Below are 71139 nucleotides of genomic sequence, written 5' to 3' on the forward strand. Positions count from 1 at the left end.
AGTCCGTTTGTAATAGCATTATCACTAAAGACTAGATAGAATTTATTAACTGTGTTTTAAAGCCTGTTCCACAATTATAATGGAGTAACTGGTTCAGAGAAAAGGCTAAGATTATTGAACAATGGACTAAAGCTAGAGGTAGGGAAATCTCCCAAGGACAAATCCTTGGAGACAGAGATTATGCTACTAGAGAAAGGCAAGCTGTATATGATGACCACACCCTGGATTTATAATATGCAGCAGTTTTGAATGCTTGGGAAAGAATTGGAGAAATAGGAAAGAAAACTTAGTCATTTATAAAGTTATACAGGGCACAAAAGAAGCCTTTACAGGTTTCTTACAGAGATTTACTTCAGCAGTAATTAGGATGATACCAAATTCAGAATCTAGACAAATAATAATTGAATCTCTGGCTTTTAAAAAATGCCAGTTCTCCATGCAAACAGATAATTAGGCCAACAAAGGCAAGGTTGGCATTTTTGGAGGAATGGATTTGAGATACAATTAATATCAAATCTCATAACTGTGATGATACATGGGTAGGAGAGGTGATTTCCAGAGATTTGAGGATAAAACAAAATGTCAGATGGTATAATTGTGGCAAACAGGGTCACCTTCACCTTAAAAGAGATTATAGACAGGAAATTCCTAGAAACAATATTTTTTCTAAGCGTAATCCATTCAGAACATGCCTTTCTTCTGGATTATGCAAAAGTTGTTGTAAAGACGGGCATTGGATTATTGAATGTAGGTCAGTGAGGAATATTTAAGGTAATCTTTTGCCATTGAGAAACTCCACAAGGGGGCCTCTCACAGGCCAACTATGCCGAATCCAGTTCAGTCATTTTCTGTCAACGTAGAGGAAACTCCTTCCCAGAACAATTTAATAACCTAATGCCTATTGTAAGAAACCATGCTGCTCTGGATAATAGGACAGCTATGGAAAAGAGAACAAAAATTCAGGAGAAACCATACAGCAGGTATTTTGGCAAACTTCTATAAATAGACAAAGGCAAAATTTAAAAATATAAATAAATGACATTATCATTGAATGTCTGATAGACTCAGGTGTCTTTGCATTCAAATTGCTTCTTCAGGATGTAAATGGTCAGTTTTTAGAGACTGGAATTTTATCTCAGGTAAAGCAGAGCGTGAAATGGGTCAAAGAAGGACAGAGGGGAATATTAAATCTATATGTAGCCGGGCGGTGGTGGCACACGCTTTTAATCCCAGCACTCGGGAAGCAGAGGCAGGCGGATCTCTGTGAGTTCGAGGCCAGCCTGGTCTACAAGAGCTAGTGCCAGGACAGACTCCAAACAGAGAAACCCTGTCTCTAAAACCAAAAAAAAAATCTATACGTAGCTAACATAGCAAGGAATTTGTGGGAACATTATTTGTTAAGTAATAGAAGACTCAAGTTAACATTCGCCCAATCTTAGAAGCAAACCATTCATTGATGTATTTTTTCTGGAAAAATAATTACAAGATGTTATAAATAACAACCACCAACCATTCAGTTTGTACAAGAGCGGGGCACAACAGTTGCTGATATTACAAAGGAACTAGCAGCCCTACCTTTAAAATGGTTGACAGACAAACCTATATGGTTAAGCAATTGCCTTTAACAACAGAGAAACTTCAGGCTTTAAAACAGCTGGTACAGGAGCAACTAGATGCTCAGCATATTAGAGAATCAACCAGCCTTGGAATTCTCCTGTATTTTTTGTTAAAAAGAAATCTGGAAAATGGAGAATGGTAACAGATCTAAGAGCTATTAATAAGGTGATTCAGCCAATGGGCTCTCCACAGTATGTCATTCCTTTGCCTTCTCTATTGCCTAAAGCATGGCCTCTTATAGCTACTGATTTAAACGACTCTTTCTTCACTATACCTTTACAAACAAAAAACAGAGAAAAATTTGCCTTCACAGTGCATACTTATAATAAGTATTAGCCTGCTAAGAGGTATTAATGGAAGATTCTCCCACAAGGAATGTTAAATAGTCTCACCCTGTGCCAATATTTTATAAATGAGCCATTGGAAATGATACATAGCAATATATCCTGAATCTACAATTTATAATTACATGGATGACATTTCACTGTCTGATTCAATTGTAGATACTTTATAAAGAACATCTGAAGAAGGAAGATTTTGCCTTGTTGGGGATTACAAATTGCTCCTGAAAAAAAAAATACAAAGAGGAGATTCTATTATTTAGGCTATAAATTAGGTTTACAAAAAATAAGAGCCTAAAAGATGCAAATTAGGAGAGATCAATTGCAAACTCTTAATGACTTCTAAAGATTGCTAGGAGACATTTCCTATCTATGACCCACCATTGGGAGAGGTCCTGATGCCCTGATTAATTTAAACAAAACCTTACATAGTTACAAGGACTTAAATAGCCCTAGGAGAGAATTGGGTTTGATTGAAGAGAAATTACAGAAGGAACATGTGGATCATGTGGACCTGAATCTTAACTACATTCTGGTCATATTACCCTCCAAACATTCCCCATCAGACATTTTAATGAAGAGGGAAGATACTATCTAGAATGGATCTTTTTATCATATAGATCGAGTAAAAAAATAAAAACTTGTGTGGAAACTAACTCACGTAGTTAATTCTAAATGGAAATTTGAGATTTTTGTCAATTAGTAGGAATAGACCCAGCAAAAATTATAGGACCTTTTAATATTGATGAAATTGACAAATTATGGGAAGAAAGTGAACCCTGGCAAAGAGCTTACAATAATTTTTGGGAGCGATTAACAACAATTATTCCAAAAGCAAGAGGAGTCAACTTATAAAGAGAAGTCACTGTATTCTTCCTCACCTTGTGCAGGTCACACCAATAACTGGAACTCCTACATTTTATACTGATGCAAATGAATCAGGAAAGGCAGGCTACAAATCAAATAATTTAAGTGAATGGATCAAAGCCCTTATGATTCTTTCCAAAAGTCAGAATTATTTGCTATTCTCATGGTACTAAGAATTTTAAAGAAACTCTCAATATAGTTACTGATTCACAATATGAATAAAAAATTGTTTTGCAGCCGGGTGATGGTGGCGCCGCCTTTAATCCCAGCACTCGGGAGGCAGAGGCAGGCGGATCTCTGTGAGTTTGAGACTAGTCTGGTCTACAAGAGCTAGTTCTAGGACAGGCTCCAAAGCCACAGAGAAACCCTGTCTCGAAAAATAAATTGTTTTGCATATTGGAACAACTAATTTTATACCAGATGATACAGAATTGACTTTATTATGTACTCAGTTACAAGACACAATCAGGAATAGGAATCACCCCATATACATAACACACATCCAATCCCACACATGTCAGGGAGGTCCTCTAACACAAGATAATGCAGAAATCTGTAGGCAGAGGCTGCTTGTTCATTCCCGGCCACTCAGACCCTGAAATGATACTATTACAACACTGCTTGACCTATTAGCTCACACTTATTATTGGCTAGCTCTTATATTTTAAATTAACCCATTTCTTTTTTTAAATATCTTTTAGATCTTTTTTTAAAATATTTATTTATTATGTATACAATATTCTGTCTGTGTGTATGCCTGCAGGCCAGAAGAGGACACCAGACCCCATTACAGATGGTTGTGAGCCACCATGTGGTTGCTGGGAATTGAACTCAGGACCTTTGGAAGAGCAGGCAATGCTCTTAACCACTGAGCCATCTCTACAGTCCTAATAAAGGTTTTTAAAAAAGACTTTTCCATCACATGGCAACAAGCCAAAGAAATCATAAGGAAATGTTTTACTTGTTCTTTATACACTCAAACACCACTACCTGTAGGAAGTAGCCCAAAGGGTACTCAAAGGAATGAAATCTGGCCAATGGATTTTTTCCATTTTGTAGAATTTCAAAAACTAAAATATGTGCACTACACCACTGATACCTATTCAGCTTTTCTGTGGGCAACTACTTTATGAGTTCAAAAAAGGCTTTTTAGGTAATAACACATTTGCTAGACGTTATGGCCATCATGGGTATAACTGTACAAATATAGACAATGCTCCAGGGTGTGTCTCTAAGAAAATTAAATCGTTTCTTGCTTATTATAATATAAAGCATGTTACAGGTATACAATACAATCCTACAGGCCAGGCAGTTAGAGAGAGATCAAATTGAACTCTAAAGGATATGTTAAATAAACAGAATGGGATGGTAAATACCCCAGCAGTAGATTGAATAATGCTTTATTAACTTTGAATTTTCTAAATGTTAATGAGAAAGGACCAACAACTGCAAAGAGACAGTGGAATGTAAAAAAAAAAAAAAAACTACAGAGTTAAATCAGCCGCTATACTTTAAAAAAGTACTGACCTCAGAATGGAACTCAGGATATGTGTTACATAAGAGAAGGGGTTTTGTTTTTGTTTCCACGGGAGACGAAAATCTATGGATACCATCAAAATTGATAAAGGTTCGATTTGAACAAGAGAGGCATCTTGATTAGAGGAGGTCATAGTTCATCAAATAGCAAGGCCATTTAATCTCAACTAATGTATAAAACTAACAAATCCTTTTCATTTGACCAGATCTAACTTGCCAAAAGACAATCTCCCTAAAATTAGTGTTGGGGAAGGGTTTTATTTCTGTCTTTTCAGGAGAATAAAGGTAAAGAATCTGAAGACCACTGAACAAATGAGACATCTGAAGAAAAAGGAAAATTCATCCAGAAAAAAAAAGTCTCAAGATAAAGAGTAGATTGACTTATTTGTATATCACTTTTCCAAGAGGATAAAATTCATAAATCTTCCCAAATTTTTGTTTCTATTGTTCCCTACAGACATAATGCAAATGGTCTTTCTGTAGCCCCAGTCCTTAAAGATTAAAGCTGGCTTTGGAGTTGAGAGTGTGCCTCCCTCCTTCTCTAAAGTCAAGCATGCTTATTAAAATGAAATCCAAAATGTCCCCTGTCATAAGAGCCACCCGATGTGGGACAGAAGAAAAACAAAAATTTAAGGACTTTTTTATTGACACTACTCTCATAATTCTTTGGTTTTATATTGACCCTTTGAAAGCTTTTCTTGAGGTATAAATTTTGTATGATTAATACATATATATATACATATATATTCTAAACTTTTTGTTATGATATTGATGATCCTATAGAGTACCAACTAATTCTAGAAAAAAGATTTCATCTACCTTCCTGTACATAATTTTGGGTTTGAGCCTCTATCAGTTTTCTGCAGTAAACCATAATGCCCCATAATGACTATACCTTTTTTTGACTTCTTACTCAGTCACTGGCTGTGTAGCTGGGTGACTGCCCCTGGAGTCCTCCTCCTTCTCTCACTCCTTGAGCTGTTTGCTTTTTTTCTCTATCTGACATCCCCACCTATCCTTTCTCCTTTCTACCTATTGGCTGTTCAGCTCTTTATTTAACCAATCAGGTGTTTTAGGCAGGCAAAGAAACACAGCTTCACAGAGTTAAACAAATGCAACATAAAAGAATCCAACCCATCTTTGCATCGTTGAACAAACGTTTCACAGCATAAACAAAAGTAACAGATTTTTAAATAATATTGTACAACAGAAAGGCACCCAACATCCTTGTGATTGGAGCCCAGTGGGGGCAAGAGGAGCTTTCTAGCACACCAGTGTGATTTTCGTAGTAAAAGGAGACAAAGCAGGGAACTCCACAGTGGCACCTATCCAGTATAGGAGACGGGGGAGAGAGCAGAAGAAAAATGAGAAGTCCAGATGGATGTAGCAGGCCAAAGGCATAGCGGCTTCAGGAGCCAGAGAAACACGTAGGTGCCCACATGGAGGGCAGAGCAGGGCAGAGCCCAGAGAGACACTCAGATGAGAGACAAATAGTGAGAAAAACAGGTAGAAGAAGCAGCTGCTGAACAATTGAACTCTCCATGTGGGAACCAAATTTTGTGGGCAGCAGAAGTCAGCAGAATCAAATAATCCATACATACCTTGTAAGAGTCTAATCAGCCGCTTGATTTGGAGAGGCTGAGTTCCTTGGAAGGGAATTCATTTGTACCACTCCTGGGTTTCCACATCAGATGAATGACACAGAAAAGGAAGGACATAACTGCTTATAATGGAGGAGAAAGTTTATTATAGACAAAAGGGAGAGCATAGTCATCAGCAGAGACATCTGGGAGAGTCCAGAGTAAACATGACCAGACTGAGCCAGGCCATGTGAGGAGAGGGCAGAGGAACAGAACCAAGAGGCCATGAGAGTAAAGGGTAGACCAAAGTGCCAGGTAATGGTTGAATTATATAGAGAAAGGCAGCTTGGGGAGGGAAGCCCAAATGAATATTTGGGCTGGAAAAGTTTAAGATAGGAGGTGGGGTATGCCAGTCAGGAGGACCCTGTAACAGGGAGGGACTGAGGGATGCTGGGAGAACCTGTAAACCAGGTCTGTCTGTCTTGGTATGTTAAGTAGGTACCTCAGCCATGTGGGTTTGAGATCTAACAAGCACGTAGAAGTGATGCAAAAATTCTAGACCAGGGAATATGCTTACATGCTCATGAAAGCGTGTAGTAAATCTGAAATTCTACCTGAATTCATCACTTTCACAGAAATCAACTCAAAATGTTTTATCTCTTTTTTAAATTGAAAATATTCTTCTCTCACAATACATAGCAACCACAATTTCCCTGCCCTCCACTCCTCCTAATTCTTCACCTCCATCTCTCCTCCTCCCCTTCAGATCCACTCCACCTGTCTCCTCTTCAGCAAAGAGCAGGCCTCCCAGAGACAACAGTCAAGCAGGAAAAACAAGATAAAATAAGACAAGCTGAAAGCCCTGATACTGAAGCTAGACAAGGCGATCCATTAGGAGAGTCTCAAGAGCAGGTTAAAGAGCCAGAGATACACCCACTCCTACTGTTTGGAGTCTCACGAGAATACCAAGCTAACAGCCATAACGTGAATGCAGAGGACGTGATGCAGGCCCATTTCTGTCTCTGCGAGTCCACGTGAGGCTGTGTGAGTTCATGTAAGCTCATGCGAGCCTTGCTTAGTTTAGAGGGGCATGTTCTCCAGGCGTCCTCTATCTCCTCTAACTCCTACAATCTTTGTTCACACTCCTCCACAGGGTGCCTTGATCTCTGAGGAGAGGGACCTGATGGAAACCTCCAACTTAGACTCTTTCTCCTCATATGTGCCTGTGAGTCTCTGCACTTCCTCCCCTCTGCTGCCAGAGGAAGCCTCTCTGGTGATGACTGGACAAAGCATCAATCCTAGGTCTCTGGGCTGTCCAGTCTCTGGTTCCTGGCCATCCAAGCAGTGTAGGACATGGGCTCCCTCTCCTGGTATGACCCTCAAGTTAAACTAAACATTAATTGGCTACTCCCCCAAATTCTGCACCACAAAATATTTTCCATCCATTTTTATTCAAACAGAATCACATCCAACAATCAGGTTAAGCCAGATGTGGTAGCTCATGTTATCCCAGTGTTCAGAAGGCTGAGGTGTGAGGACCACCAAGTTCCAAGCCAGGCTGGACTACACAGCAAGACCTTGTCTCAAAAATAAAATAAAATAATGTCATCTGGTTTAGACATTTCTGAGCTGGGTTTACGACTGGAGATTTCATTGTCAGTAGCCACTGATGCTCTTGATTCAGGACCAGGTGATGGGAAGGAATACAACAGTTTGCCTTGACTTCCTAAAACACATTATCATTAAATACAAAACAATGAAAAAGCAGCAGGAACAAGGAGGGCTCCTGTATCACCCAGTCACCATACCGAACACTCCATTGTTATCATTAACTGAAGTGAAGCTTGCCCACGCTGGTTCATCCAAAAATCCCCTAAGCTTTATGTCCTCTCATCCTGAAACTAGAAATCCTACTTCTAGGAAGGTCCTTTTTTTAAAACTCAGATTTTTGCCAGAATCATGGACTCAAGCCTTTCCTTAAAGGATGGTTCTTCTCGTGCCCACTGACCTCCTAGTGAACGCACTAACTTTAAAGATGACGGGTGCAGCAGGATGAAGACCTCGGGGGAGACCAGGTCTGCAGCCCACCACACATCCACCCACAACGCACCCTGCCAATCCCCTCTCCACCTTGTCTCTACTTGTTTTAAACACAGGATGTTCTTCAGCTCATCACGGTCCCCTTTCTGGCCACCATAGCAATGCTTGCATCATTCCCTTTCCTGAGAAAGTCTACCTATGTAAGAGCCCCAGGAGTCTGCTCTCATGTTAAGTTTCTTTCTGGGCCAAAGAGGGCTCAGCTCCCACAGCCCTTCCTAACACTGCTGTCCTTCTATGAGGGGCAGCATAGAAATAACATATTCTTGTCACAGCACTGAAGGCAAAGACACCAAAGAGGCTAACTGAACTTCTGCCTCACCTTGTACAACTCCAAATTGACTGGGATGGAAACGGGTATAGTCTTAAGACTTCAGCAAACATTTATTTAAAAAAAAAAAAAAGTCATCTCCTTCGAGTTATAGAAACAATTTTAATGCAGACAGTCAATAGGGCATCTTTTGCATTGCTCGCAAAATCTCATCTCTTTCTGCTGCTGTAGGCATAGATGGCTCAACTCCATTTTGTCTTCTTTGGATCATGACAGAAGTCTGTACATAGGCATAAAAGAAAGCATCAAAATCAGACATGTATTAGATGGAAATAACTTGCCAGTAATTTTCCACTGTTTCTTCAAAAAGAAAATTCTAAAGCCTAAGGGTTTCCCTCCCTCCCCCAAGACAGGGTTTCTCTATGTAGCTTTAGAACTAGCTCTGTAGGCCAGCCTGGCCTTGAACTCAAAGAGATCCGCCTGCCTCTACTTCCCAAGTGCTGGGTGAAACCGAAGTTTTAAAACTCCAAAACCTACTTCTGGAACTCCTGATGTTTCAATCTACTAACATTTACTTACACTGAAGTGATTATCCTCACAGAAAACATTATCAGCAGGAGTGGGGTAGGAATATGCCATGAAGTACATATACAAGAGTGTATACAGTTCACCTACAAGAGCTAGGCATGATTAAGTGAGACTAATTATCAGAAAAGGAAAAGGAAGGAGCTGGCCATAGTACTAAACGAAACAAATGAATTATCAATGTATTAATCACATTTTAACACGATAATTGCTGTGGGAAAGGAGACAGAAACGGAAGTCTAAGGGGATGTATGACATCAAGGTAAACTATACTTTCTCCTCTTCTTCAGGAAACACAAATTTATAACAAGGTTATTTTATGGTTACAGATACTTCCCTGGGAAGACTTATTTATATTGAAACTGAAGCATTAACCCTTACACTAGAATGAAACAATCTCTCAAGGACCCCATAGGGTTGAAATACTACATGGGAGGTAAGGCTGGAGGTTAAATTTCCCTCCAGCCATTATTGGAAAGAATGTGAGTTATTGATTGATATCAGCTTCAGCCAAGAGCCAAGAGCAGAGTGTTAACCAGAAGCGTGCCAAAGTGGGCTTACCCAGAATCGCCGGCAGTTTTTGTACTTCAAGAAGTAATCTGAACATCTTTCCCTGTCATAGTTATTTTCATCCATACATCTGGTAGAAGCATCAGATTCCTTAAATATGTAAGAGAGTCGTCATTTAAAATGTGGAATATGATCTAAAAAAGACCCCAACACCAAGGCTTCTGAAATTGCTTCCCCTCTGAGCAGATGGGAAATGGTTTATTTTTGTTCATATTTTAGTGGGTAGACTTATAAAACCCAAATAATATAGCCAACTATTCCAGAAGTCACTCAACTTAAAAAAAGACATCTTTTTTTTCCAGTCCGGGCCAGTTTTCTAAGTATCTGATCACACGAGTCTGAGCCAAAGCACTGACTGTGGTCATTTGTCCCAGAAGCTGAAGCGAGATCTACCGTGCGGAGCATTGTTCCACAGTAAGCGGGGGGGGGGGGGGGGGGGGGGNGGGGGGGGGAACCTGTCTCCCAGCTCACGGCGCACTCCTGGCTTTCCCCAATTCTCATTTTGACTTGATGTTTCATCTTAACGCTCGTTTTGAGATTCCAGGTAAATTACACAAGTAAGTGATCTACATCAAGGCAACCTAAATTAACAGCATTCATCTAGATGCATTTTTTGGCTATCGTTCACTCCATTACGCAAGCGTACTATTACATATGCAGTTTTAATAGTTATCATTAATGTGACTTCAAAAAGAAAGTTAGCAGCACAGGGCCGTGCGTTTGGGAAATGAAGTAGGTAGCACCGGTAATTAAACTTAAGCTGTCTGAACTAGAAGTGGTTTGGACAACAAGCTTCAAAAAAAAAAAAAAAAGGTATGGCTATGAGAAGTTATCAAAATAAAGTTTCCAATAGGCAGGCAATCTGTTTCACCATTCTAAGAAATATAACTTATCTAAACAATATTTGCATACTTAATAAAGTTGTTGGAAACAGAATATACAGACCAATGAATATATACTGTATAGTGTGTATGTCTGAAAAGTCCATACAGGATGGTGCCTTAGTGCTCCACATGGCAACAATACGATGACGTTTATATTGTATTTCTCAGGAGTGGCAAGGACACAACAGAGCGTTACAAGTTATAGCCAATTAATGTGAACAAAAGGTTATTATTTCAACACAATGTTGTTTTTAAGATACCTTTCTGAGAACCATTAAGCTTTAAAATAAGCTAATTGTACCGTCACCCTATGACTCAGCCAGGTTGTCTCAAAGACAGATTAAATAACTGTTGTGATTAAAACCATTGTTTTTAAGAGTTTGCCGTGCTGTACCACGTTTAGATTTCAAGATTTTCCTTGGCGTTACATATGCTGGCCAAGCTTTACAGCAACAACCAAACGCGGCTTCCTTCACAACTAAGCAAAACTGAAGAAAAGAGTCTTTGTTAGCTACATTTTGGTCATTTTTTAATGTCAGAGTGAAATAAAATACACTGGCCAGGAATATCTTTTTCAGAGAATAATACTTTATTCAATAACTGTCGGAAACAAACGCCAACAAAATTAAGAGCGGTTTTCCCAAGTTAACACTGACGACAATGAAAAACAAACCACCCTACCGACAAGCAAGGGTTTATGTCAGGGTCCCTCAGGCGCCGTGTGACCAGGGGCATCTTGTCTTCTCACTGCGGGCACCTGGGAGAAAAACAGGTCAGAAGGAAACGACCAGAAAACATCATCGGCCTCACAAGCATGGAAAACTTAACTCTCTAAGCAGAAGGTACTTTTAGTAAACAACAGAGCGCAGTGAGTATCTCGAAAAGCCAAGTTACTGCTCAGTGAGCGTTCCAATGAAGAGTTTTCTTCCAGCGCTACCTCTACTTAAATGCCACTCCCCTGGGCTGGAGGAAGTCAGGGAATGCTACTGTGGCTCAGTAATTTTCCAACTGGAGTCTTAGACATACAGTTCTGCAAGAAGTCTTGACTGATTAAAGACAGCACACTTCCCTGAGAGCCATTCAGCTATCCCAAGGAGAGGACCACACTTCAGGAAGTGAAGCTGTCTATCAGTCGTGGTTCAGGACAACTGCTCCTCAGACTCCAGCTCAAGGGAAACTGGTGACAATTCTCTTCAAAGAAAACAGCAATAGTCCCAGCTACTTCAGAGTGATCTTTATTTGTTTCAATACATTGATATGGCATTAATACGCAGCCCACCATCTTTGAAAAAAAAAAAATCCCTGCACCAAGCTTAAGGCGCTGATCTGGCATAATGCCCAAATCCTGCCCTAGTTTAATCATTTTTCTACCTAAAAATCAAAGTAGATTCCAGAGAAACAAGACAGTATGATGTTCACAATGCCACTGAATTAAAAAAACAAAAAGACAAAAACATGCATGGGCATTTTCAGAGAAGTTAGAATTTTTGTATGAAATGTCACAAAAATGTTCAAAGAAATAACATATCTTCAGAAAAAGTAATTCAAGCCCCTGAACGCCAGATAAGTGAATGTATTCTCAGTCAATGGTCACCCTATCCAGTTCCTTCTATACTGAGAAACAGCCAGATGTCTAGGCTAAAAGAGTCCAACCCTTCCGAGGGATAGAAAGGATGGTTCTGGTTATTCTTCAGTTCTTTAACTTTGAATAATTACCAAATAATTATTTTATTTCATGACCTTCGTTGAAAATATCCAGCCAATAGAAGCATCTTGACAGAAACTCAGTACAGAGTCCAACTGTATCTAGAAGCCTTTGCTCCTCGGAGGGCAGAATTTTACACGACTGCCTCTTCCTAAGAGAAATAAGGGGTCTAAGAAAATTTACCATCTTCTCTTTCATATCTATCTTGTCATGTCTTCACAGAACTCTGCTTGATTCTTCATACACCAGGCATATAATAATCTCAGCAACAATCAGACACAAACAGAACTCAAGCTCTGTCCTAACCACGAAGGGATTCTGTTCTGTCAGTATCATTCCAGAAAAATCTTTAAAAATACCTACACAATACAGGCATCAAATTTGCTGCTTCGAGCTATTCCCCTCTTCATTGTCTTTTATTCTGGATTCTAAACACAAGTCACTTTAAACATGGATTTCCGAATGCCCCCTCCTTCACATGAATCCCTGTGTGAACTGTTCAGGAAGAGGAAATGTCAATTTACTTGGAAGAGTGCTGCTGAAGGGCGAGATGGAGTGCCCTGCTGAAGAGGCCTTATCTGCTGACTCTTTGAAGATTCAGGAGTGAACAACTGTTACAAAGTTCTACTACTTCCAAGTGGATGGATATTCAGAAAGAAAGAAAAAAAATCAAAGGTTTGAGGGAAGGTTCCAAACCTACAGCACACGTGAAGAATAACTCTAAAATCTACTCTAAGGGGCAAACTGCTTACCAAAAGAGTTCCTGATGCCCGATTCCCACTCTCCACGTAGCTTTGATCCGTGGTGGGGGAAGGGCGCGTTACTGAACACGTCCAGGCCCCTAGGCTGCTCAGAGTCAGGTCTGAGAGCTAAATGCGGAAGCAGAAACACACCACGCGGTAAACCTGGGTACAGAGAATCAGGGACATAAAGTCAAAGTACACACCACCCCGAGAACTGGGAGATCGGAGGAGAGCCCAATGCACGCGACTCCCGGACCGCCTCGCCTTCCGGGGTGCCGCTCCGCAGTGTCCGACCGTAGACACCGGGCACAGGTGAACACGACACGGGGGCTGGGGAGTGGGGGGAGCAGCAGAGCGCGGGGACCCGGGGAGGGCAGGGCAGAGAGTGACACTATCCGGGGTGTCCAGACCTGCATGGGGTCACCTTCCGCTGCCCCAGCGGGATCGCGTAGCGCGAGCAGCGACAGCGGGGCACGCCGCAGACGATGTGGCGCCGCGAACTAGGGTCGGGCTCCTCGGCTAGTGTGGTCCGGGGCCTGCCGTGGAGGGAGGGAGGGGCCGGAGACCACTCACCACCGGTCGCAACTCCGCCAGCACCCGAGCCGGCTCCAGCTCCAAACACGTCAGTGGCTCACGCAGCAGGACCTTAAGTAGCGCGCACCCCAACATGCTGCCCCCGCGCCCCCCATTTCGGCCTGTCCAATCCACTCGCGCCGCTGCCAGATTGACAGGCGCGCGGGACTCTGTGCGGTGGGGGCGGGCCCTGTTCGCTCCGCCCCCGGGCGGTGGGAGGAGGGCCCAGGCAGGAGGAGTGGGTGGGGCGGTGTGAGACCCCGCCCTCGCTCCGCCCCACCGCGCCCCCCGCCCTACAGCCTCGCTCTTAACACTTCGGCCTGACGGGCAGCCCCGCCAACCAATGGATCTGCCGGAACCCGGCGGCGGCCTCACGGATTGGCCGGACCCGGGGCGGAGCGGGCGGGGGGCGGGCCCCGAGGCGGGCGGGGGCCAGGGCGGGCCGGCGGGCGGGCGCGGGGCGGGGGCGGCGGCCGAGCGGGCGGGGGGAGGCGGCAGTGGGCGCGACGTCGGCGGCGGCGGCGGCGGCGGCGGCGGCAGCGGCGGCGGCAGCTGCAAGTTGAGCTGCAGGGGCAGCGCATACACTACAATGGCTGCTGGAAAGAGGCGTAAGGAAACAATTTCCAGGCCCGCCGCGTCCAGCCCGAAATATGAGAAAAAAATTATTAGAAATTCCGCGGGCGGTGTAAAGGCGGCGGACGGGCCGGAGGGAGGATGTTAAAGCCCCGCGGTGAGTTCTCCCGGGGTCCGGGACGGCGGGGAGGCGTTTAGCGGGAGGAATATCAGGGTTATTTAAATTATGGGACTAGCCGAGGGGGCAGAGGAGCCGCGGCGGCGGCAGGAGGAGGAAAAGTTTGTGCTACTCCCAGCCCCTGCTCAGGACCCCAGAGAGAAAAATAATAATAAAAAATCAAATAAAATCGTGCGGCGGGGCTGCGAGGACTCCCGAGGTCGCTGCTGACAGGGCAGGGGGCGACGCGTCTGGGGACCCGAAGGTGAGGTCGGTGGGAAAAAAAAAAACCCTTTTATTCAGGGTCTGGAAAGTTTGAAAAGTTTTCCTCCTCCTCCTCCTCCTCCTCTCTGGTGCTGTGAATATTGTGACAGCGGCAGCGGCAGCAGCGAGAGCGGAAGACATTAGAGACCCGAAAAATAAGGGAAAAATTAATATAAATTCGGTTTTGAGAGGAAACTCTCCGCATTTTCCACCAAAACATCCCGGGGGAAGGTCGCTTCCCAAAGGGCCTGGCGGAGACCCGCGGTCGGCAATATTTGGGGGGCACTGGGAGTGACTTGGGGTAACTTTGCCCCCTTTTCCGAAGAGGTTTTTCTTTTCTGGAGAAATGCATTTGTTTTTGCCCTCTGCCCAGGTGGGATAGCCGAGTCGGGGTGCGGGGTCCGCGGGGCGCCGGACCCAGCAGGGTGGCGGCGGGGGCGTAGGGGGAGGGGGTGCTAAATGAAAGCAGGAGATCGGGACGGAGCAGGGACAGCTTGTTGTCAGTATCATAAACAACCAAAATGGAGGGAGAACTCAGGCATATAACCAAATAAAAATTGTTAAAAAATCGCAAAAAATCCCTAAAAATCCGGGATGCTCCCCCCTTTCTCGCTAAAGGTAAAAGTGTGAACCGCCTTTCCCCTGAAGTCCATTTTGACTTTGCAGGGACCAAGGAGTTAATATTTATTTATTTTTTAAAACTTTCGAAGGGCAAAAGCCTTTTATAACTCCACCGACAATGAGAAAACGTGAAAATCCAATGCAAGAGAAGCAGGGGGAGGGAGGGGGAGGTGGTAGTGTAGAAACTGCTAAACTTATTGGTAATGTGGGCTGATCTGAGATAAGATAAACACGATATTTGCTATTTTATAACTCCCTTTTAATGATCTTTGCGGGGTTTGCTTTTTTTAGTAGGAAAGAAAGTGATGCCATTTTCTTAATAGAGTTAATGTGTGTGATTGGAAGAATAAACCTTTGCGGCTTTAGATTGCATTTTCGTCGCATTTATGCCTCAGGTTTTGTTAGTGGCTCCCTCCTTTCTTTAAACTGGGCTCTCCAGAGGAGGGGTGGAAAGGTGCTGTTGCCCAGAGAGACTGGAGGGCGAGACTGGCGAACCTTCTGGGGAGGGGTGGGGAGTTGTTTGGCTTCTCCCTTCCTGACACGTTTGCTTCACCTGTTCGCCCTCACTAAGGAATGTTGGACTGAGGGTTTCTGGTTTTATGTGTATAAAAGGATGGTGCCTCTTGCATCACATTGATGGTAGTGGGAAAGTGCTGCTGATGTTGGTTCCACGTGGGATCTGGGACAGAGCAGGGCATTTTAAAGGGACAGCCTCTCTTTTCTTAGGGTTTGCATCACCTACGCAGACTTACTGTCTGAAGACCAAAGGCAGAGGTGCTGGAAGTGGGTGCTGATGGAAGAGCCTTCTCTTTCCATTACTAAGTGCACCCACGTTTAGGAGTGATGGAGGGAGAGGAGGGATAAACAAGCCCGGCAGAAGATGGATGTGTGTGTGGCTTAGTTTTCATCCACGCTGTTCTTTTATGTAACGAGCCCTCCCAGAAACTTTTCATGTTACATTGCTTTTCTCTGGAAGCTGATTTTGGAAGGAATTGTGGAAAAATGGAAATACTTGAAGGTGTGTGGTGTAATGGTATAGCATTATTGAACAGTTATGAATTCTGTGCAGTGAGATCAAAGAGCCATGGATGCCCATAATGGGGGTTTACAGCCATTTTGTAAAATACCTAATATTCAGTTTGGCTTCAGGTACATTGAGGACTTCTGGTTGGAAGTTTACAGGCAAAGTGGTGAAGATTCTTGAACATTGTAAGCAGTAGGCATTTCTGGGGAGGCGGGAGTGGCTCTCGTGAAGACCATGGAAAACTTTACATACACATCCATTTTTCAAGTCCACCCTATGCATATGTTGTAACTTTACCCTTTGGAAGTGAAAATGCTTGAAAATCCTGAAACCTATCAATTTGCATCTTTTCAGCAGAAGGGATTTGTGTCTAACAGGCAATGTTTACTGATCTTTAGCTCCTATCGGCTCTTGTGCCTTCGATGGCCACAGTATTTTCAAAAGGTCAAATGTGTACATTGTTAACTGTCCTGGTACTTGAGATGAAGACTGATCTGGACTGGAAACAACTGACATTGGGTTTTCCACAGGCATGTGGAGTTTGGGAAATGCACCTCTGTGTTGCTTTGTTTTTTACAGTTTGTAGAAATGGATCAGAGTTAGAACTGAATTTCTAGGCTTCTTAGGCAATGTTCTCTTTTGCCATACTGTATGAAAGTTATTATTTTGAAGTCCATTGTGCGCTAGTTCCTGTTTCTAACTGAACATTTCTCAGCACCTTTCTGTAAATACCTTCACGAGAATTCTCTCAGTGTCCTGCGAGCATCATCCTGTGGTTTCCCACTTGGGAAACAGCCACAGCTTTCTAAGAAGTCACTAAAGAAAACACAATGTCACAAATCACTATTAAATCATAATGGGTTGAAAAGAGATTAAAGTATCAATGAAGAAGGTAACCCCTCCCCACTCTAACCTTCTGTCCCAAGGGTTCAGAAATTCCTGCATTACTTCGAAAACCTCTGAAGTTTATTTTGCATTTTCATTGTGTTTTTGGCTTGAGACAGTTACTTTGACTATAAGTAGTCAGGATTGTGCTTTGTGCTTAAAATACACCAGACTTTTGGATACTGAACAGTTGCCACTTCGGCAAACCAAATACTAATACCAATAAATTCAGTGTCAGTCAAAGTCAAGGCAGGTTTTTGCTTTTAGTTGTTAGCTCATTGAGCTATTAAGTTGTTTGGGCACTTAAAAATAGGATTCCATTCTTTATTGTCAACCTCAACAGAAGTTCTCCTATTAAAGGTTATTCTTTCTCATATAGAGTGATATAAACTTTATGTTTGGGTTTTGCACAGCCAGTTACTTTTCTAAATCAGAAAATGTGCTCAGAATGCCCAGATTAAAACCTGTGAGTCCTAGAGTCTCGTTTAGATAGAGAGCCACAATAGCTGGATTGAACTGGTTTTTTAAGGTTTTCTGATGCCATAGAAATCCTACCTGTTGAACGTCCTTTGTCTAGAAGTCCTATTAAATTATACCAGTTTACAAAATTATCTAAGGGTATCTCCTGCTCCACATAAGGTCAGAGAAACCTCACTGATTTAGATTCCTGTCTGAGACTTAGATGCCCAGTATTGCTGTTCAGAATTCTGAAAAGAATTTTTCTGCTGTGGTAGATGATTTAGTGAGTGTGGGCTAGTACTGATAAAACTCCATATCTGTGTATTTATTATAATCAAAATATTTCAGTAAATACATTTTATAGCTAAAATAGTGAATTTGTCTATCAATATAGTTGGAAATTTTAAGAATGCTGTTTATGTTTTAATATCAATCAAATATGGGAATTTTCCTTCATTGTTATTAGAGTTTTTATTTTTGTGAAATACATTTTCATATAGTATCCTGGAATTTTACCTAAGAATTAAATTGTTGTTTCTAAATTAAATGTCATGTTCCTATTGTAACTGGGATTTTAAAAAACAGACAACTAAAATCCATGTCCATTGCTGCCTTTGAAGTTTGCTTTCAGTAATCATTTTTCTCAAGTTGTATAATCAAAAGTTCACCCTTCTAGGAATATTTTGATATTATTATTTGTAATTTTCTACTTTGGGAATTTAACATATAAAAAGTTAACCTGTTCCATGTGAGCATGTAAGGGGAGAGTTTCAGAAGAAAAGTGTATCTGTTGAGCAAAAACTAAGCAAGGGGGATCTGTTCAGGGTGACAGAGAGAAGCCCTCCCTTGAGTGTTTGAAGAACCTTAGAAACATTTTTTTCTGAAACACTGAATATGTTGAAAGCATGTCTGTCATTGCTTGAAAACAAAGGCAGACCTTTAATTTCTTTAATTTTAACAGGAATTAATGTAGGCAGCACATTTAAGCAATTAGTAAGTGTTTAGGTAGGCTTAGAAAAGTGTTTACAAACAAGTTCAATGCAAGGGCAGGGTCCATGGTTCCCTGTGATTTCAGAACTCATGCAGAAGAGCTCTTTGCCATCCCAACACAAAGACACTCTAGAAGTGATTTATTGTTGCTTTTATTTTGTAATCATATCATTGTTAACTTTTTTGAAACTCTGAAATCTGCTGTTAATGCTTTTCCTTCGTATCAGGGCAAATTTATATCTCATTTGAAATTTTAATTTCAGATTTAATTGAGAAAGTAAATGAGTATTTCTAGATTATAAATTTTTATGAAAGGTTGGTGTGTAGGTGTTAACATTTGACATTATGAGAAATATATCTGCAGAAAAGCCCAATAGACAATATGACAGAGGCATAGTTTGAATTTTACTTTTCAATTTATTGGCCTTTCTCCCTGAGGTTTGCATTCTACCTGGTGTGTCCTCCTGTCTGTGTGTCCTCCACACAGGAGAGAATTGACCAGGATATGGTGATGCTGACTCTCAGAGACATTTGAATGCTTTTGGGTTCTGATTTTGTATATGTATTAGTGTTTGTTATTCTTAAGGCTTTTACTTTTTATAATGCATATCAAAGTACAGAAAAGTTATAAAACAAATAATATCTCATTTTTTAAAAGGGAAGTAGTGTGATGTGACATTAAAATTATTAGTGTTTCAAGGTCCCTGTGTGCCTTGTAAACAGAGTCCCCGCAGGATCCTGGTGTTGAAACTAACCAGAGTCTGTGTTGGGGTTTGAGAGGACTGTCTATGAAATGGGCGTGCGTGCACAGGCTGAATGTCTGCTGCTACAGCCTAGGCTGATGGGGAACTCAGTTTGCTAGGAGTATTCTTTGCCTTGTTTTTTAAATGGAACTTTTTCCTAATTTAAAATCATAGAAAACCTAAAATGTGAAGATATTAGAGAACAAAAATGTGGTTTTGGTGCCATTTAAATATAAGACTTCTGACAATCGAAGTGTCCTCAGCATCAGTGTAAACTAAGTGTTCAAAATAATGATGAGAAGTAAGAATTTCAGAATAAAATAGTTAACTATGATAAACTTAAAATTCAACTTATGAATAAAGCATAACCAGCTATAAAGCAAAAATCACAAGTTTACAAAAGGATATCTGAGTGTTAATTTGGGGAATTTTATCATAGAATAATTTTAGTGTAAATTGCTGAATTTGTAACTACCTTTTAAAATTAGACTTTGAGAGCCTCTGCCCCTTCTCTCTTTAGATTTGGATTAAACTAAATTCTACAAATGATTTGTAGTGATGATTTGAAATTCTTTTTTTTAACAGAAGGAAAAGGAGAAAGTCATTTTCTGCTGTTTCTAAAAAAGATTTTAAAGAGGATTTAAGTATGTAGTTCTGTGAAATAGTCTGAAAGCCTTAGGAGGCATTGAAAATTGCCTTCCTTGTTCTTTACTGGAAAGCTTAAAACTTTTCTAGGTTAGTAAAATAAATTTCAAAGCCTCATTCTAAGAATAGTTTTGTTCTGTGGATTTTTAGGGGCAATTTGAATAATTTCTTACAACCTTGAGAACACTTTAAAGCCTTTCACAAGATGCAGATAGGAGTGTTCCACAAATGAGACTTGATTTTCAGAACATTTTAAGGTGTATGCTGCTGATTAAAGACGTTTCTCTTTCTCATTTACTAATTAGCCATTGATTTTCTGAAGGAGAATTGAAGCCTTCTCTTGTGGTCTCTAGAATTCACCTTTAGTTTTGCAGCCTGCTCTGAGTCCTTCTGGCAGTGTAGTGCACTGTAGAGTCTTGAGATCTACCTGTTTTGAGAACGAGAGCCTCATCTTACACTTTTCAGTTGTTAATATTAAACTATTGTCCCAGACCAGTGTTGGTGTACTGCGTGTAGGTTGTTTATGGTTTTTCTATGTTACAGTTTCTGAGTATGAGAATGTTGTCAGAGTAAATGATGCACCTCATACCGTAAAAAGGAAAAAAAAAAAACAACAACTACTGTCTGATCAGTGGGCATTAGAATCTTTAGGATACATTCTTTGGAAACTAAAAATCAGTTTTTAAATGAGGACTCTTAAGTCTTTTGTCTAAAAGGCAGAATCAGAAAGTGTGGCTGTCGGTTCTGTTTCCCTGAAGATCCATCAAGGGATTGTTCTAGATGGGGAGAATTTTAGGGAACCAAAGCTGGAAACTTAAGGTTGTTTAACTTTGCAGGTTCAACACAGCACCGACTGAATTTTAGTCTGCTAGCTTTTCTCAGTAAATTAGCTTTATTTTCTTGTATTGTCTTAATGCTATAATTATAGAGCCCAAATTAGTTCTCAGAGTGCCCAAAGGAGTTACAATAAAAGATTCTATTGTATCATCTTAAGGCAATGAAGTAAAGTAGCATTTAAATAAGAGTGCGTTCCCTTTCTTAGGTTGCCTTTTGCATTTTCTAAGGACAGTTTCTGTGAGGGTTCCATTCTGGAGAAGGGAAATTAGCTCTACTGCTTTGACATGAAACTTATTATAATTTTTATAACTTTATGGAAATTTTGCTACTTTGCATGTGATGGGTAAGATCTGTCCTGTCCTTAAAATGAACAGTGGTGTGTCCAATGTACCTGATTGCAAACTCAGCCTCAGACCCTTAAAGCTGCTTAAGTAAATGTCAGAAAATGTTTTTCCTGTGTTTTTTTTATTTGTTATTGCCTGAGGTAATTTAATTGCGTAAATTTCTATCTTAGTTGTATTTCTCTTCTAATATTAGTATTTTATTTGAAAACTGTCGGAAAGGTGTGTGATCTCAGCATTAAGATAGAACTGGACGGCCAATAAAATAGTTGCACCAATTGTGTTGGCAGCAGCCCTGTTGGTTCTTTCTTGGCAGAGTTAGAGGTTTCCAGAGAGCGAACGTCCAGGTGAGTACAGCGTGCGTCCATCTGTAGGACTCGGGGACTGCGTCCGCTCTACTTTCCCGAAGCAAAACCTGTGCATCCTCAGAAGGGATGGTGCACAGAAAGCCAATTTCAGTCTGCTCGGTGGGCAGGGCACGTGTCAGCCTTCCCAGGGTCTTCCTTTCAGACTTCTAAAGAAAGGTATAAGGCAGTCCTCAAAAGTAACTGTCATGCGTCATGTTTTAAAGGACTGTGTGTGAAGATGTGTTGCCGTCATCGGTTACCCAAACTGAGATGAAAATAAACCACCAAATAATAAACTTAACTGGAAAAAAAAAGAGAGATTTAAATATTTATCTGAATAAATTGATTTACTGTTGAAAGAGACAGAATTTTAGCCGAAAGAATTGTTTTTGTTTCTGAATATGCTTTTAAGTCCTAGAAGTTTGTAAACAAAGTAATTGTTAAAATAAAATAAAGTCTGGCAGTCTGCAAAAGGTCTTAAGCATTTGTCTTTGACAGTTAATAAACATATTCTGAATGGCCAAAATTGCATCAAAGATTTTAGTATCTTCAATCATATTGGTTGTTTCTCAAAGAAAAGTGTTAACAGATAGCCTGGTATTCACTGCGCATCCGCTGTGTTTGGGAGCTTTAACTGTTATGTGTTTTCTCAGACAGTGCTGCTTCAGTGTTGGGTAAAGGCACTGTTCTGAGTGTTTTCTTCAAAAGTCTTCTTTGTGCATATTATAACTCCATTCAGTTTTATTAAACTTTTATTTCTTAAGCGTGCCCCTGTTCTCGCTGCATGCTGTTCTTAGAAGGGAGTCGTGTTCTGAAGTACCTCTGCCCACGGCTCAGGTTATCTCAAAGTAGGCACTATAGATGGAACCGCTCGGCTCCACCTTGGCCCAGTGTCATACTTGAATGAAATGATACTCAATTCACCCTTTCTTGGTCACAGCAAGCAAAGGAGAAAGCAGCTTAAGAGAGCAGAACGGGTCCCGTCCCGAGGGTGACTCATAATGCCTCTCTGCAGTCCATGGTCCCTCTGCCAGAATGAAAAGAACTTGTTAATTAAAACCAAAATGCCCGTGTGTCTGCGAACTTTTTTCCTAATCAGGATTCAGACACACTGGTGTGCTCCCCTTGGCATCCAAGTGTGCTTGCTGCTTGGCTCTGCCTGCTCTCACTGCTGCCACCCTGTGTATGGCAGAGCTGCTGCGGCAGGCACCCAGCTGCTGTGTTAGCCAGTGGTGAGGTTCTGGAGCACCCGTGGGACGGGAGCGTGCAGGGCGATGCGCGTGGACGCTCCTGTGTGTGCCCTGCCTCTGTGTGTGCTGCTGCACTCCAGCTAGGTCTCAGAAGTTCTGCAGCCCACAAGTGCTGTGTTCAGCTGCCAAAAGAGAGAATTTGGGAAAACCCTGAAGGTAAATGCTGCTGTCTGTCTAATCTGCCGTGTCACTGAAACGAAGCAGCACTGGGCGAGTCCTTCACGTGTGGCTTGAAACTGGTCACGTCAGGAAGCAGAGGTCCCGAGCATGTAAGGGTGAGGAGTATCATGAGAGTTTTTATGTTAGCCAAGTTATAATTACAAGTTCTTCCTAGTAAAAGCAAAACCAAAACGATCGCACACAAAAAAGAGACTGTTTCTGCTTAGGAGGAAAGGAAACTTAACTTGATTGGTTAAGTTCTGTGAATCACTGACCAACATGACTTTTAAATTATATCATCGTCGTATTTAAGTATTAATGCTGTGCTCCAGCCATAAAACACTTGGGCTGGACCGCAGCAGCATCCGTCTGCTTCCACCTTTCTTGTTTCATTTTCAAAGCAGCCTGAGATAGGAAGTGCAGACGGAGTGGGTGTAACAGCACACACTGAGTGCGTCTCAGCATGAGCGGACTGCAAAAGCTAATTATAAATTCATTAATACCAAGATTAACATATTCAAGAAGTAATAAATTTATTGCAAGAATTAAAATTTGAGGCTTAACGTTTCACTGATTCACTCAGGTTGGAGACTGTTGTATGGATGCTTATTAAGCTATGTATTTATATGCATATATATATATATGTGTGTGTGTGTGGAATTGGTGGGAAATGTATGTACTTTCTAAGGGAAAGTAGATTCAAAAATATTATAAATCTAAACTTTGTTTTACAGGAAGGATCTCAGACATAGTTCATTTGAGTCAGATTTACGGCCAAGCCACCTGATTTCTGGATGGTCACTGTTTCTTTCAGGAGTTTTGAACGGCTTTGCTTCAGTAAACAATGTAATTCTATATGGTAGCAGTGGAAAGTATTGCTTAGGCTGGTTAATTTTTGATACTGAACTCCTAAGACCGGAGTGTACCGATGGCCCTTCCCTCCCAGGAGCCGTAAAGGAAATCACTGCAGTGTGTGTGTGCTGTCTGCCCCCTGTGAGAAGGCCAGGAGCGAGAGCTTCACCTGGGCAGTCCTGTGATTGGTCCCCATGTTGAAGGGTCGGGCATTTTTTTCAGCTCCGTAAATATAACTGATATGAAAATGTGATTAAATTTTGAATCAGTATTGGAATACTACCACCTTCAAAAAAACTTTTTAAAAATTTATTTGCTTCTCTTGTTTCTTACTCTTCATAGCAACCTCAAGGTAAAACTAGACCAGCTGACATTATTTTAATTATTTTAACAAAGCATTGTAAACAGCTGTACAGATTTGCCTAAAATCACAAGAATTTACACTGGTTTGAAAGACAGACTGCAGCTTCCTTGCCTTTGCCCGGGGACGGAGCGCCATGCCCTGGTCAAGATGGTCATTGGTACCTAACGTTGACCCGTTCTGTAGTGAGAGACCAGAATGACTTTGTTTTTTACTTCGCTTCCTGACAACTAAAACTTGATTCTTGTGCTAAGTGGGAATCGAAGTACCCTTGCCACTCTTTTAGGGTACCTGTGTTCACTGCCTTAACTTTTGCTTGCTTTTAAAAATGCCAGTCAAGTGGTGGGCGGAAGTACAAAAGAAACACAAAGGCAGTATATTTTTAAATGTCCAGAGAGTAACATAGATATCAAACACTATGGGAGGAAGAAGGGAAGCTTGAGATGGGCCTTGGAAAAGGCTTGAGTTAAGAAAGATGCAGGAAAAAAAGAGGGAGTGACATTTAGGTGAAAGAAATGGTTTCACCGGGAGTAGGAGGCAGAGATGTGCTTCTCGCCTGGCGCGCTGAGACCGCCATCCTGGTCCTGACCAGGGCAGGCCCTCACGTGATGCTCTGCTATTTGGAGTGCTCAGGTATTCCCCGTCAGGTCCATGTTCACCAGAATTCTGGGTATTTGTTTACAGTAGTGACTAGTTCTCAGCAACCCCTACAACTTACAGTTTAAGACATCTGGCTTCTACTCATAAAACCACCCATGGTCACTCAGTTGGAGCCAGAATTGCAGTTTGGCACTTCTGCTGTAGGGGCATAGTCGCAGTGGACATGTGGAGAAAGGACAGGAGAGCCAGGCTCAGAGGAGCAGTCCTAGAGCAAGAGCACACAGCCCTGTGAAGGTCTGACCTGGGACTGAGGATCGTGATGGCCGTGGGCAGGAACAGCAGGGAGGGATAGCCAATGAGACAAAGGCTATGCCCTGTCAGTTCTTCAGTGGGCTTTAATCCTGGCTGGGAGAGAGGCTCGCTGAGTCTTACGCTGGACCTTTGGTGATCCAGTGATACTCAGGCCCTGTGCTCAGTCCTCTCCCTGCATTCTCCACCCTTAGTGTCCACTGGCGCCTTTGCCTAAGACTCACCAGGCCTCCTGCCGCCTTTCCAAAGCAGGCTGTGCCCTGGGTTTCCGTAGTGTTGCCCAACACTTCTTCCAAGCCCTGGGGAGACTGTATCCTAGCTGTCTAGCTGTCTGTGCATGGTATGAGGCGAGCTGCTGAGACAACCTGGTAGGCTCCCCCTCCCATACTGGAATTTCCCATGTGTCCTCTCTGCTTAGAAACTGTGCTCATATTTTCTTCCATCAAAAAAGCAAAGCCCAAATCTTAACCTCCACTCCAGCCCCTCGAGTATCTCTCTTCCTCAGCAGTGCCAACCTCCTGAGGAAACAGTTTGTGTTTTGTATGTGGTCTCAGTCCTTTACCTCCCCGTCTCTAGCCTTCCAGCCTATCGCGGAAGAAAACAGCACTCCTTCCCTAGGAGGCAAACCGAGTGGCATCCTTTAGTTATCACCATGGGGTGATCTTTGCTGCTGTCATCTGCAAACTCTAGCCTCCTTTTCCTGTGTCCTGCTGTTCTGTTACACTGCTGTCAAAACCGGTTATGGCTGCAAGAATTCATTCTGCTACTTTCTCAACTTTTGTCTGTCTTTAAAATGGCCTACAATAGATTTCAGATGATCCGTGCAGGCGGCATTCCCCGTAATGCTGTGCAGGGAATCTGTGTGTCTGTCTGTATGCTACAAGCACTGTGGTTCTGTCCCGAAAGGTACCCAGTAGTGACGAAGGCAATTTGCATACAGTGCATGAGGCTCACAGCTTTCAGGAACTGAGAAAGGGCACACAACCTGTTTTGAGACTTTGGCCCTGCTGTGAGGATCTCAGACCAGTCACCTGATATTCTACTCCACTGAGGATAAACACTTGCTTCCTTAGCATGAGAGGGATATACAAGTAACATTGTAATACACAATTCCGGTAGTCAAGGCTTTCCTCCAAGCAGCTTTTTCTTTTGAGGTGGGGGCAGTAATTACTCCTGGGGACGTCTTCCTAGGCAGATGACTTTTATCACAGAGCTCCGAACCTCTGCACAAGGTTTGCTCAGACTTTCTTCCCCGCAACTCCTCCTACAGATTGCACAGATGTTCACTATATGTCTGGTTCTCAGAGAAAGAAGAGATAAAAGCCGGAGGTGCACACCTTGCCCTCTAATGCCAGCTCAAGGGGAAGACTGGGTACACAGAGAGATGGGATTGAGCTCCTAGCAGGTAACAAGGTGGCTGGACAAAGGCACTGTCACTGCAGCTCAGAGAGCAGCCCAGGGATAGAGAAGGGGCTGGCTCCCTTGTCTAAGGAGCTGTGTAGCTTTCGAGGAGCCCCTGCCCTCTGGCCCCGGGCCTTGAGAGGACAGCAGTCACCGTCATTTTGCAAGGGGCACCTTATGCGGCTCAGGAGCTCCACGTACTTCTGGCTGGCAGTCCCCAAGGAGAGCACAGGGCGTTTGGGAAGGTGCCTCTCTAGCTGGTCCCCTAGCTTGTTCCCTCTGTCTCCAGTTTCTAAGGTTTCCCCTCACTGGGGCAGGACTGCTGTCTCATTGTCCTGCCAGGTTTTTCCAGGTTGTTCCTTGTTATCCAGGCGACTATACAGAAATTCTTCTGTGTTTGCTGCTGTCTCCGAGGGTCCTTGTTCATCCAGCCCCTCAGAACTATGCATCTTTGGATTCCTTCTTCCTGTGTTCTGCCACCTGTCGGTCTGAGGAGAGGCTCTAGCTTAGTACCTGATATCTGACTCAAAGCAGGCATGGTGCAGTCTGCAGTCTGCATAAAACCCAGGAGGGAAAGATTGACATGTAGGGAGTTGGCTTACATAGAAAGGCACATGGGAGACCACGAGAGAGGCAGAGGTAGTGGTTTCATGAGCATGAAGCTGTACATAACCCAGGAGGAATCTGGTGCTCAGTGAGAGGATGCGCAGAGGGCTAGGAGATCCAGCAGCCTGCAAGTGTCGGGACATGCTGGCTTGCCAATGAGCAAGGACAAGTGGAAAAGCAGTGCCGCCAAGGGAAAGTGCAAAGGAAATGGCCAAGCAGAGGACTCGGGAAAGCAAGAGGCTAGAGTTTGCACAGTGATGGCACTGAAGATCACCCCATGGTGATAACAAAAGGATGCCACTAGGCATGCCTCCTAGGGAATTGGTGCTGTTTTCTTCCGTGATAGGCTGGATGGTAAAGGAATGAGACCACATACAAAACACAAACTGTTTCCTCAGGAGGTAGGCACTGCCGAGGGGAAAAGATGCTTGAGGGAGGTAAAGTGAATAAAATATCCACGGAACTGGTGAATAAATACAACTATCTAGTTTCCTCCCAGTTGTTCGCTAGGTAGGTTGATAGTTCTTACGTGGTCATGTGCAGAGATCATTGTTTACTTCTCTGGCAATTTTCTTCAGCTCAGTTCTTAGGTATAAACTGGGTGGGCAAAAAGCTAAATGTCTGTGTTCCCCTTAGCATGTCAGTCACATGGTCATCTGGACCTCTAGGAGAGACTCTCAGTGACCAAGTCGGACCTGAGGGTGTCTGCATCTCAGCCGTCGCGCCACCCACACTGTGTGTGCTTTTGTTCCTCACCCGTGTCCATCATTGCTCCCCTTAACCGTCACCTCGGTCATCATCGCCTTGGACTGCTGATCTTCCCGGACCCCAAATCCCATCGTCCAACTTACTGTTTTTACCCAAAAGACTGGCTCGGAAGGGACATGGTGCCTGCTTTAACACCGCTGTGTTGGGGAGGGGCATTGGTATGGTGCTTGGCTGCTCAGAGCCCATGTCCTCCACCACCTTCAGGATCATCACGATCGTCGTTGTGCTTGGACATTACAGGCTTGCATTAAGGTGGGAAAGGACTCATCTGTCAAAGCAAAACTCATTAGATTTGGCAAAGCAAAAAGAGAGATTGTGCACATTACCAAATAATCATTTTAAAATGATAATGTAGATTGGCACTTTAGCTATCTGAAAGACTTCAGCTGAGGCATCTGAAGTATCGGGACTACTCACAAGTCCTGACCTAGGTGCCCTGACGTTACAATCCTCCAGACACACCACGCACCACACAGCACACACTCGCATGAGCAGTGCAGCCCTCCCTAGTGCCTACCTGGAAGACCACTCCTTCCTTTGCTTCTCTCGCCCCCACCTGTGACGAAGGACAGTGACGTCACTAGGTGATTAAATGCAGCAAGTGCAAGGTGACAGTGCGTCCAGTGCCTGTCGGGATCTGAGCCAGAGTTACTCCCCAGCTCTGCCCAGAACATTCTCTCCCGTCTCTCGTCTCTGGACTCTGCTATTCCCCTAAGGAAGGCTCTTTCCAAGATTACTAAAAGCCCTGGAGAGCCAAGAAAAGCAGGGAGGGGGGAACCTTCCGGGGTGGTGAGAAGTAAGGAGGGCTCCTGCCGGAATGGGACATCTGGACCAGTAGTCAGAGCCAGTCCGGAGGCAAGGAGTGAGTGAGCTCTGAGGGAACCCGCCCTGAACAGTTCCTTCCTGACGTGTGCCCTTTTCCCCCTGAGGCAGGAGAGCTTATTGGGACTTCATCCTGTGTAGTAGCCCCCCTTGCTCCTCTTGCCTGGCTCTCTGACGGTTTACTCCTGGCATTGGGTTCCTTCCCACACTCCTGAGGTCCAAAGTGTCTCTGCCACTGCCGTTCTCCATACGCACCTTGAGCTTTGCTTATTTTTATTATATATATATGTATGTATATATAGTGGCACTGGCTATTGAATGCATCGTTTCACCCATGCTAGGCAGGCATCCTACCACTGAGCGACATCCCAGCTCTCACCCTGCTCTTTCAAACCTTTGATGGTAGCATGGCCTCAGACTGGCACCCAGCCTCCACATTCACCATCTGGTGGCCCTGAGCCCTCTGCTAGGCCAGACCCCAACCCAGGGCTGCCTCCCTTATAGCCTCAGCTGAGGCCCAACAAACCTCATTGCCCATGATCACCTTGATAATTCAGGGTGCATCCTTCCATCCTCGGGCTAAAGCTGGCCCAGATCATTCCCTGGGTCTAGGCAGCATTCCCCTTCTTCAGGGATGACTATGAGAGCTGGAAGAACTCCATCCGCCACAACCTTTCCTCCAACACCTGCTTCGGTAAGGTGCCCAAGGACCATGTGAAACCCCAGGTAAAGGGCAACTTCCGGGTGATGCACATGCCTGATCCCAGCAGAGGTGCTGTATCTTCAGAACACTGACCTGTGCCGGCAGTGGCAGACCTAGGACACACAGAGCTTTTGTCAGGGACCTGAGCCCCATCAAGCACCCGGGATTCCACAACCATCCTGGAAGGTTTCCCATCAAGTTCCTGCTAGGGGACCCAGAGAAAGAATCAACACGGTCCTCGTATATTGATCCAAGGGGGAGCAGAGGGTATACACTACACCCCCTTAACGCCTCTGAGAAGCCTCTGTGGCCTGTCTGCTCCCTCCAGGACCCACAAGAGTAGAGGGGGAGACTTCGCCAGGGGCAGCAGTCATCAGGCCTTTCTCCCTGTCCTCCGGGCAGGAATCTGGCCCCTTCGCATATTTCAGGGTTCCCCGGATCCCATGGGAGTGTCTAGCAGGCATTCGGGAACTCACTTTGGGGACAGCTACCTAGCTCTTACATCCGCATCCCCAGTGTAGTCATGCCGTTGACCATACTACCTCCCACCTCTTATCCCAGTGCCCATCTTGGGGGCAGGCAGGGACTGCTTCTCCTTCCCACCTATAAATACCAGATTGATGAAGAATCAGAGCTAGAAGCCAGTCCACAGCAACAGCTATAAAACACCAGGTACAGCCTTGCTGAAAATCCACGTTAATTGGCCTACCCCAGACAGGATTATGGTTCTGCTATTATGACAGATCTGTCCGTCATGCCTTCACCTCTCCCACACACAGGGGCCAAGTCTGGAAAGACAGTGCTCAGCACAGAGTAGTCCTTTTCTTGATCTTCTCAGGCCCTTGTGCTGTCCACCCGTCCGTTCGTCCGTCCGTCCGTCCCTCTGTCACCATGCCTTCCTGGCTCTAGGCTGGAGGAAGATGAAGCCAAAGTGAGTCCAGACTGAAGTCTTGCCCTTGCTCTGTTGCCTGGGAAGGAGGTAGCACCTTTGGGGGAAAGGGTTAAGAAATGAAAAACTGGAACCCTACATGATTTGGGGGTGATAGAGGTAGGAGAGACAGCAGTAAAGTAAAATTTACAGCATTTAAAAAAATCAACTTTGCAAGTTCCCCAGGATCTATTAAATAAGTTGCCATTCAGTGTCTTCACCTTACTAACTCCTGCTCATGTAAAATTCTACTGACTCATTACAGGATGCGTCTCCTGTCCACTGTCACCCACTGCCCACGACAGGCCAGTATAAACTTGCTTTATAGCTGGGCCGCTTAGGCAGACCACAGCGCCCTGTTTGACTCAGATGAGATTTCTCTCACACACCACCAAGTCTCGCTGCTGCTTCTGCTGTGTCCTCTCCAGCCTCCCTCGGCGCTCCTTTCCTAAGACCCAGTGGCTCCCACCAAGGGAAGCCTCGTCCCCATGGTGCTCAGCACACCCCAGCTCTGGCCCTGTTCAGCTGTACCTCCTCTCGGGAGCACCCTCCACCCAGATCTCTTCTTCCTGTGGGCTGTCTTTGTACCTAGCCTGTATTTATTTTGTGATGTTTTCTACCTTCTGCTTTTGGTTGTCAATAATGATGAATTATCGGTGCCCCTTTGTTAGCTCTTCCCCTGTAGACTATCGAGTGTTGGTTGTGTTCCCAGTGACACTTTAAGACCTACGTGAGATGACAGATATTTATTTGTCTCTAAGTTGCTTCTAATGTATTTCTTGGTACCTTTGTGCAAGAGTCGGGGACTATCTGGTCCATTAAGGGAAAATGAACTTTCTAGTCATGACCACAAGGTGGCACAGTGACTACAGCTTCCTGGTATCATTGAGAATGGACCAAGACAAGAAAAGGTCTTATCTCCTTAAATGCTCGATATGCAGTTGAAAGTCCAGAGAACTTCCAAGTTTTCAATTCTCAGTCATTTGTGGAGACAACTGTTTTCTTCATCATCTGGTGGGCCAACGAGGTGGAAAGGGCCCTCCTCCTCCCCTTCCTCTTCCTATTTTCTATTCGTTATAAAACACTTGAGTGCCTCCTCTGTGTATCCATATTCTAATTGTTAGCTGTACTGGACCTCACCTCTCCCTGTGATTTCCCTCATCTCTCCCTGTGACTTTCCTCTGAACATCTCCCTCACCAGTCTGGATATGCTGGATGGGCGTTAAGGCCACACAACTCTGGCCAACCCTTGCCTTAGCCACAGGGGAACTATGGGTGATTAGCTGGGGTGGGAAAGGGAGATAATGGGCTTGGTAAGTAAGTCATGACCCCTTGGGGGGGGGGGGTATGAAGGACCCTTTCACAGGGGCCACCACCTAAGACCATCCTGCATATCAGATATTTACATTGCAATTCATAACAGTAGCAAAACTACAGTTAAGAAGTAGCAATGAAAATAATTTTCATTCGAGAGTCACCATGACATGTGGAACTATATTAAAGGGTCCCAGCCTTAGGAAAGTTGAGAAACACTGGGTTGTGTGAAAGAGAGCCACCTCAGCTGTATGTGTTTTAACGGGTTTAATAGTCCTCTACCCAGGCGGTGGTGGCGCACACCTTTAATCCCAGCACTCAGGAGGCAGAGGCAGGTGGATCTCTGTGAGTTCGAGGCCAACCTGGTCTACAAGAGCTAGTTCCAGGACAGGCTCCAAAGCTACAGAGAAACCTTGTCTCACAAAACAAAAAACAAACAAAAAAAAAGTAAAAAGTAGTCCTCTACCAGCCACAGTTAAGCCCTGGTAAGTTTATTTCTGAATAGGCAAAATTTTTGCCCAAGTTGCCATTCCATTTCACAGAAAACCAGTTTCTGTAATTGTGATTTGGGTTTATCTGTGACTGCGATTATCATAAAACCCAAGGTACATCCTACCTGTCTACAGACAAGCAATCATAAGCAGGCTACTTCTCCAGATACCATGTTACTCTTTTGAGTGCATAAGCCTTTCATTTCATATGAAATGTTCTTTTGTTTCTGTGATGACTGTGATCTGTATAAGAGCCTGTATCGGGGAGGGTCAGTCCTTATTTCTATACTTTATCATTATTGTGTAAATGTGTGTATGATGTGGGAGAGAAGAGACAAGCATGTTACAGGACACACATGTGGAGTTGCGAGGTCAACCTTAGAGAGTTGATCCTCTATTTCTCCCTTCTACATAGTTTCCAGGGACTGAGCTCAGCAGACACCATTACCCACTGAGCCATCTCAGCAGCCCTGGTCCTGTACATATCAGGACATGGTGGGACAGCACTGTTTGCTGAGTAGCGTGCTGTATGCAATAGCTTTATATATTGAGCACTCAGGACTAAAGACTATAGTAAGCTTTCCATGACTGCCACCAATCCTGATGATCTGAATTCAGTTCCCTAGATACACATGGTGAAAGGAAGACCCAACCCTCACAAGCTGTCCTACTTCACAAATGCCACATACATACATACATACATGCTTACAGTTTTTAAAATAGGATAAACTGCCCAAAGATATACTGCTCAGGTAAGATTTGGACCAGCCTTTATTCTCAGAAGTAGGTCATCTTTGCCTCCTGTTGCTGCTTTAGCCTGAGTCAGAGTGAGAATCTGTGTTGGGGCTTTCTCCAAGTAAACTTTGAGAGGAACATCGTGCGGAGGTGAAGACCAGAAACTCGCTGTCTAAGATTATGAAATGACTCCTCCAGCATGTTTCTAGGTCACAGCAGGAAGAGGGCTCAGAGGTGTGGAGCGAACTGAGGAGACTGTGGGTGGTGGAATGGGGGCTGCCTTCGCTGTTGCTGCCCAAGCTTCAGATTGGTGAATTGGAATCCCTTTGATTATTACCTGTCAGCAAACAACAGAGTGAGCGTACAGTTTGATAACTAAAGAAAGATGTTTCTTTTCTTAAAAAAAAAAAGCTAAGCTAGTTAGAAACCAGACGGTTATAGCCAGTTGCTTCTGTTTCAGGAAGCAACAGGGGCACGTAGCGATTGGCTTTTTCTCAACAGTCTGAGCGTGGGGCCAGTATGCAAGAGTCCAGGGAAGCCCTTCAGCCATCTAATCACATAGCTCCAGGCTCCACCTCTTGGATTTGCTTGAAATATAACATATCTCCTACAGGTATCTAGTCCTGCTTCTAATTCCTCCTACCTGGATTCCTGCCCACGTGTGGCTCACACCTGTTCTTTGGGTCACACTTGTCTTGGTTCTGGAATACCTGCCCACGTATGGCTTGCACTTGTTCTTTGGGTCACGCTTGTCTTGGTTCTGGTGTTAATCAAAATAAAAAAAATGATAAATGTATAATTCAGGAACACTAAATGTCATATATTGTCTGCTTTAGAACTAGATGAAGATGCTCCTGGTGGACCATGTGTACCAGTTAGCATGGGATATCTTTCCTTGCAAGACGGTTGCCAATGAGCTCAGTCTTTAGGTCCTGCAATGAATGGGCCACAGTCTACAGCCTAGTGTAAGCTTAACGTTTAGTCCTGCGATTGAAAATTTATGTTTAAGTTAGCATACTAAGTAATGGCTTTTACTGCAGCAGAAAGTGTGTCATTATGCCTTATCTGCCAAGCGTCACGTTAGCCATTGCAGCAGTCTGCGTTGAACAAAGTCGCCAAACACAGAGCCAGTTTTATAATGAGGTAGTGAACGTCCCATGTTCACCATCAAATACTGAAGGTAAAGTCAGAAGGGTTGTATGGGTGCACCTTTGTGCAAGTATGAAGTTAAAAAAAAATCAAATTAAATGGTCATCAGAAGTCCAAGACAATTATTTACAACAGCAGTGTAGAAGCTGCACCCAGACCCGGCAGCAGACACTTCCTTGGTATTTAATAAATGGAATGAATCCTAGAACTATTTATTGTCCACAGGTCTCAGTTCCAGCTAGAGTGTATTCCTGGAACCTTGAAATCATGTGGTATGGTATGCCCGTTCATCAGCAACAGGTGAGCCTCCCTGGCTCCTCCGAGGAGAACAGCTGAGAATGTGGCCCTGAAGCCTCTTGGATGCGTGTCTTTCCCACCAGGGCTGCAGGCTTCTCGCAGCTACACTGAACTTCCTCACATGGTCTCCCCGTCTGAATGGGGAGGAGAGAGTTTTGTCATGTTGGAGCCGTTGCCCTTGTAAAGATTCCAGATTGTCCATTCTTAGAGGGTTTTCTCCTGAGAGTTCAGTGAATTCATCTGAAGATGTGTTTTTCTCTTCACTGGTATTTCCAGTACAAACACTGCCGTTCTGCTTTCTCATGACTTTACTGAGGTGTGGTCGGTGTCTATGAAGCAGACAGATAGGAAGCACACAGTATACCATTTGGACCCCGCTGTGAGGTCGTCCCTGCATCCCACACTGAGTGATCTGCCGTTCCTGCTGGCTTATTTACAGCCTTTGTGATCAATCCTCCTCTCTACCTCCTGTCTTCTCACTGGAGTGTATTTCCCATTTCCTCGACATCTGTTCGTACGAATGGAACCACACAACACGTACCTTTTCTGGCCTGGCTTGTTTCAACAAGCATAAATAATTACTTGGAGATTTATTCATGTTTCTGCAAATATCTGCTGTTCATTCCTTATTGCTGCTCCCCAGCGGATTGGGTCCCCATTGACAGGCATTTGGCTTCTATATAATTTTGACTATTCAAACAAAGGCGCTTTGGATATCCGCGCACAAGTCTCTGTAAGGATGTATGCTTTTATCTCTTGCCTAAGTAGATAGAAACGAAATGGCTGTCACATGGCAGGCGCATGTTTGACTTTTTAAGAAACCACAACTGTTCTCAAAGTGAATTGCATCATTGTTACCTTCTTTTCATTACGGGTGTGCCCACTGTGTAATACACTTTCAGAGAGGCCTATTGCACAATAACTGCCAAGCCCAGTCCACCACTTAGGACCCATGGAATGAGCTCACTGCTATTAATTTGCATTTCCCTGATAGCCAGTGATGCCAAACATCTATTCATGTAGGGTTAGTTTTTGCCATTTTTTTAATTTTTCCTTTTAAAAAAATAATATTCTATTTTCAATTATCTATCTGTGTGTTTATCTGTGAGTACGTATGTGCATGAAAGTGCAGGTGCCCAAAGAGGCCAGAAGAGGGCGCAAGATCCCCAGTGCTAGGGTTACAGGCACTTGGAAACCACCTGATATGTGTGCTAGGAACAGATTTAGATTCTTCGTGAGAGCAGCATGTGCTGTTAATGGCTAAGACATCTCTCCAGCCGGTTTATGTTTTCATGAGGGAATACCTACTAATGGCTTTCTTAGTCTTTTTTTTTTTTTTAATGCTTTTGGTTTGTTTTTGTTTTTCGTTTTGTTTTTGTTTTGTGTGTGTGTGTTTTGTATTTTGGGGTTTTTTTGTTTTTTGGTTTTTGTTTTGTTTTGTTTTGTTTTTCGAGACAGGGTTTATCTGTGGTTTTGGAGCCTGTCCTGGAACTAGCTCTTGTAGACCAGGCTGGTCTCAAACTCACAGAGATCCTCCTGCCTCTGCCTCCCAAGTGCTGGGATTAAAGGTGTCAGCCACTGCCACCACCTGGCATTTTTTATTATTGTTATTCATTTTCAATTGTTTTATTGCATCTTGTCGAGTTTTAGAAATTCTTTTTTTCTAGATACAAGTAAGGCTTTGTCTGTCTTCTACCTCCTAGTTTTCCCTTTTCTTAATGATGTCTTGAAGACTGTTTTTAAGTTTTGCTGAAGTCCAGTTTACCTGTTTGTTGTTTTAACGGTTTGTGCTTTCATTGGTGTTAGCTAATTTCCTACTCTTCACAGAGAGTTTTGTTTCTAATATTTTCTTCTAAGCGTTTTATAACTTGGGTTTTACACAGACCAAATCTTACAGTTAATCTGTGATCCAGAGTCAAGTTCTGTATATGGTTTGAAGTATGACTCACTTCATTTCTAGATATATGGACATCAAACTTTTCCAGTTAAAAACATAATTTTTGGTAAAAATAAAAATTCCTAATTATAAAAATAAAATATTTAGGTAATATAAGAGAGTGTTCAGTCTTTATCTTATCAATCTTTTATTTGTTGGTTACCTAAATACATGAAAAGGTTTGAATAGAATGCCATAGCTGGAGAGAATGCCTTGGAGGTCAAGAGACCATGTTGCTCTTATAGAGGACCAGAGTTAAATTCCCAGCACCCACATTGGGCAGCTGACAACTTCCATTAGTAAATTTGGCTCAAGTGGGGAGGTGAGGTGTTCAGTGCCTCTGGCCTCTGAAGACACACAATTAAAAATAACAATAATAGGGCTGGAGAGATGGCTCAGAGGTTAAGAGCATTGCCTGATCTTCCAAAGGTCCTGAGTTCAATTCCTAGCAACCACATGGTGGCTCACAACCATCTGTAATGGGGTCTGGTGTCCTCTTCTGGCCTTCAGGCATACACACAGACAGAATATTGTATAAGAAAGAAAGAAAGAAAGAAAGAAAGAAAGAAAGAAAGAAAGAAAGAAAGAAAGAAAGAAAGAAAGGGAAAGAATCATTTTTTAAAAAAATAACAATAATATTAAAAATTAGCATTGTATGTTTTCCCCTGTGGCCCTAATATATTAAGTTCTTTAACTGCTCTTTTCCATGTAATTTTATGATCTTAAACTTGTTAAGTTTTAATAGCTGCATATTTATTCTGTCACATGTACACTGAGAGCCATCCATTTTATTAAACATTATCAATTTTATTCTTAAAATCTATTTTGACTTTATGCCTAAGTTCTTTGAGAGAGAGAGAGAGAGAGAGAGAGAGAGAGAGAGAGAGAGAGAACTTTAACTTTCAAAAATAATTTGTCAAATCCATGTATTTGGATTTTAAAGAACTTTCTGCATTTCCACAGTATATTCCAGAAGGATTCAGCAGTTTAGTCTTCTGTCTTCCACCAGCAGTAACTAAAAGACTGAGTCCTTTGTACCAAGTTCTGTTTATTGTTTTGTGAAACGGGAGGATGTCCTGACTTCCCTGTTCTTCCTCCATCTACTACCTTGCTCTTTATTGTTAAACTACAAACCGGGCCCTTCTGCCCAGCCATGGCCAGCATGAGGAAACTGATTTTTTTCATTCTGGGACAAGAAAAGATCAGCAGATGAACATACACATCCCTAGTCAATATAGGGAAACCAGTTTTCTTACTGCAAAGTCATCTGCCAGTCTTCCTTGGGTCCCCTTCTGCTTGCCACAAGTCCTTCCCTGTATCTGCTCACACTCAGCCTTCTGATCTTTCTGCTGAGTCTCTCTTCTTCCTCCCTCCCCTCCCCTTCTGGGATGGCTAGTGTTGGTTATAAGCAAGACCTGGATCATCCAGGAGACAAGCGTGGGGCATGCCTGTGAGGAGTCCTGTGGATTAGGTTAACCGAGGTGGGAAGAGCATCCTAAAAGTGGATGGCACATTCCCTGGCGTGGGTCCCAGAGTACATAAAGAGGGAGTGCTGAGTACAGCATGCACTGGGGGCAGTGGGACCAGCCTTTTCCAGCTGTGCTGCCATGCACCGCACCTCCAGCTGTGACCCAGAATAAAGCATCCTTTAGTTGTTCTATCACGGCGCTTTATCACAGCTGTAGAAGAGTAACTAACCCTCCTATCCTATCCTCCCCTCCTTCCTCCTCCTCTGGTTTCCTCTCCCTCCTCTTTCTCCGCCCTTCTTGCCCCTCTCCCCCTTACTTTTCCTCTCTTCTTTCCCCCTCTCCTCCTGCCCTCTCTCTTTCCTTCTTCCTCTCTTCTGTTCTTAAATGCTACAATAGAAAACATCGTCTTGCTGGAAGCCCTTCACCACCAAGCAGCCAGGCCTCTTTTATGCTTCCTTGCTGCCCCTCCTCTCGTTCTTTACCCGGCCTCTGCTGCCCATAGTTTTTATTGCTAAAGTTAGTGTCCTTCTCCCCAAATGGCTATTGCTAGACAATGTTTATGAGTTGTTCTATGGCTCTTAGTAGAACTGTTTTTGTTTTACTACCTTTTCCTTCCTTCCTTGTGAGATTCTGTGGTTTTATCTCCTAGTGGTAACTCTTAGTGGTGTCCAGTTGGCTGATTGTGTCTGGGCACAGGCTGCGCTACCTTGGTAGCCATTGGTGTCCAGTTGGCTGATTGTGTGTCTGGGCACAGGCTGCGCTACCTTGGTAGCCATTGGTGTCCAGTTGGCTAGTTTTGTGTCTGGGCACAGGCTGCGCTGCCTTGGGCTCCCCTCTTACTTATCTTACTGCTTTGACGACGCCAACACAGAAGCAGTCTCTGGGGAATGTTCCTTTTGCTAATTGTCACCTTGTCTTTGGGCCGCTCCTCTGGTCACAGCTTTCAGTCAAGAAAGCACATTCTCCTCCTGCCTCCCCAAGTATTTGTCGACCTCAGTGCTTTCATGATGGCCACGTTTTTCCAAAGCCCGTGATTATTTCATTAGGACACACATGTGGCCATATCCACAGCATCAGAACTGCACTGTGCTTGTTTCAGAAAGTGTGGAAGCTGCATTGCACTGCAATTTGAGGTCATCTTAGACCCCGCGACCGGTGTGTCCAACCTGGCAGACTCCGGACGCACACACTTTTTTTTTTTTTAAGGGAGAGGGGTCTTATGGGAACATTCTTCAAGCAAGTCATGAAAACTGAATAGTATCTCTTCCTCCCGAACTTCCCGTGTGCCTTGTCCTGTAGAATACTGTTTGTCACTAGTGCCCACCTCATGGCAGTTTGCACAGTCCTGCAGGACAGAGGTCGCATCTGTCAGTGCCCAGGTAGGGCAGAGCAGTACTGTGAATAGTGGGTGTTGGTCATATTTTTTACATCAGTGTCGGCCACTCATCTTAATAGGGCGGTCACTGTGTGAACTGGACTTTGGCTCTCAGCTCCAGATAGGAAGCAGATGGTTTTTCTGTGTAGAACTTGGAGCCTCCCTTTTCTGTCTTGAACATGCTCCTGGAGGTCTGTCTGTCTTCATAATTTGCAACCGTGGGGTACCAAGGCTGACTGCACATGTGGTGTACTCGAGAACACATTTCGATTTTTCTTCCTATATTGTTGAAGGTGGGTCTGGCCATCAGGAGTTCGCACCCTTTGTGCGATCACTTCACAGGACATGGTTTTTCCTTCGTCTTTGCTCAGAACAAGAAGGGCATGACAAAAGATTTCTGTGATGATGTCATGGAGAAGAATAGATGTCTTTAGAATATAAAAAGAAAATAAATGATCAATTTGAAAAATATCAGCAAATTTATAATATAGCTGAATGAAGTAAAAAGAAATCATCTAGATAACTGTGGCTCAAGTTGTAGATACTCATTTGTGTATATTCATTTTCCAACTTACTATATTTTGTTTTACATTTGCTCCCAGCAAAGAATAAGTGATAATGAATGACAAATGCACCGTAAAGCAGATCAAGCCTGCCTTTTGGAATTCCAAACTAATTCTTCTTTTCTTCCTAGGTTGCCTCTCAGTGCTGCCTTGGTGGGATTGGGCACCCAGAATGCTTCATTCTATGATGATCTATTAATAAGGTGACCTTGGTAGAGTTTGGAACAGGGCCTCAGGTAGGTGGCTTTTATCATTATATGGCATGATTTTCAAAGGGATCAGTGATTCCTGATCCTTAATTATGTGAGCTATCATAGTAACAGCTTTGGAAAGCATGCCACGTAATAAGCCTGCCACGTAGGAGCTTAGGACTTGCAGTGTTCTGTGATCTGCAGGACTTCCACTAACCTGTCATCTGGACAAGGCAGAGAATGCATAGCTTCTGCACAGCCTGTTTGTGTCTCCTCTCAGAGAGCCCACAGAGGGTTAAACTATGCCCCAGAACCACTGTGTGTCCCGTCTGCCGAGAAGTTCTTACAAGCTGTGTGCAGGTGGAGACGCACATTAGGTGTTAGGTAGGCTCTCCAGAACAGGGCTGATGCCAGAGTGCAGAGCCCAGTGGGACCCGAGCAGCTTCCCACCACTGCCGGGAAGAGGACACACGAACACATCTAGATTCCCCAACTGTAGTTATAACTCAGTGGCACAGAATCGAGGTATAGCGATATTGGGAACCTGAGTACAGCTGGATTTGAGCCAGGTAAGTCTGTCAGTGGGACCTTAAGCCCAAGACTGGAGTTCAGAGTCTCAGACCCCAGGAAAAGGAGCCTGGAAAAGGAAAAAGTGGTTACTCAGTGGGTTCAAACTCCTAAAAGTCATCTATGGCCAATGCCCCCCCCCCCCCCCCCCGAGAAACTAGGCCTTGGACTGAGAACTAAACAGAACCTCTCAGAAACATGAAAAGAACTAACCGTCCAATTAAAGGGTCATAAACTAATCTTATGGAGAATAAACACTTAAGCTTGAGTTAGCATAAAATTTTAGTCATCTCTACACTGCAGATATTTTTAATAAAAGTGTTAATGACTGTTTTGATTTTGTGGGATTATCTTTTAAACTGTTATTAATGATGGAATTTTCATTGATAATGATAGGGACTTTTAGTTTTATTTATTTTTTGAAAATTTTGTACATGTACATAATGTACCAGACCCACCCATCACCCCAGTTCCAGTTCCCCCTAGGACTTTGAATCACATCCCTCCCACCTCATGTCCTCCTTGTACAATTGTGTTATTCTAACTGAGTTCTGTTACTGTGGAGCTATTTTTAGTAGCTAGAGAAAGGAAAAATACTTACTTTTTCTCAACCATACTGTTTATACAAAGCTTACCTTTTTTGACTTTCTTGTATTGTGATCAGTTGATTTTTTTTTTCCTTTGATATTTACAGTGGCATCCTCATTCTTAACCTCACATATAGAATATTCTCTTTAAAGGCTTTAGAATTCCACTTGAAACGATTTTTCTTTGCATAAGACTCTCGTTCATTTCTAGACGATGCATTGTGATCAGCACAGGGCACATGTGCTTATGCGTACAGGGGCAGAGCGTGTGAACAAGGACGGTTTCTGGGATGTCCACTGTTTAGTTCCCAGCCCGCCTGGTCTGAATAGCATGTGCCTGAGTCCCCTGCTTGCACTCTTGTCTTCTGGGGCCACCTGCTGGGGTGCAGAAGCAGTAAGGCTCCCCAGTGGCCTCCAGCCATCCTGGACACATCCCGCTCACCCCTCTGTCAGAGCACACTAACCATTTCACTGCCTTAGGTTTTCTCTGGTCGTGCTTTGCAGCTGGCCGATGTTTCCAGAGCTCACAACATGCTTCCCTGCCTGCTCTGCTTCTTGCAATCCCTTACCAGGGACTGCAGCTCTTCTCAACAAATATTTATCAGATAGAGCCGGGCGGTGGTGGCACACGCCTTTCATCCCAGCACTCGGAGGCAGAGGCAGGCGGGTCTCTTGAGTTCGAGAAACCCTGTCACACAAAACCCCAAATAAATAAAACCCCAAATAAATAAAGTTTATCAGATGACCACAGCATGGCAGGACACTGGCTAGGTCTCTTGATGATGTTGCCTAGCCTAATCCTGGTCATCTTGGAGATGTGGGAATACAGAGAAGTTCTGTTTCTAGATGTGATTTTAGCACAGACTAGTGGCAGGGGCAGAGGCTTTCGTGAGGACTGGGTTCTGTGGCCATGCATTTTCTTGTTCCTTGAGCCTCAGCATGCAGCTCGGGTAGCGTTCATCCCTCCTCACACTGCACGGCCGACATTTACAGTGTGCGCTACCTTGATAGCTTCAAAGTGATTTCTCACGTTTTTTGTTTTGTTTTGTTTATTTCAAGACAGGGTTTCTCTCTGTAGCTTTGGAGCCTGTTCTAAACTCACTTTGTAGACCAGGCTGGCCTCAAACTCACAGAGCTCCGCCTGCCTCTGCCTCTAGAGTGCTGGGATTAAAGGTGTGTGCCTCCACTGCCTGGCTTCACTTACATTTTTATAACTAAGATTTTACTTGGCACTTTTCTTCCGTTCCATCTGATCGCCACCTTTTCCTGAGCTTATCTGCAGATTTGCTATGCGTGCCTGAGAATCCGGACATGAAACCTGGATTCTGTAATTTGAATGGCATTAGGTAACTACTCATCCTAGAAGACATACTCCAAGTGGTTCAGAACATCAGTGTGCTAGGGTAGTTCATCATCACCCACCCCAGCAACACATGCAGTTAGCGGTAGTGAGAATGAACTCAGGAACGTGACCCACGGGCCACCGCCTTCCTAGTGTAGCTGCATGGCCCAGAAAATCCTCCAAAAACAGCTACTAGTATTGATTAAACTTTCTTACTTTACATTGTTCTAATCGCGATCGGCTGCCCCTCCTGCTCACCCTCCTCACTTCCCCTTCTGCAATTCCTCTTTTGTTTCCTCCACGCAAGCACTTATGTTCCTACACCAAGTGAGACATGTCTGGCATGCTCCGTGTCCTGGTTTCCATTTCATAGAGATGTGCAGTCACAGAGATCTCCCGTACACGTAAGACATGCATGCTGACTCCTGAGTCACAGCCCATTCATCTGCTTTAACCCGCTGGCCCTTCTCCTCCATCATAAATAACCAGGGCACGTATTTGTGAATTAAAAAGCACATTTGCTTGACTTTCCCGTGTTCCTGGGTGTCTGCGGTTCTGTGTGACTCTCTAGAAAGAAGAGTAGTGGTGGAGTTTCTGGGAACTCTGGGGTGTCAAGTTTGAGATCTGTGGACGTTGCCCTCCCTGTCCTTAAAAACAAAAAGATAAGCCATTTCCTTCGCCTCTCTAAGTTTTTGCTCTATATTAAATATAGGATGCGTCTAGATATGATTAGGGCTAATTTTGTGGTAAAGTTGAAAAAGATTGTCGTAGAACTATGTTTTAACAAATTACTCAAAACAAATAGAAAAAAATCAAATGTAGAAAATTTTCAAAAGGCATCCTTAACTGTATGATTAATTGACTGGCATCTAATGTAGCTAAAAGTAAGTGTTGTGATTTTGCTCAAGTATCATTGCTGAGTTCTTGATGACCCGAAATTCAGGTGAGTTAAGTACACATCTTGGCTGTGCTCACTGCTTCACCGTGGGCTTGCTGCTCCTCTGTCCCCTGTAGAGATAATTCGCTCCACCTGAGCGTCTCACCATCTTTCTGCTTCAGGCCAGGTAGCACAGGTACCAGGCATGTTTTCACTCGAGGAATTTTTATTAGGAGTGGGGCTGGACTGATGTTCTCTGCTCATGCTAGCTAATTCCATAAGGATCTCATCCACTAGAGCATGCTGGAAAAGGTGAATATTTCAACCAGGTTTTAAGTTATTATAAGTGCTAGTATTATCTTGGACTGGAATGTGTATTTGCTGTCTTCTGTCTGCTATGATGAGCAAGCCTGCAGGTCATTATGTTAGTGGTAAGCACTTACCGTTTTAATCTTTCTTGTTCATTCAACAGTTACTTTACTGTCATTTATGGGAAACAGCAGTGAATAAAACTGGCCTGACCCTGCCCCGCGCTGCCTACAGTTGATTGCTCATTCTCTGAAGGTCTTTTTTGTTCGTTTGATTTTTGCATTTGTCTTCTTTTTAATCTTCATTTTTTGACAGTTTAATATGTGTATAGAATGCATTTTGATCATGCTCACCTCGTTGCCCTTTCTTAAGTTTTGTAATTCAATGTAGTTTTTATTCTTCTCTCGCAAGGGACTCTGTAGACGGAGAGCTGACTGCCGAGAACTCCCAAGTTAGATAGGATTAATGATGTTTTAAAGCAGTGCTCCAAATATATGGTATGCCTCCTTCAAAGTTGAGTTCAGTTATGTAATCTAGTTCATCTCCCGTTCTTCAATATTTTATTATTTTATCATACATATAAAGTATTATCGCTGCTAAGTTTCCTTCTGTGATCCACCCCGTTCATTCTCTACGGAAAGTGTTTTAAGCACATGTTGACATCTTTCTGAATTGTGAGCCAGTGGTTTGTTATGATTCTTAGCAAAATCTCTGGCTTTTTAAAATGAAAACATTATCAGTGCAGGTAAGTGTGGCTCAGGCTTTATAACTGTTGACAAAGCAACTCTCAGAACTGTGGGATTCAAAATACAAAAACTGTTTCAACATCTCATAGAAATCAATTTCAGTAAACCCTCCTGATGTGCGATTTGTTTGCTTGTTATTTTTCTTCATGAGCCACTATTTCCTCAGAATAAAACAAAACGTAAGAAGATGAACTTCCGTGCCCAAGCATAGACTCTTCCCCCAGCTACCGCTGCTATCTAAAGCAGAAACCTGCCGGGTAGGGTGGAGGTGGAATCAGCAGGGCTGGGCGTGTTCTGGAGTCACTGGAGGGCGGTGTAGCGTGGGTGTACGTGCTCCCCACCTTCTACAATCCCTCAGACAAAGGCACAGAGGGATTCCAGCACTTAAATGATGGAACCAATCTTTGATAAAGTATTTAACTATAAAAGAGAAGCATGAATGTAAGTTTTTTGGGTTACAGACTTAGAGCAATGATGATACCACCACTACCCCCACTACTCCCGCCGGACTCAGAATACACAGATAAGTTTAGTTAGCATTTTAGTTAGGAGTACATAAATATAAGCTGTGTTTATTTTTTATATTTATTCTGTCCAAATCTAATCAACTCCTGATTTCCTTTGTTTAGGGAAATAATGAATAGTTCTTTGAAATTATTTGACAACTAATAAAAATTCAAAGTAGGGTAAAATTTAGAGAAATTAATTTAGGAGTTACGTTTTAAGATAAACTAAATGAACATGGTGGCTTTATTTGCAATTTTATTTCTGGATATAAGCTATATAGCGGGGGTAATTTGTAGACAGTTCTGTTTGTGGACTGTCTGAAATCCTTAGCCACTGAGGCCTTTCTGTTATGAAATGCCCTGCACAACTCAGCATAGGTAGAGTGTGACGTGTTTAGAGGGCAGTAAGATTTATAACTAAAAATACAGATTTGTTATTTGCTAGTCAACTTTGGTTTTAGAATTAATTCTACCCAAATCATGCACCCAGAATTGCTAATTATTTTAATGATTAATTAAATTATTTAAAAATTTACCTTGCAAATTGCTTTTAAACTTTTTCCTTAGTTACTACTTCCTTTTGGATTTTTTTTTTTTTTTTTTTTGGCAGTTCTTATAGAATAATGATGGCACTGACCTCCTTCTGGGCTCCAAGTGTAATGTCAGGATTTCTCCACATGCAGGCTGTCTTGCTAACCTGCCCTATCACAGATCACAATAGGATGGAGATGAGATAGGGGTTGGCGCCTAAATCCTGTCTTGACCACACAGACAGCATGTAGTTCACTAGCAGTGGGGGTAGATGCAGCCGTCTTGGTCACTGACTGCAAGGAAAGGCCACAAATGAAAATACTCTTTATAAAGTATTTACATTATTCAGGTAATAGCACATAAAATGAACTTTTATGTTCATAATTAGCACACCAAATATTCAGTGTGTGCCCTGGGCAAGTAAGTATTGACAAAACTAATGCTACTGTTTTGCAGTTTTAATGTTTTTCCACTTATGCATGTCCTATGCTTAATAAAAATGGGGCTTTTGCTTGGACTTTTAAAAATACTTTTATTTGTCTAAAGTTTTTTTAAAATAATGTGAATAATAATAATACTGGTTTCTATGTACTTAGTAATTTTGTAACGATGCTTGAATGTCCTCTATTAAATATTCTTTCTATATTATTTTACATATCATAAAATTCTGAAAGTAACTGAAGATTTTAAGAAATATTATTAGATTGTTATACACTTGAAAAGTTTTAAACCAAACCTGTCATTGGCAAATCCTTTTGTTAGTGATTTTTAAGTATTTGATTTTTATTACCCCTCAAGTTCTTCTAATTAAATACTTCTGAGTACTTAATTACAAATAATCACAGCGTACTAACCACTGTTTGCCTTTTATTCTTTGTAATAATTGTAGATCTCTTTTACTTTATACCATTGTTGTGCCATTTTCTTTCATCGTAAATATTAACACAGTTTGTATATATACTGTGTTGTATATATATATAGCAGGCATCTTTAAGATACCTTCAGGCTTTTCAACAGTGGTCTCACGCAACGAGTATTGCCTTTTCCCTGACACCTGCCTCTTGTAGCAAAGCTGTATTTAATGTCCCCATATGTACCTGGAATCTGAACAGAGAGTGGTTGCCACATTCCAACCAGCCTTACCCCATTCTTCAGTTTAAATTGGCAGTTCTGCAAGTAGCCCCAGTTACAAGTGTAGGCAGTGTGGGTAGCCATGCTGAGATGAGGTTTCCAGAGGCACTCTCCTGACGAAAACTGAGTTTGTGTCTTCCACCACATTAAGCCTAATGACTCTTCACCAACTTTGTTTGCGGTCAGTAACTCTAAGAGCCATTTCCCTTGGTTAGGTTCCTTTTTTATTAACAAGTGGGGAATCATTCAGCATCACAAATTGGCTTTTTTTTCTTCTAGGTAATGCTGTTTTTCTTTTTATGTGTGCATTTATTTGGCCATGTAAAGTGTGCTTACAACTAATCAAAGCAAGCAGTTGGTGGGAATTAGTGCACGGCCCAGCAGCAGAGTGGAGTATAGCATGCGCTATGAAATTGCAGTTCGTTCATGCTTTATTTTCTGCCCTTCACACTCTAGTTTCACTTATACTATAATCCATTCTGTTTTTACTTCTTCATAGATTGGCCAAAATGGGAAGGGCTGGATTCTGCTCTCTTCCACGAAGAGTTAATGGGACTGGCTAAGATCAAAGTCTGAGGCTTTTTCCATCCTTAATCAGGTATGCATTGAACAAAAATCACTAGTTATGTGCATGTGCCTTTAAAGTATTTGGTTGATAAACATATTGTGAATATAATTTTTATTTGATGTTACATTCACAACTTTATATTTATCCTGAAATTTTAAATGTACCTATGATAAGTAACTTGAATTTTGTAATGGATTAAAATATAAAAGCATTATCAGCCATGAAAATTTTCAGCTGGTCTTAGAAAAGTGTAATATTTGCTATCAGTGCACTTCCTCATTGCTCAGTATGTACATCCAGAAACATCCATTCGTTACTTCAGATTGAGTACCCCGGTTTAATGATCAGATGCGTGCATGTTGTTTTATGGTGCCCTTTTAATGTCTTGTCAGGAAGGAGTTGAGTTAAAGTTGCTTTTCTCTTGTGGAATCCTCAGCATCACAGCTGTGTTGCTACAGTGGTGATTATGACCAGTGTTCAGACCTAGTTAATTAGACGCCTTGCATTCCCTTTTGATCCTGCAGTTGGAAAATGATCGACGTGGTCATAGTCTGAGTAGGTCTATGAAAGCATTAAGTGAGGAGGTCACAATGAAAATTAAAGCTGTATACTAATTTACTGTCATTATTGAGCTGTAGAGTAGCTCTTACCCCTAACGTGGAGGGAGGCAAAACACCTGTCCTTTGAATGAGCTCATAACAGGAAGAGAGCAAATCTTTGAGCTTCAGAAAACCCACAGCCAGAGCTAACAGCTCATCACTGCTGTGATGTCAGAGCTAACAGCTGCATCAGTGCAGTGATGTCAGAGCTAACAGCTACATCAGTGCAGGGATGTCAGAGCTAACAGCTGCAACAGTGCCATGATGTCAGATCTAACGACCGTATGAGTTATATTATGTCAAGAGTTAACAGCTGCATCAGTGCTGTGATGTCAGAGCTAACAGCTGCATCAGTGCTGTGATGTCAGAGCTAACAGCTGCATTATTGCTGTGATGTCAGAGCTAACAGCTGCATTACTGCTGTGATGTCAGAGCTAACAGCTGCAACAGTGCTATGATGCCATAGCTAACAGCTGTATGAGTTATATGATGTCAGAGCTAACAGCTGCATTAGTGCTGTGATGTCAGAGCTAACAGCTGCATCAGGGCTATGATGTCAGAGCTAACAGCTGCATCAGTGTGTGATGTCAGAGCTAACAGCTGCATCAGTGCTGTGATGTCAGAGCTAACAGCTCATCCATGCTGTGATGTCAGAGCTAACAGCTGCATCAGTGTGTGATGTCAGAGCTAACAGCTGCATCAGCATTGTGATACTCGTTGCATCATATTAATATCATTTGTAAACTGCAAGAGGAGCTTCCTGATATTTAGAACAATGTAAAGGCCTGCATCTGTCTTACAAAAAGAAACTGTATGTGCTCAGCTTGCCTGAATGCTGTACTGCTTCAGTCCTAATGGCTCACTGCTGCTTAGTCTACTAGGGACAGCCTCTCTGCTAAAGCACAAAAAGATACGGCATGCACTTAAGTATTACCAAAAGTAGGTGTTTAGAATTCCTGAAAAAAATCTAACTGGAATCTGTGAAAGTGAGTGTAACACACTAAATTGTGTAAAGGCATGTGTATACCAAAACACAGGTGAGATAAGGAAGTTGGGGGGTTTTTTTCTTTAAAATATATAAGAGGATGGCAAATTCATTTAACTATATTTAGTAGTCAGATCCTTTTAAAAGGCATTACGGTTGCTACCATTTCTGTGGTCTCTTGGAAGAACCCCTCTAAATTACCTTAAGAAACCTTGAGGGAACATTTGACTCAGTGGTTCTCACCCACCTGTGTCACATATCAAATGTTTACATTATGATTCATAACAGTAGCAAAATTGTAATTATAAAATTGCAACAAAGTAATTTTATAGTTGGGGGGGTCACTCCAACATGAAGGTGGTGGCATTTGGTAGGTTGAGAACCACTGATCTAACTCACATAGCAGTAAAGTCTTTGAGGAGTTGATTTTCCTGCTCTGAGAAATAGAGTTAATTATATTAACTACTTCTTATCTATGGAGGTTTCTGTTTAGTTTCAATTATCTTGTTTAAAAGTAATGACATACTCTTTGTTGCTCAAGATACATACTTCGTTCTTTCTCATAGCACTGATAGTGAATTGAAACTCAGGGCGAAACACTTCTGTGATGATGCATTTTTGCACAGATGTTGAGAACTCTGAACAGGTGTGCCACACTCAGGTTCAGTTGTATCAAAAGTTAATTTGTTCAGCTTGGGGAGGCCTAATGGCTCCAGCTTATTAGTAACATTAGTGCACCCAGTGAGAATAATCTTCTCTGTGACGTAGAAACAATTGAGGGACACTAACCCTACTTCCCCAGATGACAAGGGTCTGCAGTGTTCAAGTAGTATCGACAGGCTTTACCATTTCAAGAATATTTGTTCTGAAGATCAATCACTTCTACCCTCGTTCAGAAGCCCCCTCAGAGTATTCTAACACTGGTCAAAGGGTCAGTTTGCACTCCGTGGTGCTTTCACCTCTCTTCCTACGGGATCTCAGCTTCCCGCACCTCTTCTGTGGACCCCCTGGTTTGCCAGGTGCTCTAAGTGCGTGTATCCGCGTGACCCACATGCACGGCATGGTAGGCACAGAGTGCAGTGGCTGTTCAGCTGTAAGAGGGAAGTTTCTGGTGCAACCTTTAGACCTACTCTGAGAGTTCGTGAGTTCACTGCTGTCCTGCTAAGTCCAGTGTTTGTCAGGTGCGATTTCAGGGTATGTATGAACTGTCCATTCTGAGCAATGCGTTGATATCTATCTGTTTTGGAAAATACAAAGGAACCTACAGATATTACATTGGACCAGCTGAATCCATTTTATGGTTTCTTTTTTAATTCAAAAGCATCACAAAGCAAATAATTTTTTAACTGAGTTTAGTTACAAACTAGTTGTTTCTTATTTTTTTTTTCCAGTCCCTTTTTGCTTTCTTTTACGACCACATGAAACTTGAGAAGCCACCTAAAGCTATATCACTTAGTGGAGTTGGGCAGTTCCCAGGTGTCCAACAAGAAGGCCTGGTTTAGGCTGCGATGGCCACTGTCATTCCTGGTGATTTGTCAGAAGTAAGAGATACCCAGAAAGCCCCTTCAGGGAAACGTAAGCGTGGTGAAACCAAACCAAGAAAAAACTTCCCTTGCCAACTGTGTGACAAGGCCTTTAACAGTGTTGAGAAATTAAAGGTTCACTCGTACTCTCACACAGGAGAGAGGCCCTACAAGTGCACACAACAAGACTGCACCAAGGCCTTTGTTTCTAAGTACAAATTACAAAGGTACTACGCTCTATTTGTCTTTCAGATTATGCTTTCTCTTGTGTTGGCCGTCTGAAGCCGTTGTAAGCGTGTGTATCTGTATACACATTTCTCAGCTCGTTCGCAGACAGGAAATGTTTAAGTAGATTAGACATTGGGTAGCCTGGAATATTCTAAGTTACATACTTCTGTGGTAGTGTCTTTGGATTTTTTTTTTAAAGTAAAAAATGCTTAACGAGAGTAGAATTTCCGTGTGTAAAGAGAAATTTCTTCATGGAAAGGGTGTGGACATTACATGAATGTGTTCGGTCTTGCTTGTTTACTCTTGAATGAGAGCTGAAAAGCAGTCAGCACTAAAGAGGCAACGTAGATGGCTCAGGTTCTGCAGTGTGTTGACTGTGCTGTGTGCTGCTCAGGGAGACCCTCGTTAAGAGAGCTGTGAGCTAGCCTTATAGTTTAGCTTCCCATTTGAAGAATGAGCGTGTACCCCTTTTGCTAAGATATTCACTCACAGAATCTATCTATGTTTAAAGGCACATGGCTACTCACTCTCCTGAGAAAACCCACAAGTGTAATTATTGTGAGAAAATGTTTCACCGCAAAGACCACCTGAAGAATCACCTCCACACCCACGACCCCAACAAAGAGACCTTCAAGTGCGAGGAGTGCGGCAAGAGCTACAACACCAAGCTCGGCTTCAAGCGGCACCTGGCCCTGCACGCTGCCACCAGCGGCGACCTCACCTGCAAGGTGTGCTTGCAGACTTTTGAAAGCACGGGCGTGCTCCTGGAGCACCTGAAGTCGCACGCGGGCAAGTCCTCCGGGGCCGTGAAGGAGAAGAAGCACCAGTGCGAGCACTGTGAGCGCAGGTTCTACACCCGGAAGGATGTCCGGAGACACATGGTGGTGCACACGGGGAGAAAGGACTTCCTCTGCCAGTACTGTGCACAGAGATTCGGACGGAAGGATCACCTCACTCGACATATGAAGAAGAGTCACAACCAAGAGCTTCTGAAGGTCAAAACGGAACCGGTAGATTTCCTGGACCCTTTCACCTGTAACATGTCTGTGCCTATAAAGGACGAGCTCCTGCCGGTGATGTCCTTACCTTCCAGTGAACTCTTGTCCAAGCCATTCACAAACACTTTGCAGTTAAACCTCTATAACACTCCATTTCAGTCCATGCAGAGTTCCGGATCTGCTCACCAAATGATCACAACCTTACCTTTGGGAATGACGTGCCCCATAGATATGGATGCTGTTCATCCCTCCCACCATCTTGCTTTCAAATGCCCGTTCAGTTCTACCTCATACGCAATCTCTATTCCTGAAAAAGAACAGCCATTAAAGGGGGAAATTGAGAGTTACCTGATGGAGTTACAAAGTGGTGCGCCCTCTTCCTCCCAGGATTCTCAAGCGTCGTCATCTAAGTTAGGGTTAGATCCTCAGAGCGGGTCCCTCGATGACGGTGCGGGGGACCTCTCGCTGTCAAAGAGCTCTATTTCCATCAGTGACCCCCTCAACACACCAGCATTGGATTTTTCTCAGCTGTTCAATTTTATACCATTAAATGGCCCTCCTTACAATCCTCTGTCCGTGGGGAGCCTCGGGATGAGCTATTCCCAAGACGAAGCGCATTCTTCTGTTTCTCAGCTGCCTGCCCAAACACAGGATCTCCAGGATCCTGCGAGCGCCGTGGGTCTCGGTTCTCTGCACTCGCTCTCCGCGGCGTTCACCAGCAGCCTGAGCTCGAGCACCACCCTGCCCCGTTTCCACCAGGCCTTCCAGTAGGGCCTGGCGGCAGGTTCTAGAGGGAGGCGCGCGTGTAGCCCCGCCCTCGCTGACCGTTTTTATCTTAGTGCCTACTTTAAGACAATACAAAAACTTCTGCTTTTGTATAATATCAGGTTTCACGAAGCCAGTAAATAATAGGAACTAGCCTCTTGGGTAAGCTTTGAAACCGTTCATGTTTAATACGTTTGCCGTTTCTCCCGATTTACTGCCAGTTGACATAGCCTCAGAGTTTTATTTCATATAGGAGCGCCATTATTATCGCTAAATTCTTCAGGTCCTGTGTTCAAATTACTATTAGACTTTAAAATTTTCATTTTTGTCTAATAGCATTGGGCATCGGACATTTGGCTCATTTTTTTTTTTTTTGCAAATATGCAGTACCATGTAAATCTTATGTAGCGTGTGTGAATAGCTGAGGTGTTTTACATGTTTTGCTAGCCACTAAATAGATTCATGATCAAGTGTTTTAAAGGAATCGAGAATCCAGCTTGGGGAGATTATAGTGGTTTCTTAAATATGCCATCATTTCAGATCAATATGTTTTGAAGACTTTTGTCTTGACAAAATGAGAGAAGAGAGTTTCGGTATCCACAAGGAACCTTGAGAGGTCACAGGGTGTTCTGTGTTGGCACTGTTTTGCCACATCTCGACTGTCTTCTCTTTATGTTAACAGTGTGTGGCGTCAGTCTTCAGGAGCAGGGTAGAGATGTCCTGTTCCCTGTCCTTCGCCTTTCGTACCCAGGATGGCCTCAGTGAACCAGCATTCTTAATGTTGCACGTTGTCCGTAGTCAGTCCAGAGTCTCGGGGGCCATTGTGGGGCAGTAGTCAGTGAAACACCCAGAGTAGACTCCTCAGCGGGACGATGGATGTCAAACATACAGCCAAACCTCAGAACTTGTCTAGAGAATCCCCACCGTTGCCAGAGCTGAAAACTGGACTCTTTCGGGGCAGAGTAAAAGCCTACCTATCCCGTCATTTCTAAAACAGCAATGTGCGTCCTCCTCGCCCCGCCGTGGTCGGCTGGAGAACTTACACACATTAACACGCTACCTGAGGAATCTCCACAACGTCTTACACAACCCACACAGCAAAACCCCACTCTTGACACACCTTAGCGAGCGGGAGGAGTGTGACACAATAAGCCGAGTTTGTAGAGGAAACAAGGAAAATAAAGCACACACCGAGTGAGTGTGGAAGCACCGAGGGTATGGTGCTCACAGACGCGGTAGTAATGGCTTCCTCACGCCAGCCAGGGCTCTGATCGGCGGTGCCGTAGAGATTTTCCTAAGGGTTGCTCGTGGCATCAGCCTACAAGCTGTATCTATTAAGCACTTGTTAACTCCTTATTTTGAGACCCCTTTTGTTGGGGCAGGGGTAGGGGAAAATTTACAGAAGAGTATGTATCTCTTAAAAAAAAAAAAAAAGAAAAGAAAAAAAATATTTCTGAATTTCTGAGCACTCAATTAGCCCTGTATGGGGAGACCCGTTCCCTTTCCTAGGGCCAACTATCACTGCAGATTGCATTGTTTACCAATAATTCTAAACATGAGTATAGATTGCTGAATATAACGCATTATTTAAAATACTTGGGAGTAGTATAAATCGAGGAGAAGTGTAAGATGTCATATGGATGGGGCTTTCGCTGTATGTTACACACACGTCTAGCGCACTTCATAGACTCAGAGTCACTCTCTGGAGGGCTCTCGCTCCCGGTTTTCACCCTGGAGCAATAGTTTTTATACTTATGTATTTAAATTTTATTATGAAAATTTACATTTTATTAAAAAAAAGTGTTCCAAAGGCATTAAAATTATATATGTTAATAAGGAAATGCATTTTTAGCTCTTCTTCAAGCTGCTCCTGAGCTGTGGTCGGGAGCGTGCTCACTCTCCACGTGGGCTCTTTGCTCTGCTTCAAGGCGGCTTCCTTAGTTTCTGTGAAACAGATCGCTTACCTAAAGCTCTAGTTGAATGATTAGTGTTCAATATTGCTTTACTCACCACGGAAAAAGGAAAAGAAAGTTGGTGACAGAGCACAAGTAAATAGAAAACCTATTTTTATGTAGAGGTTGGTCCCAGACACCACATACGAAAGCACTAGCCTATTCTATCTCAAATTTGCGTAAGAAAAAAGTCACACTAATGACCTGAGACGTCGGCCTCTGTGGGCTGTATTTCACTGCTAATTGAAAAAAAGGGAGTATCAGGATATAATGAAATAAAGCATTTTGAAATGGGAAAGGCGCCATATCTGTATATATATAAATATATTTTTATCCTAATTCTTGCCCTGCACAGAACTCTAATACACATCTTCCAGGGTACCAGTGTTAAAACGTAGAGTCTTCATTTTCTTCGTATGTACACCTCTCTGCCTATTGCTGCCCCCACAGACTTGAAGAACACTTCAAAGTAAGAGGGAATCCAGCAAGTTGGGTTGGATTTTTTTTTGTTTGTTTGTTTGTTTTTGTTTTTTTTTTTTTAATTGACTGCAGTGGTCACTAAACCCTTTCTTGATAGATTTTTCTATTAAAGATCAGGCAGCTTGTAATGTAATTGCACAATGTTTTAACAAGGATGTGACACAGAATTGGCTCCCCGCCCCCCCAGAAAATGTTGTCACTTGTGTTTTTATTTGAAGTAGGAGTGTTTAGGGATAGTTCTTGCCGATGCTGTTTTTCATTCACCAGTGGCCAGATTCATCGTCCTTGGAATTTCTGATAGTGCCTTAGATTGGCTGAAAGAAAAGGGATTAACCTTAACAAAAAATCGTTTAGTGTAGAGTTTGGAGCTCAGACAAGATACCGAGCCTCATCAGTTTGACCCCCACGTGTGCGTGCAGACTGTATCGGCAGCTGCAGGAGCACGACGGTGGGAGAACCGAGGCGCCGTAGGCAATATACTCCATTGATATTTACTAATACCACCCTGGTAGTTATTGGTCACTGTTAAGCTTTCATTTAAAACCCTATTCCGTAGTTCAGTTTTCTAGGACTTAAGTTGTCTTGGTGGGTTATGCACCATTCTGTATGCGACTTTTTTTTATCATTATTATTACTTCAGTCAGCGTTTCTTTCGAGCTGTGTGTTTTTGCGTCTTTGTTGCTTGTGCTTTTTTTTTTTTTTAGCCATTTGTGGAATATAGTGATATATTGTGTTAATTTGGACAGTGACGGTTTTTTAAAACCATATACTGACTGAAACATGAGCCAGAGCTGATTGCTTTATTAAGCTAATAATGAATGTTATAGAGTACATATTTCAGGATCGTTCATCTAGTGAGCAGTACACATATAGGCCAATTAAAAAAATAGAGCTTGGTCGACCTCTATACTTCACATTACTACAAGATATAGCACTTTCAAAATGAACCTAAACTTTTACGGAAACTTTCTATAGGTTATGCCTTTTATTTTAAGACTTATTATATTCGTTTCAAGTGCCATTAGATGATATATATGTAGGCCTTTGATATATAATGCTTTGTGTACAAAAAAAATGGTAGATGGTATTTTAAACAGGTACATTTTTACAGTGTTTTCTTATCGATTTGCTATATTGCACAGAATCAGTGTGTGTCTTTTCATATGGTTTTACAATGGTTTATTTTTTTACAAGGTTTACGTATCTCAAAGCACACTGTCTTCCCAGTCCATAAGTAAGTTAAAAAAAAAAAAAAAAAAAGATACCAGTTCACCCAAGTTGCTTCTAGCCTACTGAGATCCATGTGACATTGGAGGAGACCTTCTCAATGTTGAGTATTCGTCCTTAGTGAAGGCAGACTGGTTTTTCTGACTGATGAGTCCCTCGGTGAGTCTGTTTTGTTTTGTACACGCTGTCAGCAGCCAGGCCTACAACACGATGTATCTTGATCACCACGTGGGTCTGCGTGAACACCTGAATCGTATTGTAGCCACAGAGCGCTCCTCGGAGATTATATGCAAGCTAACGCCACCAGCCTTAGTAACAGCACACAGATCACCAGTAAGCCTTTCTCCAATGTTAGCAGCCCCTGGGGATGGAAGGCAGTGTCTTTTGGTCGCTTATCTAGCTCTGTAGATGACACAGACGTCTCTGTATAAGCTTCAGTGGTACAGACGGACCAGAATGGATGTCTCTCTTCTCAGAAACCCTCCTTCAACATTATATGGGGTCATATGCTGCTACTGTCACTTGGGACACAGCTCTCACGGTGCTACAAACTTCTGTCTCGTTCAGTTGTATTTTTTTGTATCCATAGGAAAAGGACTACATAGGTGTAAAGGTGTACAATATATTTTTATACTGTGACTTAATTTGTCATTAACAAACTTTTACCCCACCACAGTGTATTCATGTGCGCTTGCAAAAGGAGATCATGGATGTGCAAATGTTACCAGAACAAACCCAGCTTTTTTGTCCACAAGGTGACTGTAACTCAGAGTGGAAAGTGGGCTTGCCGTAGGGTGTGGAGTGAAGAACACACTGTAAGTTACTAACAGCCCTTTGAATTTAACAAAAACTGGGAGTCCATTAAGAAAATGGATTGCATCATGCCTGAACATAAGCTGACTGCTGAAATTGTATTTTTAGCTAATGAAAAAAGTGTTTGGACTAGTACTCTAAAAATGCTCTAATGGTAAAGTTTTGAGTCAAATAGAAATGAAAAAAAAATCTGCATTCCAGACTGAATTTTGTATATTTTTATTGCATTTTAAATTGCTATTCTGTGATATTGGAAAATCAAATGGCTTATCGTGTATATCATGTACTTAAAATGTATTCACAAACTACTGTTGTATTTGTATAAAATATAGACAAAGGTCATCCTGGTGTGTGTGTGTGTGACTTCTGTACGGCAGCTTCGCGTCGTGGGGCTGCAGTGATAACTGTACTTTAGAAACATCCAAAGAAGCAGGCTGCTGCTTCCTGTTGGGATACCCAGGTGTAGACCCTCACTCACTGCTACTTACTACTGCAGCTTCTTATAGCCTGCAATGGGATTCATTGTAAGGAAAAAGATTCATGAGTTCCACAGAATATATGACTAGAAATACGAAACGTTTTCGATAACACAGACCCTCCTGAATCCTCAGAGATGCTCCTTTACGGTAACGTTTTCCTCCTTCTGTTTTTAGACAATATTCGTTGTGAATTTATATACGTATGTAATTATTTTGATCATATTTACCCTTCACATCCCCAGAACCATTCCCCACCATCTTCCAAGGTCATGTTCTTTTGTTTTCTAATAACCCCAGAGTGCATTTTGTGTGGTCGGTATAACTCTTGGATGGAGGAGTGTGGGCTGCCTACAACTACTAAGTATCTTTTTTAAAAAAAAAAATATTTATTTATTTATTTATTTATTTATTTATTTATTTATTTATTATGTATACAATGTGTGTATGTCTGCAGGCCAGAAGAGGGCACCAGACCTCATTCCAGACGGTTGTGAGCCACCATGTGGTTGCTGGGAATTGAACTCAGGACCTTTGGAAGAGCAGGCAATGCTCTTAACCACTGAGCCATCTCTCCAGCCCCCTACTTAGTATCTTTTGATTTACCGATATAAGACTGGAACTGCAGCCTCCAAAGGCTGTTTGTTTTTTTAATGAAATTGCAGGTCCCAGGATATACGAGGCTTTTGAGCTTTGGGAGAGGTGGGAGAGATTACTCTTCTCACGGGAGCAAGTTATATCACCATCACTCACACGGTGGCTTACAACTGTCCACGACTCCAGTTCCAGGGGATCCAGTGCCCTCTTTGGACACACACGGGCACCAGGCACGCATGGTGCACAGACATGTGTGAGCAAAACGTTCATACCCATAAAATATTTTTAAAAGACTTTTTGAGCTTTTAGATTATTATTGGGGCAGAGAGTATTATTTTTAAAGTCAAAACTTGGAGGCCTAGGGAAATGGCTCCGGCTGTGAATTGCCTGCTGTGCAAGCTTTGGAAACCCGACTTCAATCCCCAGCAGGCAGGCAGGGACAAGGATACCCAGAGCTCACTGGGCCTTCAGTCTAGCCAATCAGTGAGCTCCAAGTTCAGCGAGAGACCCTGTCTCAGAAGTGGGGATGAGTTAAGGAAGACACCTAACATCAGCCTCTGCACACATACACAAAAAGTCAAAACATCAAAACCTGAATGCCACTGCGTCTAGAATTCACAAATGCTGCTCAAGTAGTTGTGTGTGTAAAGATCAAGTCAATATTCAGTCTTCTTCCAGCTCATAGGAATTACCTTTCCCCAAGTTCCTATGGGGTTGGTGGATTCACTCCCAGCTCACTAAATCAAGCTTTGACAATGCAGATGAGCCGGAGGGTTACCACGTCGTTTCCGCTAAAAACATCATAGTCAAGAAAGCAGCTTCCAGGGAAGATAACAATTCTGCAAATTTATTTAACACCTCCAGGAACCAGTTAGGGAAGTAGCATGCTGCGTCTCAGCCGCTTCTCCCTGCACTTCGATCAGGTAAAGGAAATAGGAGCTCGCGTATTTGTAATTCTGGTTTTCACTTAGTCCCAGCAAGTATGAAAGTATCCCACACCAATTCTTAGAATTAACACTAGATACATGCCTGTGTAAATCTGATCATGTGACATGCTTCACGGGTGGCAGAGAGAGGGAAATTGTGACTTTTTATAATACCCAAGAGCAGAATGCTCCGAGAAAGGACATTTGAGATGAGTGCGTTTAGGGTATGAGCTCCTCTATGAAGATTTCTTTAGATCTGTAGTTTTCTTTCTCATTCAGCTCCAACCCTAGGAGCTGAATGAGAACTTCATAGTCAAGCTGGTCATGGGGAGGAAACGTTCAGTGTAGCTGTGTAGCTTGAGCTGGGCTGCCAGGTCTTAAGTAACGTTTACTCAGACATACCCTAAGGACAAGGGCACTCACTGCTTCTCCAAATCCTGGAACTCCAAAGAAGTCCGTTTGATTCAAGGGGAGAGCGTGTTCCCTGATGAGGTTTCTGAGGCGAGTAGAGGTAGTATCTTGACTGAAGCCAAAGCCCAAACATTGTTTTCAGCCGTGCTGAGCTATCTTTTTGCTTTCCTAGAGCAAAAATAGTTTGAATTTTCAACCCAAAGCAAAAACATCAAAATGTCTTCATTTCAACCGTAACCTATTCCACAAAGAAATCAGAATCACTCGCCTAGTCAGTTTTTCAAGGCTTGGTAGCCAGTCTCTCTCTGGTCAATCAGTCTAGATGCCCCTTTGAGCACATTTGTTTCGGTATAGTTAATATTGAAATTAGTAGACCAGAAGTGAAGCAAAGTATACTTCATGATTTTGGATGTCCTCTTATACTTATTCAAATGCAATGGGGAAAAAAAAGTGAATTTTCACAAGGAAGAGAGTCCTGTTCCCGGACATCCATCAACCTCAAGCTGAAATCTAAGCTCTTCTAGGCTCTCCATCCTGCTTGCCTGCCCTACAAATTAGTACTTGCCCCCCAAAAAAGCCAGCTTCGTATCCACAGCCTGATGTACTTGTCTGTTTTTCTGCAGACCACTACTACAGCTAGCTTTAACTGTCATTCTTTAGAGGAGATATTTAGTGAAGGAAATGGAGACTCTTTAATAGCTTATGGCAAAACACATCAATTCCCAGGTTCTGTCTCCTTTAGATCACACATAAGATGGGGGCTGGAGAGAGGGCTCAGCAGTTAAGAGCACTGGCTGCTCTTTCAGAAGATTGAGTTCGATTCCCAGCAACCACATGGTGGTTCACAACCATAGTGAGATCTGGTGCCCTATTATCTGCAGACATACACAGCAGCCGAACATTATATACGTAATAAATCTTCCAAAAAAAACAAAGAAAACACATAAAGACACAGTGTTTAGTGAGTTGCATCCACAAATTAATCCTTAGAATTGTTTGTACTGATCGTAGGCTACTGGTTGAAAATGATTTTCTCTTAAGAAGCAATTTTTTTAAACCTGTGAACAGCCTAGCCTTGCTTTCTCAGTGGAGCTGTGCTCGGGATGAATACCAATGTGTGTTATAAATATGTAAGTCAAAGTGTCTGTGAGTCAGACAGTTTTGAAAGCAGGCAAGTGTGTCATTCATTACAATCCTATACTTAAGGGGGCTGAGGTGATAGCCGAGTCGGTAAATGTGCTGTCTAAGCTGGTGGAGGTGAGTTCCAGTCCTAGCGCCCACATTAAAAAAAAAAAAAAAAAAAAAAAAAAAAAAACAGACAGGGGGCTGGAGAGATGGCTCAGAGGTTAAGAGCATTGCCTGCTCTTCCAAAGGTCCTGAGTTCAATTCCCAGCAACCACATGGTGGCTCACAACCATCTGTAATGGGGTCTGGTGCCCTCTTCTGGCCTGCAGGCATACACACAGATGGAATATAGTATACATAACAAATAGATAACCGCGTGCGACTGTAACCCCGACAATGGTAGATGGAGACAGGCAGGTTCTGGGAGCTCAATGGCCCATCAGCAGAGCTGCAGTGGGGGAGAGCCTGCCAAAGACTATCTGACAAACATCTGCTAATCACCTGAGGTGCACCGGACACTCGAAACAACCCCTGTCCTTGTGTTACATCATGAGGAGTGGACGTGTCTCCGAATACAGATGTTCCCTAGTTATGACGGGGTTCCCAGCCCATCCAGCACATAGATGAAAGTGAAAACAGTACATCTAGCCTGCTCAACACCCAGCCAGCCTAGCAGAGCACTGCAGATTGTCCGTTGACTCCCTCATGGGGTTCACTTCTCCAATGTCTTTTTACCTGAGCTGCCACCAGGAGCTGTCGCCCTCCTTTAGGGTGCATCTTCCTGCCTCAAATAGACTGATCAAGAAAAAGCTGCCCAGGAATGCACGGATTGTGTTTGGTTGATGTCCGCACTTCCATGCCTCCTGTTAGCTTTTGCCAGTTTAATGAGATCAAAGAGGTATTTTGGTTATTACACTGATTCTCGTTTCCTGGAATTTACTATTGAATTTAAACATCAGCTTTTATATTTGATGGCTTCTGTGACCTGCTTATGTACCCTTTGCTCCTTTTCATATTTGCTCCTAATATATTCATAAAATTTTTCTTTAGATAGAGAAATTGGTCATCTGCATTCTGAATTTTCAAGCAATATTATTTTATGCTTTTAGCATGAAAAGATAGCAGAGAAACAACTTTTAAAGCTTTGAACTTTCTTTTTTTCTTTAATATTTATTTATTTTATTTTATGTGTATGGGTGTTTTGCCAGCACATATGTCTGCGCAACGCATGCCTGCAGTGCCTGCAGACACCAGAAGAGGGTGCCAGATCCCCTGAAACTGGATTGTTGTTGGGGATCATTTGAACCCAGATCCTCTAGAAGAATATCAAGTGCTATTAACCACTGAGCCATCTCTCTGGCCCCTAAGGCTTTACATTCCTTTTTAATCACAGATATGTATTTTATCCTATGACTCTAGAGTTCCAGGCATTGTTATGTGGGACACAGTCCAGGGAAAGAATTTCTCGGAAAAATCACCTGTGTCTGCCTAGCCTCACAGATTTGTCATAACTTTTGTCCCCACTTTTATATTGAAATGTATTTGTTTTTATATCAAGTGTAAGATGCAGATAGAACTTTAATTTCTTCTAGAAGAACAGACAGCAGTGCTGGCGTCAACGGCTGACCAAGTTTGTGGTTCCCGCTTCTGTGTATTCCACCTCCAGCTCTGGTCATTTATTGGCTGAGTAGGTCAGCATGTAGCCCTGGGTTCCCTACCCCTCTGTCCATCAGCGTATATATAGCAGGCTTGTCCCACTAGCTCATCTACATTCTGCCTCGGACTTTTCACCTTCCTTTCATTCTGTAGGTCCTACTTCGTGTCTGGCTGGCTTGCAGCTGCCTGGTTAGCTAGCCCCAGGCATCTCCCTCTCTTTTCTCTCATTCTCTCCCTCTCTCATTCCCTATTCCTATTTATTCCCTCTGCTCACCAGTCCTGCTTTTCCCTCCACTGACTAGCTATTAGCCAGTAAGCTTTTTTTTTTAAATATATAACAACCAGGTGCCTTAGACAGGCAAGGCAACACATCTTTACATCGTTAAACAAATGAAATATAAACAAATGTAACACATTTTTACCTAATTAAAGTGATATTCCACAGCATAAACAAATGTAACACATCTTTACATAGTTAAAGTACTATTCCACAACACAGGCCTCCCAAGAATATCAACCATAGCAAATTACAATAAGACAAGGCACAAACCCTCGTATCGAGGCTGAACAAGGTGACCCAGTAGGAGGAAACGGGTCCCAAGTGCAGGCAAAAGAGTCAGAGACAGTTCCCCTCCCACTGCTTGGAGTCCTACAAGAACACCAAGCTATACAAACATAAGGACCTAAATCAGACCCATAAAGGGTCTGTGATTGTCACTTCAGTCTCTGTGAGCCCCTATGGCCCCTGCTTAGTTGATTCTGTGATCCATGTTCTCCTGGTGTCCTTGACTCCTATGGCTCCTACAACCCTTCCTACCCTTCTTCTGTGGGTTCCCCCCGGTTCTGTCTAGTGTTTAGCTGTTGATCTCTGCATCTACTCCCATCAGTTGTTGGATAACGCCTCTTTGGTGATAATTGGGCTAGGCACTGATCTATGAGTATAGCAGAATCTCGTTAGGAATCATTTCATTGACTTTTTTGTTGTTGTTGTTGTTTAACCCAGTTCTCTTTGACTCTGTCCTGGTCTCTAGGCTGTTGTACCTGTGATTTCTGGCCATCCACACAGTGTCAGCTGTGGGTTCACTCTCTTGGTGTGGGCCTCAAGTTGGACCTCTCATTGATTGGCCACTCCCACAAGCTCTGCACCACCATTGCCCTGACACGTCTTGCAAGCAGGACAGATCGTAGGTTTTGTCTTTGGCTCCCATGGCTACGAGCCTTGCCTAGTTATAGAAGATGGCCTCTTTGTACTCAGTATCCCCCATTACTAGGAGTCTTTACTCTTGGAGATTCTGGGAGTTCCCACTGCACATCACCCAGATTCAGATACTTCCCAATTCCAGGCATCTCTCCCAGTATATTCTCTCTCTCTCTGTCTCTCTCTGTCTCTCTCTCTCTCTCTCTCTCTCTGTCTCTGTCTCTTTCTCTCTGTCTCTCTCTCTCTCACTTCCAATTGATCTCTCCTGTTCCCATCCTCACCTGCCTCCAGTCCACATGCAAAATCTATTCTATTTTCCCTTCCCAGGGAGATCCATGCATCCTCCCTTGAATGCCCCTTGATATTTAGCCTCCCTGGGTCTGTGGATTGTAGCATGATTATCCTTTACTTAATGGCTTATAAGTTAGTACATACCATTTTTGTCTTTCTGGGTCTGGGTTAACTCACTCAGGATGATATATTTTTTTCTACTTCCATCCATTTGCCTGCAGATTTTGTGATGTCATTGTTTTTTAACAGCTGAGTAATACTTCATTGTATTTGTATAAATCTACCATGTCCTTTTTATCCAATCTTCAGTTGAGGGACATCTAAGTTCTTTCCGGTTTCTGGCTATTATGAATATAGAGCGTCAGTGAACATGGTTGAACAAGTGTCCTTGTGGAGTGATTGAGTATCCTTTGAGTATATGCCTGAAAGTGGTATTGTGGTGATATTTTGTTTGTGCTCTAACACATGCCTGAAGCGTGCCTGAAGATCAGAGGGAGAGCTAGCCACTAGCTAACATATAGGCAGGCAGTTGTGGCTCACACCTTTGACCCCAGCACTAGGGAGGTGAAGAAAGGAGTATAAGGCAGGTGGATACAACAGGCTCTTGTCCCTTTGGTTAAAGGATTCAAAAGAGGTAAGAACTGTAGTGGCTGGCTGCCCTGCTTCTCTGGTCTTTCACCTTTCAGCCCTAATATCTGACTTTGAGATTTACTATTAAGACCAATTGGAGTCAGGCGGCATTGGAGCACACCTTTAATCCCAGCACTGGGGGAGGAGGGGGATGTAGAGGCTGGCACAGGCTCCAAAGCTATACAGAGAGACCCTGTCTCGAAAAAACAAACAAACAAAAAAAAAAAGATCAATTAGAATTCATGCTACATGGTATAACTGGGTCTTGAGATAGATCGATTCCCAATTTTCTGAGGAACCTCCATATTAATTTCCATAGTGGCTGTACAAGAGGGTATAGTTAACCTCCTCGGGTTGGAATTTTCCTTCTAGTACCTTCTGTGGGGCTGGATTTGTGGATGGCTGTTGATTAACTTTATCATGGAACCTTTTGTTTTCTTCATCCATGGTGATAGAAAGTTTTACTGGGTTTATAAGTCTGGGCTTGCATCCATGGTCTCCTAGAATCTACAGCACATCTGTCCAGGCCCTTCTGGCTTGTATGTAGTGTTTCCATCGAGAAGTCGGGTATAATTCTGATTGGTCTGCCTTTACATGTTACTTGGCCTTTTTACTTTGCAATTCTTAATATTCTTCCTTTATTCTGTATGTTTAGTGTTTTGATTATTATGTGGCATAGGGACTTTCTATTTTTCCAACCTATTTGGTGTTCTGTAAGCTTCTTGTGCCTTTATATACATGTCCTTCTTTAGGTTAGGAAATTTTTCTTTTATGGTTTTGCTAAAAATATTTTCTGGGTCTTTGAGCTGGAGTTCTCCTTTTTCTATTCCTATTATTCTTAGGTTTGGTCTTTTCATTGTGTCCCAGATTTCCTGGAGGTATTGTATCAGGAATTTTTTAGACATAACATTTTTGACCATATATTTCTTTATTGTTCTTCAGTGCCTGAGATTCTTTATCCTATCTTTTGAATTCTGTTAGTGATGATTTTATCTGTAGTCCCTTTCACTTACCTAGATTTTCCATTTCCAGAATTCCCTCGTTTGTGTTTTCGTTATTGCTTCTGTTTCCATTTCTAATTCTCTAACAGCTTTATTCATTTCCTTCAAATCTTTGTTTTTTTTCTTGGCTTTCTTTAAGGGGTTATTCATTTCCTCTTTGAGAACCTCTATCATCTTCATAAAGTTGGTTTTAAGGTTCTTCCAGAAACTGTAACACTTTTGCATGGCAAAAAGACACCATCATTTAGACAGAGTGGTAGCCTACAGAATGTGAAAAGATTTTTACTAGCTACACATCTGGCAGAGGTCTGCCAGATGTTTTTTATGGAATTCCTGAGTATATGAACAATTGGGTCTCTGATGGGACGTGATATGGCTGGACAGAGAGAGGAATATAAGGCAGGAGGAGACAGGAGCTCAGGATTCAGTCTGACAGAATAGCCCCTTTGGTCTGAGCATTGGTAGAGGTAAGAACTCTCTAATGGTTGGCTGCTCTGCTTTTCTGACCTTTCAGCTTTCGCCCCTGATAGCTGACTCCGGGTTTTTATTATTAAGAACAACTAGAATTCGTACTACATCTAGTCCAATTAGAAGTCTTGCTACAAAAAATCTATTTTCAATTTAAAAAAAACTGAAATGGGGGAGAGAAAGTGACCTGCAGGAAAGGAAGAAGGGAAGGAGAGGAGGGGAGAGATGGGGAGGAACCTGGTTTCGTTTCTGTCATTCACATATTGCCAGCCTTCGTTGGTGTTTAATAGGTTAACTCAGCTCCTTTCCACCTAGGTTCTAGTTTTTTTTTTGTTCTTATATTTATTATTGACTTGAGGATTAGTTCTCCCTTTCTCTGGCCCTGTTTTTGTGAGGTTTAGAGTTGTTAGCCATCCTACTTGCCCTTCTGAATGTCTGTGTCCCTGTGTCAGTTTTCATCCAATCCATGACTTCCAACCCCTTCCCCCTGGTTTATCATTCGCCATGCCTGATTTTCCTTTTATTCGCAGGTGAAAATGGCTGAGCCACCACCGCCTACAGCACAGCCAAATTTCCCTCCTCACCTCCTATTGCCCTGTACACATGCACAGCCCTGGAGTTTCGCAAGCACGGTTTACCATTTAAGGCTTTTGTATAACTCTCAATGAGTATTTAGGGTGATAGTTCGGTTTCTTTACACATCTGCATATTCTGCTGCAAACAGGGTCACTTGCGTGCTAGGCAAGCTCTCCTCCTCAACTGCATCCCCAGCCTGCAGACTGTTTTGTTCCAGTAGAGTGTTTTTGAGTTCCTGAACCTTCATATCTGATAATGATTTCTTTTTCTCTACTGAAATTAAGTTGTTCATCCCTTGTGCGCCGCTTTTAGATCCCTTTTGCTAACTCATCTGACTGTGTCTTCCCAGGGTAGCCTCCACAAGCACTCTCGCACTTATCTGTGGCACACAGGTTCCTGTTTCTTGGCGTTTCCAACAATTTCATGATTTGGTTGTGTCTCGGAAGCAGCGGTTCTCAGCCAATGGGTCTCAACCCCTAAGGGTCGCGTATCAGATATTTACAAATCATAACGCAGCAAAACTACAGTTATGAAGTAGCAACAAAATAATTTTATGGTTGGGGTCACCACAACATGAGGTGCTGTATTGAAGGGTCGCAGTGTTAGGAAGTTTGAGAACCGCTGTTCTAAGGAGTGTTGAGGAGCGGTATTGTTTGCTTTAGCCTGATCCCTTGGTGGCGGGCTGCACTCAAACAGAGGTTCCTTTAGCCTACCTATGGCAGCTTGGAGTCTGCCCAACACAGGAGTATGCCAGGAATCTGCCAGAAATTTGGACCGAGTATATGCAATGAATCTGAGTGTCCCCTTTCTGAGATTTCCTCTGCTCACCTAACCAGGCGATTTTTCTCCAGACTCTATTGTCTGGTTTTTCATATGAGTGAAACTGAATTTCATCTCAGTTTTAATTGCTCCCGAGATTGTCTGAAACTCGGAAAGTGAATTATAGTCCCTGTGTCTGAGACATCTATGGAATCCTTGGGTCTTAGGCGTTTCCCTAGTTTTAGGGTCTAACTAAGGTACAAGACGCACAATATGCACAGTTACAATATGCACAGAGTTTTTTATTGTTCCGTTTTTGTTGTTCTCTGTGCAGTCAATCTAGGCAGCGAAGATCTGTGTTATGACGAGGTTTTAGGACTGTGTCTGCTTTCGTGATTCCTTTGATCACAGACTTCCTGCATCTCGCTCCCAAAGCGCTGTTCCTTTTGTTGCTCCGGATTGTCTGGAGAGTCCTTGCTGCTACCCGTCTTTGTGGGGTCTGATGCAGTGGAGTGTGAGGACTTTAGCTCTGTCTCCTTGCCATTCTCCTTGGCATTTCTAATCACAAATGACGCCCAGGACCATCTCAGATACTTATTTGCCAACTGTACAAAATTTGAGAAAATTTTTCCTTCCGGTCTTTTACCCATTTAGAAAAAAATATATTTATTAGATTATTTTTATTGTTGAGTTTTAAGAGTTCTTTAATATTACAGGCATGGTCAGTTATGTGATCTGCATATATTTTCTCAGTCTGTGACTTTGTGTTCTCAGTTCGTCAAGTCTATTTACATGTGTTTTTTTTTTTCTTTCTTGAATGGTGTTTTTGCAGTAGAATCTAAAATCTTGTCACTAAACTTAAAGGTATGCATATTTTTTCTTAAATTTTCTCTAGTAGTTACATAGTATGATGTTTTCAATGGAAGTTTATGATCCATTTTTAAATTAGCTAATTTATGTGTTTATATAAATTGATATTTTGCCTACCTGTATGTCTGTGTTCTACATGCATGCCTGGTGTCCTCAGAGTCCAGAGAAGGTGCTGGATTCCCTGGTACCAAAGTTACAGACAGTTGCTAGCTGCCATGTGGGTGCCTGGATCATTTGTAAGAGCAGCCAATGCTTTTTACTGCTGAGATATATTCATTGATTTTTGAGTATTTAACTGACCTTAAATTCTGAGGATGAACAGAACTTTGTAATGGGGTGTTATTCTCTTTTATAAGTATGCATGCTGGATTCGATTTCTTAGTATTGTGTTAGGAACTTTTGTGTCTATGTTCACAAGAGATTTTTTTATTTCTTTTTCTTAATAATATATGCAAAACTATGCTTATATTTGTCTTAGTTTGGGTTTCTATGGCTGTGGCAAAACACCATGACCAAAGCAAGTTGGAGAGGAAAGGGTTTATGTGGTTTACACGTCCACATCACTGTTCATCACTGAAGGAAGTCAGGACAGGAACTCAAACAGGGCAGGAACCTGATCCTGGGGGCAGGAGCTGATGCAGAGGCCATGAAAGGAAACTGCTTGCTGGCTTGCTCATCATGTCTTGCTTGCTCAGCCTGCTTTCTTACAGAGCCCAGGACCACCAGCCCAGGGATGGCACCACCCACAGTGCGCTTGGCCCTTCCCCATCAATCACGAATTAAGAAAATGTTCTGCAGGCTTGCCTACACCCAGTCTTATAGTGACAGATTTTTAATTGGGTTCCCTTCTCTCAGATGACTCTGGCCTCTGTCAAGTTGACATAAAATTAGCCAGCACAGAATGTATCTGTGCATTTCCACAGGCTCATTCTTGTTTACAAATTCAAAGATTTCAATCCAACAATAACTAAGATTTCATCTAACCTTTCTCCTGGCCACAAGCAATTCCCTCCTCCACAAGTGAGAAACTTAGCTTTCATCTTGAGTTTACGTAACTACTAATTATGAAATATATGTAAAATAGCACCAGAGCTAATACATATTTATAACAGCATAATATTTATAGTCCTTCTGTTCTTTACCTGATAGAAATGGTGTCACAATTCTACGCTCAGTGTCACCTCTTTCAGTACAGGTGTGCTGTGTTTGAAACAGGTGGATTCATTTGTTTCTGTATCCTGTTTCTGCTCATTCCTTGTTCTTGTTGATATTTTTGAGCATTTTAAATATTATGATTCTAAAATATATAATATATGTAGTTTTTGTTTTTCGAGACAGGGTTTCTCTGTAGCTTTGGAGCCTGTCCTGGAACTAGCTCTTGTAGACCAGGCTGGCCTTGAACTCACAGGGATCCGCCTGCCTCTGCTGGGATTAAAGGCGTGCGCCACCACCGCCGGGCTATAAAGTATATATTTTTTTTTACTACAATATACTGTCTTGTCTTTTATTACTTATAAAGTATATCTTAAAAGCACAGCAAAGCCGTGAAATCTGCCATCTAGTTCACCAACAACACCCCCAGAACTGAAAACAATATTTTAAATGTTTTCCTCTTTTTTTAATTTTTAACTTTTTCTTTATAACGTATGGTGTGCTTCTCTCAATATAATCACACACTACCAAACTTTACCATAATTATGCATTCTATATGCCATCAGGCCCTTACAAAATAAGTTACTATGTAAGAAAATAACTTGACTGCACATTTGTAATGACTTACAGTGTAAGGACAAGTTAACTGCAAAAAAAAAAAAACTTTGAAATTCATTTGTAATTTCTAAGATAAAAAATGAGTAACTATGTGATATTTTCTTGACTCGAGATGCTATGACTAAGAATGGGAAGAAAACACAAGAAGACGATTTAACTGGGAACCGTGCTGCTAAGACTGAATTAGAAAAAGCAATAGCAACACTTGCCTATTAAAAGAAAAGAGTATGTTTTCCAGTTTTTGTCTCGAAGTGAGAGAGGAACAGAGGGAAGAAAATGAACCTCATGTGTGAAGTACCTCTACAGTCATGATTTCCAACTCTGTTTTGCCAGGGCACACTTGAGGGATGGATTCCACAAGCCACTGTGAGCCTGATCCAACTTAAGGTTAGGAGTACAAGAAATAATTCAGATCAAAGGGACAATGCCACACAAAAACAACAAGGTCAAACCCACGGGCCAAAGTTGGGCAGTTTGAGCAATGAAAGATAATTATTACTGTAGTGCATTGAGACACATTGGATGCATGAAAAAGAGTCATGTATCCATATTAACAAAAATGCATAAAATTGAATAAAGAGGATCAATTGAATAGCCTGTATTAGCTTTGAGTCCTTTAATCAAAAGTGTTATTATTTGGATTCACTTACCACCAGTGAGAAATACAGACTTTATAAGTATTAAACACGTAATGCTTTCTGGCTCAGAGAAGGATGGCAACAGAATGTTCTCTTAAGCTGTGACAAAGACATTAAGAATGGCCAAATCTCAGTCTGATGCACTCTCAAATGTCCATGAGCCTGTTTATTTTCAATAAGATGAAAAAAATTGCAGGATATCATTCAACTCAAAAGTTTCTATAGCAAGCTGTTATAAAATATCTGAATGTATTAAAATCTTGTCAAGTGAGAAGGTATTTAAATATATATGTATTTATATGATATATATTTTCAGAGTTAAAATTCAAAATCCAAGTGACCAACCCAAATGGTAGAGAGTGCCGCTTCTAGAACAGAACCAAGTCGTGTGCCCAAATCTCACCCAGGGACTTGCCTCTGTTCTACAAAATGTAGATCAAGCTCTGAAATTCGAAGTTGATCGCAGAGAAATGGCAGTAATTCTATGCGCACTTCACAGATTTAGAAACAAGTCGGTGTTCTATTACAAGGTATAAAATTCAAATTCCAGAAGAATATAAGTAGCATAATGCTATTTCAAGTTTGACTCGAGAATCTCTGCATTGGAATTCTTAGTAAAATAGATATTTGTCTATGTTTGAACGTTTGGGTTTTTGGTTTAATTCAAAAGTGAGTTTTCGGCCTTAATTCGCGTTTGTGAACGGGCGGGGTTGGGGGTGGGATTGCCAAGAGCTCCAAGACCCTCCTACTTCTAATTTCGCCATTCGGAAATCCGGCTGGACGTAACCTGAGCTCCCCGCAGCGGCCCCGCCCCCCAGCTCCCCGAGTTTCCCCCGTCTTCACGACTGCGCGTGCGCGAACGCGGCGTCGCCCGTCCCGCTCTCCCCCACCCCCGGGGGTCTTGAGCGTCGTCGTGACGTCTGTGAAGTTTCAAAGCATTTTCAAAATGTCTCCCGACGGTTATGCGACGACCCGGGGACGCGCTAGCCTGTGGGGAAGGGCGGGGCGCTGCTCGGTGGCGGGGTCCTCCTCTGGGGACCCCCGAGGCCTCAGCCAGCACCGGGCGGGTCCGACGGCGCCGCCGCTCGACTTCCGGAACCCGGAGCAGGAAGGAAACGCCCGGGCCGCCCGCGACGGGGCGGGGCCGGCCTGTGCGCCCCGAGGGGCTCCGTAGGGAACCGCGTCCCGGGAGCTGTAGATTCCGTGTCTGTTGTCGCCTCTGATAAACGTGCTGACGTCTGCAGATCCCGAAGTCTGCATCTGGCGGGGGCAGAGGATGTGTAGCCTGCCAGGAGCGTCTGGACCAGCGAAGCCTCTTCCCAACCCTAGGTCGTACCTGCCCTGACCTTCAGGAGTTGCCTTTTGCCTATGGAGATCACAAAGCCTTGTTGTACTTGATGAGCTAAAAGTTAACGCTCCACGGATTGGCCGTACAAGGATACTGTGACGTGCTTTTACATCTTTAACTTGAAAACGAAA

At 42.8% G+C, this 71139-nt stretch overlaps 2 protein-coding genes and 1 pseudogene across 8 annotated transcripts; 2 read left to right on the forward strand and 1 right to left on the reverse strand.

The window, feature by feature from the left end:
- Window positions 1-8398: 8398 nt before the first annotated feature.
- Window positions 8399-13515, reverse strand: Chchd7 (coiled-coil-helix-coiled-coil-helix domain containing 7). 5 transcript variants are annotated; one of them, XM_050119070.1, is made up of 6 exons: window positions 13207-13446; window positions 12806-12922; window positions 12417-12548; window positions 11030-11105; window positions 9456-9554; window positions 8399-8589 (listed from the first exon to the last, which is right to left on the reverse strand). In XM_050119070.1, the coding sequence occupies exons 4-6, from the start codon at window positions 11081-11083 to the stop codon at window positions 8485-8487; spliced, it is 258 nt and encodes an 85-aa protein (XP_049975027.1). In that variant the 5' UTR covers window positions 11084-11105; window positions 12417-12548; window positions 12806-12922; window positions 13207-13446; the 3' UTR covers window positions 8399-8484. The 5 variants fall into 5 exon arrangements, with proteins under 5 accessions (XP_049975027.1, XP_049975021.1, XP_049974998.1 ...); XM_050119064.1 differs by having other exon boundaries at window positions 12806-12958; XM_050119041.1 differs by lacking the exon at window positions 12417-12548 and having other exon boundaries at window positions 12806-12958; window positions 13370-13515.
- Window positions 13516-13946: 431 nt separating this feature from the next.
- Window positions 13947-54412, forward strand: Plag1 (PLAG1 zinc finger). 3 transcript variants are annotated; one of them, XM_050119081.1, is made up of 5 exons: window positions 13947-14099; window positions 39475-39579; window positions 46630-46728; window positions 49674-50032; window positions 50545-54412. In XM_050119081.1, the coding sequence occupies exons 4-5, from the start codon at window positions 49791-49793 to the stop codon at window positions 51800-51802; spliced, it is 1500 nt and encodes a 499-aa protein (XP_049975038.1). In that variant the 5' UTR covers window positions 13947-14099; window positions 39475-39579; window positions 46630-46728; window positions 49674-49790; the 3' UTR covers window positions 51803-54412. The 3 variants fall into 3 exon arrangements, with proteins under 3 accessions (XP_049975038.1, XP_049975059.1, XP_049975049.1); XM_050119102.1 differs by lacking the exon at window positions 49674-50032; XM_050119092.1 differs by lacking the exons at window positions 13947-14099; window positions 39475-39579 and adding an exon at window positions 39600-43471.
- LOC126514785 (forkhead box protein H1-like) lies at window positions 28920-29750 on the forward strand (annotated as a pseudogene).
- Window positions 54413-71139: the final 16727 nt, after the last annotated feature.

The sequence above is a fragment of the Alexandromys fortis genome, unplaced genomic scaffold (genome assembly GCF_014885135.2).
Source record: "Alexandromys fortis isolate MF-2015 unplaced genomic scaffold, M_Fortis_MF-2015_v1.1 scaffold_18, whole genome shotgun sequence".
Lineage (NCBI taxonomy): Eukaryota > Metazoa > Chordata > Mammalia > Rodentia > Cricetidae > Alexandromys > Alexandromys fortis.

Bases quoted from the DNA above. Each gene is read 5' to 3' on its own strand.
- Plag1 (XM_050119081.1), top strand. From the start codon at position 49,791: ATGGCCACTGTCATTCCTGGTGATTTGTCAGAAGTAAGAGATACCCAG. The intron at 50,033-50,544 runs GTACTACGCTCT...CTATGTTTAAAG, and splicing joins TCTAAGTACAAATTACAAAG to GCACATGGCTACTCACTCTC.
- Chchd7 (XM_050119041.1), bottom strand. From the start codon at position 11,083: ATGCCCCTGGTCACACGGCGCCTGAGGGACCCTGACATAAACCCTTGC. The intron at 9,555-11,029 runs GTAGGGTGGTTT...TACATATTTAAG, and splicing joins ACATAAACCCTTGCTTGTCG to GAATCTGATGCTTCTACCAG. The intron at 8,590-9,455 runs GTAAGCCCACTT...GCCTATGTACAG, and splicing joins AAAACTGCCGGCGATTCTGG to ACTTCTGTCATGATCCAAAG.